Raw genomic sequence first — 72,089 nt, forward strand, 5'->3', positions numbered from 1 at the left:
TTTTCTTGTGTGCAGTTCAGTTTTCTGGTATGTATGCATCCATGTGGAAATTGTAACTTTGAATCAAACGAAACAAAAATGTGTAGTAATACACAAGCATCTAACAAGTTATAAATGACATCACAGACCAGTGCCCCATCCATACATGTGCCTACAATTAGGACAACAATGTGACATTGTTACTTTATCTGAATTAACATGACAGCACCTCTGACAAATTACAAGACAGTGCATCAAAGTGCCGCATATAAATCTTCTCTGCAGAAATTAAAAGTTGTACATTTGCAGGCAGCATATATTACTGTATATGCCAAATATTTTTTTCATTTTTCACAAATTCTGCGAGTCAGGTGCTTTTCGCAAATTTAAAGACACATGAAAATATTGACTGATCCCGATATGAATGTGACATGCACGTATACATTTCTATGCTCAGTACATGTACAATGTACTCCACGATCGCAAATTCAACCTCTCCCGAAATCATTAGTAAGTCGCGATTCATGAAGTTAGACTCGCTAAATATATGGGGTATACAGTATGCAAACTGCTGGCACCATCAATACAAAAGCAAGTCACAAGTTAGCACATAATCATATTTTCAACATTGTCACTGCGCAGTTAAAATCTTTGCGCTAACGAATGCATACACAAAACAGCAGTACAGAGTCAAAGTTGTAGGCTTTCTAAACTGTGGAATAGACACAATTGTGTGCTGGAAAACTGTGATGGTGTGGGGAACTGAACGTTGTGCATCTGTGTGTGAGGTTGTATGCAGCTAAAACATAAACAAAGCTTCTCTCCAACAAGTGATACTGTAGTTGAATAGTGGATAACTTGTGTTAATCTTCGTACATTTATTGGCTAAAAAAACTTGCTCTTCCTTAAATCTTCTGCTGGTGTTCAGTGAGAGAACATTCTCGTCCTACTTCATGCACACAGTGTGAAAATGGAACTCCGACAAAAATGTGCCGCGGTGCGGTCAAACCCTACCTATGCCAAATCGATTAAGACTACCTTAGGTTAAGCCTCAACTTGGGCAAAATTCAACTTATGCAGTGAACTTCGTTACATAGATCTACACTGAAGTGTCGGTCTGAAATTTACTGCAACTAGGACAATATTCAACTCAACTTATTTCCACACAGGTAGAGTTGACTATTCGTTATCACTAATTTCAACACACCTTGGTATAACTAAGTCCATTTGTGCATGGTTATTAGGGTGAGAAGGCAAACTCATGTATATTTCTGAAGAGTCATATCTGTCAATTTCTATCATAATATCATGTTACAGGAAAAGCTGCCTCATTCATATATAACGTAATGGATAACCCACTCAAAATTGCACAAGGCCTTCATTGACATCAGAATACTTCAAGCACAGAACATGAATTCTAGCTTCGTAAAGGATACTGCCGACGACATCTCCGAGGTGCCCTCCTTTTGGGCAATGTTTGAAGTACTTGTCCTAGACATTCTATCAACTGATTGGCAACCTTAGGTAGTAGGTGCAGAGAAAGTGCTATGCCCAACACAAAATATTTGCGCTTTCATATACCTCCTACTCCACAAGAACTCGGCTAATCTCAAACATGAACTGAGAATTTACTGTTGAAACGTATCAACTGTATTGCAAATAGCTAGCTAAAACACAGACGCACACATGAAATCCAACAATATTTGTAGATCACGGTGCTACAGAAGAGATGCAACATGTACCCCACTTTGTTCCATAAAAGATTTAAAAAATAATAATAATAATTAAATGCTAATGAGCATACTGCATCTTAGTGTATTCAACCTTGTGTAAATTTCAGACAAATGTTTACATGATCATTCTTCAGCAGATAAAACACAACATAATTTAAAAACAAAGAAATGCCAACCACTGTCTTCTGAATTGCCATACTTGTCATGAAAGAAGGAGATTCATAACATGGTGCTCGAATACCTCTGTGCAACTGCAGACAAAATATAAGAGACAGGCTATGCACGATACTTTTACCCTACATTCAGACGATCCCCCGGGAAGCGGCGGAAGTTTGGAGAGATTGTATCCTTTTTACAATCGACCGTCCACTCATACAATGAAATTCCCCGCCAAAAGGGGGACAAAATCACGGCTGGTGGTTTCAGCTGTGTGTTAGGGCACCGTACGTGGCGCTGTAGGGCGCGTGATCGCAAATTTATATGATTGCCTGATTCGCCACCACATTTTCAGCATGCGCACTTATGAGGAAAACATCTGTGCGAGAGATCAAGGTCAGTCCACCACCAAAATTTTGTTGCCAGACTCGACAAGCTTGCCGGGGAAGCGGGGAATGTCCCACCAAGCGTTCACACAATGGGATTGTCAGGGAAAGTTCTGGCAAACGGGGCATTCCCAGCAAATCGGGGGATCGTCTGAACACAGTGTTAATTGATGGGACTTCCCTAAAAGAATCACTTACAAAGCAAAATAGATATTACAGTAGTAGGTGAAGCCAGTTGGCAAGGTTGGTAGCAGGCCTTCTAACTCGGTCAAATAAAATACTTTGCTCCACAAAACCCTTTACAATTTATGGATGCTTCTTTTCCTAAAGCCAAGCCACATATGCTGTAGCATTTCATTCACCTGCTCTCTCCCATTAAGTTCCTAATATTGCCAAGAATTCGCTAAGTTGTTGCTAGGTAGCACAAGCCTCTGGCGAGCTTTGTAGTTAAGGGCAACTTTGGTGAACAAAGCACGCATGAAATCTTAATATATTACAGATTCAGTTTATTGTGTGAAATGTAAAATTCCAATCATTTCCCTCAGAAAAGCACCAGACATGCCCCAAAATTTTCTTTCTCTACTAATGATGTAATCTTTGGGAATATTTCAATGGACATAGTTTCACAGGGAGCTGCAGAAAGACCATTTTTACTTCAAATCTAGCAAAGGACAAATGCAGACATATTTTAACCCATTCACTACAGGAACCTGGCGGCCTGTGTATTAAATCTATGGAGATTTCAGAATTTGGCATGGAACGGGTTAAGAGAATGGGGGGGGGGGGGGGGGTCGGAAGAAGGAAAGCAGTGGCTGTGAGTCCATCATCAACATGCAGTCCTCCTTTCTCCATTCCATTGTGACACTCCTTTCAAGCTGCTGATGTCGTGATATGTACACAGAGATTCAAACTCCCGGGTCTCGTCAAGGACGCCTCTTTCGGGAGCTGCTGGATTTAGTGCAGCGAAGTCAAGGAAAAAACACAACAGGTCCATCCAGATACAAATACGAATTTGAGAGCAGTGAAAGAACATCTACAAAATCACTTCAAAGAAAGGCCTACTGTCTGCAGAGATGTACAGTACTGAAATACATTGGCGGTGTTGGCTTAGTAGAGCAGAGACTAGAGTTTTGTTGGAATCCTGTCATTTGACATGCACTGGGCATTGAGAATAGCATGCATGACTAATGACATTATCCCCCATCATATCAGTAACCTCCCTTGTTCACTTTTGGAGTCATCCTTCTAACGTTTGCAAAGGGGCTAGTACTTTCAGGACAGGATGCATACTCTTTTGGAGGCGACTAATGCAAATTGTAAAATCATCATTGGATGAACTGAAGCTACTGGCCTTGGAGTGTGTAACTCTATGATGGCAATGCCGCTGCAATCATCTTTAATACTACAGTATATGCTGGCATTTGAACGATAACTACAGTATGCAGATTTTCATAGGCTCTTGCACAGCTATGCTCAGCTTTGGTGAGTATAGCCTACGACCGTTCACTTTCAAAGCAGCTTGATGACTTTAGAAAAACGGCGAGGTATCAAACAGAAATCCTGAAAGGCTGACAGGCTGTTGCAGAAGTTGTTTTAATCTTGACTTGGCTGTAATCGCAGATCTCTTCTGCAGTGAGGACCCCATTTTGATAAACACTGTTACAATAAAATGCAGCCATGAAAATCGAGTCCTCCAATGTGCATTTCTGATGGGCCGACAGTCAAGATCAGTTGATTTTGGGAGTTGCGACAAGCGAATATCTGATTTTGCGAGTTGCTGCTAGCTGCAGAGTGTCTAGAGATGAGGCTTAGTTATGTAAAGTTACAAATAAGCACTACTGTAAAAGCATAAATTTTCGAAGTGTTGAAATTTTTCAGCAAATTCCGTGCAACCAGAAACTGGCACGAAAAATAAAAACATGTGAATATTTTTGCATGTTACATGTTCCACTAATGAATGTCTTGATTCCGCAGAATCAAAAACATGCCAAATTTATTTTAACAGGCTGGTGCAAAAAATTACCCATGTAAAAATATCCACTTTAACAAAGTATCAAGGCTTATGGCAAAGGATATTGTCTGTCATCATCTCTGTCCTCATCCACAGGTTCTCTCTTAATCTTCTTCTCCTTGGCCGGCCTCTCCCTGACGTCGGATTCTCGCCGGGAGGATTTCTCCTCCTTCACCTCCCTCTCTCGCTCTCTCTCCTCCTGTACATCCAAGACAAGACACGGATGTATAATCAAACAATACAAGAACTTTCCTATAATGGGACAATGCACCCATCATCATCAATCTCCTCTTTCTCCAATACAATGGCATTTATTTTTTTAAGAGCCCCATAAAGAGCCGCATGGTGATTTTGAGTTGTCCTCATGTAAACAATTTGGGACGGTGTAATTTCTGAATTGTTTTGAAGTATTCATATGAAATTTGGCACTATCTTGGTATGGATGGATGAAGATATATGTAATATTTCGAAGCATGTGCTTAGTGTAAAAAATTGTGGGTCAAGGTCAAATTTTAGAACTTTATCACAAGTATTATCCCCCCATATCTATTTCTTTCAAATGTTTTTTTAATGAAACTCAGTGTATGCATGCATTACATAATAAAGACTTTTTAGGGAATTTTCTGAGTTATGGTGTCAATACAAGTAAAAATATATATGTATTTTTCCTTCTTGTTTAGGAATGCATTGTTTAGGGGAAAAAAGAAAAGAAAAACAAAACAAAACAAAAACCTAAATAAACAGACAGTCTAAAATGCTGCAAAAGGGTAATAATTGGCATCTCTGCTGTAGAGTCATGGAGATATGGCAACTCTACTCGGATGGTGGATGCAATTGGAAAAGAGAGCTTTAGGGTTAATTGATGACTTTTGAGGACAAAGCTTACCGTTCTGTCGCCGTTGAAGGCGCTGCTGGAGCTAGGGCCATCCCCAAGGGACGATCTCTTGCTGCTCTTGCTTTCATGACCTGCATGGAAGAAAACATTGGGGCAAAACTGTTTGACTTACATTTGACTACACAAATGGTATGTCTGTGACCAATATTTTGACTATGAAGGAATTGCATGTTCATGGCTAATATATGACGATGAAGAAACTGTACAATTTGTATTTTCCTGTCTCTATTTTGGTATGGCAAGTTGATATTCAGGGCCTGTGTTCTCTCAATTAGCTATAAATGTCTTTGAGGTACCAGGTAGCTTGCAGATTTTCTCATAAACAAGGAATGGATCACTGTACAGGAGTAATTGAAACCCTAAGACTTTGCAACTGTTCACCTGCTTATATTCCCATCAATGCAAATCAAAACTTGTAAATTGTTATGTATCAGATGGTTTGCCATAATGTTGATGCCATGTGCTGGCATAGCGTGCCATAGTGTTGTTACTACGCACTCGAATAAAATGGAACTCAAATGTGAGTCTCCTGATCGTGCTGTTTGTTCGTAGTCGAGTCTGAACCCAACAAACTGGCAATGAAGTGGTTCAGACTTAACTACACACAGCACAATCTTGAGACTTACATTTGGGTTCCATTTTATTCGAGTGCGTAGCAACAAAACTATGGCACGCTATGCCAGCACATGGGCTTTACATTATGGCAAATCATCTGATACATAACATAAATTTAAAGACAAATGGTACACAGACAAATGTTACACTGCGATATCATAATAGCGACTCCTTATCACACTCACTACATCATACACTGATAACTTGTATTCTATCAGTTTTGGACATGGCTGAACTGAAACCTCTAAATTGCCACAAGAAATTGGTCTCTAATCTAAGACACAACTTACTCCACTTCCCAGTTTGCTTTGTGTCAATGATTTGTAACAATGTCAACAGACAGCACAGAGTCAAATGCTACACTGTGATGTAATAATACTGCGTCATGAACACACTCACTACACCATGCACATGTACTCTATGGCCCGAATTCACAAAGGTGGTACAAATGAAACCATGGTTTAAACCATGGACAAAAACAATGGAGCGCCAAGTGTCGCATGGAATATTTCGTTATGAAATCAGTCATTTCGTCCACGAAATGATAATTTCGGTAACGAAACGGTCATGTTGTCGACGAAATGACCAATTTTGTAACGAAATATTTCATGCGACACTTGGCGCTCCATGGTTTTTGTCCATGGTTTAAACCATGGTTTCATTTGTACCACCTTCGTGAATTCGGGCCTATCAGTTTTCTACGTGGCTGAACTGTATACTCCAAATGAACACACAAGAGACTGGTCTCCGAGTGTTCTACGACACTACATTATGACTTCCACTTACCCAGTTCATTTGTTTTGTGCCTCTTTGCTTCGTTGTTGGCATCCCCTGCCGAGTGGTCCCTCTTCTTTTCACTCTTCTTCTCCTTCTCCTTCTCCCGGCTTCTCTCTCGCTCAGACTCGTGTACCTCCATCAGCACTTCCCTCTCGCGGGAACGTTCGCTGCTCTGTGTTACCATGGCAACAAAGTTTCACACATCGAGGTTATCGTACTGTGTCCTCTGTTGATCATCAGATGCTAAATCTGTTTTGGTTTTTTTTTGCTCTTGTTGTTGTTGTTAAGGGCAGCTTATGGTATGCTTGAGTAGTCTTGATAAATTCAACAAAGGCACTGTTTAAATTTGTTTTGAGTTTTAAAATGTTGTCATATGCTATGCTGCTATGCTACCATAGTCAATTTAATTCAAATTAATTTGGAGCTTTCTGCACTGAATTTACATCTCACAATTGAAAATGTCAAATTTTCAATAACAACCGGACATACCATCTGAAAATTTAAACATCAGCACAAATCACATATACAATAAACTGAACAGAATGAAAAGATGCGTTGATTTAGAGATTTCCAGGATAAACGAATTAACAATCTGACAGATTGAATTACAGTAGAATGGTAGGATTGCAATGCAGAAGGCTGTTGTTAAATAAGCATAAAATTTGAAGAGACAACGGCCTAAAGAGAATATAAAACGTGTAAGCCTATATAGAGTGTACATAACGAAAAAGAAGCTAGGTTATCCGTCTCTGCTTTTGTGTGAATATGGAGCTAAGGAAAAAAATATGTAATAGGAGTGAAAAAAAAAGAAACTTTATTACTTCGAAGAGGTGCAAATCTGTGGGTGACTACATTACAGTACTAGATATTTTCCAGACAGTCAAGTTTATATGATAAACCATTTGATAAATGGTTGACTAGCATGATCATATCTGTTCACAGATCTTTTCTTGATGGTGACAACATAGTTCTAAAAGGTTTAGTTTTCTGGAGTGTTGTTGCTGTTGTTGTGTTTTTTTTTTAATGTCATTTGACCATCATCCTACAACTCAGTCAGCAGTGAAACAGAGCCATCACAATATCAAATTGTGTCTTAATGGTCTTTACTGTGACCACTATGAGTAACTTGCATTCATATCACACATGTCTGGTGCAATTTACTGGCTGATACTGTATACTGTATAAGCTGTTATTTTCGCGAGGGTTTAATTTTCGTGAATTTTGCAAATCTCAGTTGGATTGCGAATTTAACAACACGCGAAAATGTCTCCAAGCACTAGGGTAATAGCGCATTTACGTTTGCGTCGGCGTCAGATCGCGAAAACATCTCGCGAAAATGTCTATGACCTCCTCATTCGCGAAAATAACAGTGTATACAGTAGGCTGTTATTTTTGCAAATGAGCAGGTCTCAGACATTTTTGCAAGATGTTTTCGCAAATTGACACCGAGGATATTGCAAGTGCACTATTAGCCTAGCGCTTGGCAACATTTTCGCGTGTTGTTAAATTCGCAAAATTCGCAAAATTAACAGCTTAAACAGTCATCTCTTTGATATTCCACGTAAACATCCTCGACATACAGAAATATGATAAAATGCCTACAGCATCATAATACAGCTTGACACAGATGACTGACAATTTGCAACATTAGACCTCACACAAGAATACCGACATTATCAGGACGGTCTTCATGATATGAGGGATGTAATGACCTTTGAATGAGACATATCACAGCAAGAAATGCAACAGAAAGCGAATACAAACATCATAAGTTACTGAGGACAATATCAGAATAGGAGTTATTATTTGTCACTCCAACCGAGAAAGACAAAAAGGATTTGTTATAAGAACAGAAACAGTTAAACTGGCATACTAACGAGCTACAGAAATTCTTCAAACGTCAGTAATGAATTCAAGATTATGGAACAGGTAAAGATCCGTGCCTCCTCTACTACTGGCATTTCTTGAATCGAGCTGTTCTACAGCAGATGAGAGCAAGAGGAAAGGATTACCTTGCTTCTCCTGTGTTTAGTAGAAGAGGGCTCTCGCCCGAGATCAGGGGAGCTTGCACTAGAGACCTGTGATACAGTGCAGGGGGTTAGTGAGTTAGTGCACACACAGAAGGTGAGATAATTACAAAGTCGCCTTAACCATAAATGACCCTGACTGTAACCAATGACCCAAAGAAAAAATCTTTAAAGTTTTTAAACTTTTACTTCACTATATCAACAAAAATGTAAAAGGGGTATCATAGTAATAACAGTCACATCTTCATTCTCATATTCTGTGACTTCGTCCGTGGGACAGAAGTGGTAACATAATTTCTGACATATTTGTCACACAACGGTATCTATCAAATTTCCATGTGCATGACGTTGTTTTTTTGCTTCGTTTTTTCAACATTTCAAAAAGGAGTGATTACAGTATTATCTTTATAGCAATACATATCAAAAACTTTTCAAAATGCAATCTTAAGACTTTCAAAATCTCTCTCACAGATAAGCAGTGCATATCTCCTGAAGATCTTTTTTTCTCCAACTACTTAATGCATGTTTACAGCCGAAATGGTTAACATAATTCTTTAATCGTAATTCAAATATACATTCTCTACTTCAAAATTATTTCTTTCTCTTTCTTTACAGTTTGATATCAGTGTATTTTTATATCAGACTTAATGTTCTCTGAAATTTGATGTGGACATTTTTACACCCTATGCCTGCATAAAGCACATTTTATATTTAAAACAAAATAATGAAATGTAATCAGTTTTCATAGCTGCTCACTGCAACATCACAGCACACCGAAAAATAATTTCAAGACATTCATAAAGCCAAACAAAAATCATAGAAACAAGAACTGTTATCACCATAAATACTGAAAGAAGAAAGAAGACACATACACGCATCCCCGACAGGAAAGTATTACATGAAATCGCAAACTGTATGACAATTAAGACTTGAAAAACAGAAGCTGAAAAATCGAAGGCCATTCATATAGATGTGCCCTTCTCCCATATTATCACTGTAACAAGATATCAGCATTGAAATACCTCAGAAAACAAGCTCAGAAAAATACACGCTATCTTAACAAATGTCAACTATTCTATAAAGAAATTTCCATTAATCTACAAACTAAGATCTACTGCTCAGCAAACTAATAACTACTGCTCAAGAACTTCAAAACCAGCTAATGTCATCATAGCACTCAGGTAACAATGTAACTAACACCATCTCTTTCAATATGAATACTTACAGCTGTCGATCCATCCGTTCTTCTCCTTTTATGTTCTGCATTGGGAAGAAAGGATTTTCAAAAAGAGGATGTTATTGGTTTGGGGATACTTTACATGTAACCTCTTTTGCATAATTTGCATTTTTCTATTCTTTTTTTTTAATCAACTTTTTGTATGAACTGAACTATTATGAACCTCGCTTGTTTATATCATGAATGCAAGCAATTGTGCACATCTTTACATCTCCATAAAATATTTGCCCGTTCTCGTCATTTCATGCTACGTCAGTGGAGGACAAAATTCACACAAATTTCTACACAGCAAAACATTTCTCATTTGTAGCATATGACAGATATAAGATTACTTTGGCTCTTATATTGGCTGTATGGTAAACGTACACATATGAATATAGTACGTGGGAGGGTGTACTATTGAGGATTGATATCGAATCTACCATGTGTGCATGCAGTTGCCGATCATTCTCACTCCATGAGATTTCAGACTTTTTTACTTCCAGGTGGCTTTTTATATGTCAAGCCATATTTGTGAAGAGTTGTAAAATGACAGAAGAAATGCTTCCTCAACTAAATGTATGCTTCTACATGTCTTCCTCCAAATGAATACACACATTTCAATGCAAAAAAAAAAAAAAAAATTGTTAAATCTTTAAAATGAATACCTCATTCACCCCATCCCCTATATTTACCCCATCCCCTATCTCGATCCCAGAAAAAGAGAGATAGATACAGATAGAGACAGACAGACAGACAGACAGAGACAGACAGACAGACAGACAGACAGACAGACAGTCAAACAGACAGGCAGCCCAGCAGACAGAGAAAGAGAGGTGGTTGCTTTGCCATCTCTCCCCTGCTCACCTCTGTCGGCCGAGCTCATGGCCGGCGACTCTCTCCTTGACGACGACCCTCCCGACCCCTGGCTGGAGTTAGAGGCGACACTCTCCTCCCTCTGACTCCTCTCCTTGGATGACCTATGACCCTCGTCCTTCTCCTTGGTCTTCTCTCGGTGCGAGGAGGACTTCTTCTCCACCTTCCTCCCTCGTTCCTCCTCCCTGCCGTCCACCTCTACCTTGGGGGCCACCATGTCCTCCGAGCTGTGGCTCTTGTGATCTTTGCTGGCACCTTCAGGGGGAAGCATTTCATAGAGTGTTTCATCAGTAATTTTCAACACTTTGTGGCTGGGGCATAAAATAAAAGTCACTTCAAACCCTGTCCAACATTTCACACAGTTCAAATCTGAGCCAAAGCAGGCCTCTTGATAATTAACGGTCATCGATGCCTCTTTGGTTGGCTGTGATGCCCCCAGAAAGATATATTCTCAAGGCCATTGAATACCAGCCCTTTTTCTTTTGGTCGCCATGCCCTTTTTCATTTGACTGTTGTTTCTCCGTCATATCACGCATATCAAAAGACCAATAAATTTATTCAGACTTAAATAAATGTGGTATTGCCAGTATAATATGTGTGTGTTATATTGCAATTCTGGTACCAAAGTGTCGTACATCGTGCTATCGGCATTTTAGAAAAAAAAATGGCCTTGGTGCCCTTTTGACCGAAATAGACTGCCCTTTAAAAAGTGGGCGTAATTCTCTTTGGAATAGCCTTACTGCCACTGAAAATTTTGGGGTATCCACGGACACTTTGCCCCAAGATAAAAGTGCCCTGTCAAAAATCTCTGTGACCTTCAAAACTCTTATTTCGAGCCCTGCAAAGCAAAGCAAGTAAAATTGAGGACCCCAAATCACTGTTCTTCTCACCCTTTCCATCATCCCTGTGTGATTTCTCGCCGCCGCCTGACTTCTTGTCCGACGACCTTTGAACTTTGGCCTCCTTGCTGGCCTTCTCCTCCTTAGGAGCCTTGTCTTCCTTGGAGACTTTCTCTTCCTTCACCAGTCGACTGCTTCCACTGCCATCTTTGTGATTCTTCTCTTCCTTACGACTCTTGGACTTGCCGCCCTCCGTCGACCTGTGACAATTCACAAGCGATGTACGTTACATCCATCTCTTACGTCTTAAAGTCAGTTTGTTTTGACACATTACCCATTTTCTGTAAATCCTAGCCCACATATAAGCACTTGAAACTAGTCCCTTAAGTGCTTAGATAAAAATGATGTGGTGGCTAGAGTAACATAGGGTAGCACACCTGAAATATCTCAGCAAAAATGTACCACAAGACATTTTGATGCAGCCAAATGAAACAAAAACAATGGGGACAGACAAGATGAAACTCGCTATTCAGGTTAACAGTGAAAAACACAGATTTAACGATAATGGTCGTCTTCTGTTGTCATAACATCTTGTTAAGTGTGTAGATAACACCTTTCACAGCAGCTGCCAGCAGCATACTTACTTGGAATCTGCCTTTTTGGAGCCTGACACTTGCGTGCTGCCTGAGGGTTGGCTTGATGTCTTCACAGTAGCACTGTTGGACTTTGAGGCCGAAGACTTTCCGGTGACTTGTGAGGAGCTGGCCGATTTGGACGACTTGGTTCCCGACGAAGACTTACTGGAAGAGTCCCGGCTCGACGAAGTTTTGGAACTGGATGACTTCTCAGCCGAGTGATCCATGTCTGAGATGAGCATTTTCGAGATTTTCAAGATTTTCATGATTTTGAACAGTAGTGGTACACTTGCACTTTGTACAATGATTTTGTATCCCTTGTAAAAGTCAAGACCCAACTACTATTCAAGGGCCTTGCAGATGTACTACACACACCATTAGTGATGATGCATCAACTGGACATGTTCTCAAAGATGACTACAGTACTAGGGCCTACACACACACAAAAAAAAAACACCCAACCCAAATATGCATATTCTGAAATGGACACATACTGCCTTCATTTGCTAGAATCAATACTGTGACACCCCCCCCCCCCCCCCACAAAGCAAATATTGGATTAGGCATGTCAATTACACATGAACAAAAGCTATCCTGAACTCAACTAAACAAGTAGATGTGGTCAAGTGTTCTTTGTTGTGTTGTGTTTTGTTTGTTTGCTTGTTGTTTTTTCTGCCACTGACACTGTTCAGGTCACAAAGTCAAACAACTCTCTGAAGATACATAGGCCTACTACGGATGAAGCACGGAAATGCAATAACAGATCACGGCAACCCATCAGCACAACCTCCCACACCAAGCAAAGAAACAAAGCGACTGGTACCTTTGCCCTGGTCTTCCTTTGATGAGACCCCATTGACAAGGGTGCTACTCTGGCTACCAGAGATTGAGGTGTTGCTGGCTGATGAGGCAGACTTCCCTCCAGTAGCTTCAGCCGACTGGCTAGCAGGCGCTGCTGCAACATTGGGTTTCTGTAAGACAAAGATTACAGCAAAACCAATTTCTTTAATCTTTGATAAAAGGTGAATGACATTTAAAAAATATACATTTTTCATTTGTAACTAATAGCTTCAGTTTGACTCATCCCCTCAATATTTTCTGTATAAAATATTTGAATTGATATATTTGAAAAAAAAAAAGTGTTGGCACTAATAAAACCTTTCTGAATTTCTTCATAATTTCTTTGTGTCTGTTTATCTCATTTGGTTGCTTACATAGGAGTTCAGGGATATCACACTACCACTCTTTCATGATTAATAGCTTGCAAAAAAGCCATATATAGTAACTCATGTAAGTTTATATACACATGTGCAATTTCAAAAGAAATCATGAATATCTAGAAACTTTATTTTATCATTGCAGAAAATAAAGGAAGCATGTAATGAATCAAAAGGATTTCCTCTGTTAAAGCAGCCAGGTGTCTACACAAGATAATCCCTCAAATCTAACTGCTGTGAACTGAAACCCTGTATACATTTCTGTAAAACAAAGAATGTTTGAGTGCACTTTAACCCGTTCCATACTAAATTCTGAAATCCCCATAGACTTAACACACAGGCCAACAGGTTCCCGTGTGGAATGGGTTAATTTCGCAAAATTAAAATACACACAAAAGTTCTTGTCTATACTGTGTGCATTGAATATTAGTGGCAACTCGTCATGACGTGAAAATATCAAGTTTTACAGTATTGGAAACATTTACAGATGACTGCCTCACCTCTTTGAAGTGAAACTTGTCCTCTGGTATCATGGCTGGTCTCCTAGCCTTCAGCTGACCAGAATATCTAATGACCAACACAAAGGAATCATGGCATTACACTTTGCTCACAAAGTTAAATTGTTATTTAAAGTAGTGCCATTGTCACAAGGCCTGTCAAAGGGGATAAATGATGAAGAGTTATCATTATTATTGTTATATAATGGAACCCTTATTATAAGGAATTCCACAGGACCAAGGAAATCACCTTGTGTCAGTTGTCCTGTGGTGCCTATATGGAAAGGCAAGTGAAAAGAAAGTGTTTGAATCAGCAGGGTCACCTTGGTGTAAACAGGTTTTCTGAACACTTCATAACAAGGTTCCATTGTAGTAGTTTGTTATTGAAACATGTTATGCGGTTTATAAACTTCGAGATTGTTACCATGTTCTTGTGTCTTTATAGCAAGATTTTTAACAATAAAGAAACTTAAAACTTGAAACCTGAAAAAAAAAAGGAAGCAATACAAGATATTTGAGAGAAAAAAAATGTAACACAAAATGAATACGATACCAATGTTCTGTAGACTAAAGATCTTATTTGCAAGTTCATTTCTATGAAGACTCTTGCAGAAGTCAGTGACCATGTTAATATGATCACATTCTATCAACTGATTCATTGCTACCTTGGCCAAACCATGAGGGGGTCAGTGTAATTTGCGTGGTCAGCTCTAACACACACGACCTTCAGTTAATGTCCAGAAGGGCATCCCTTACATCTCTCCAAAGAGGATGGCTTGATAACGCACAACATTGCTCTGCCAGGCTAAGCCTTTGGATCCAAGCCTCTTGACCATAAAGTTGAAACGTTCTCATGAAAGTCAACTCACTGCCTTTTTGTTTTTTTCTGTTCAAATAATCACATAGAATTTACTAATATGAAAATTTATCTACAAGAAAAGGGTAATGTTCATTTCCTTACCACACTGTCGACCATCACAAATCAGCAGAAGAAAAAGTTTTATCACATAGTTCTACAAACTCTTACCAGTTTTGTTTTGTTTTGTTTTTCTAATTGATAGGTTTACCTACCCCATGGCCAGTGCATAGATGTCCGGTCTCTTCTCCTTCTCCTCCACCTTGATTTTGTCCACTCGCTTCTCCAACACCTGGCCCAGGTTCTGGACCAGCGGGAAGTAGGGCAGGATCTAAAAGGAAAGGCAGCATCAAGAATAGCATTATTCACAGATCATGCATGTAACAACTACAAGTTTGCACTGTTGTGATACTCTTGATAGTAGCATAGGTGATTGGTCATGACTTACAGAATCTATTAGCGATATACTTTCTTTGTTCCCTTATCTGATGCAAAATAAGTTGAATATACACCGATATGCTAACTCCACTTTCACACTTGTGTTTCCATGAAGAAAGAATCCTTGGGACACTATCTTTTCATGAATTTGAATGACAACTAGGATAATTAAAAGCACCACATTTGTTACACAGCGATGTTTCTGAAATCAGTTTACACTCTCCTACTTTTGAACATGCTACACACACACCTTCACCAACAGAAAATTCTGTAAACTTCTTGTCTTATACAATTATGATAATATATGAACGTATCTAAGCAATGCCCTACACTAGGAAATGAGCTGTTCATTCAAAAGAATTACTTCCTCTAGCTCTCCCATCCATACCTTGGTCAGAAGGATGAGAGTGTTGCGAATCTGTGTGTACTCCTTGGACTCCAGGCAGCACACGACTGCCTTGGTCAGCTTGTACTGCCACTTGTGGCACACATGTCTGAAGTTCTCATAGTCCAGCTGGTCAGCCTTGTTACTGGACTCTGTGCCGCTCGCTCTCAGGACGGTGACAAATCCAGGGAAATTGCCACATTCCTGGTAAAAAAGTAGTGAAGAGTCACACATACTTAATCAGAATATGGAGTAGGTGACAAATAGTATTAACTCTTCTCAGATTAAAAAATTTTACTTCAACTTATTGCATGCATTTATATCTGTATGTAAATTCATTTCTCATGCATTCATTTGGATTTTCATTGACAGACCCGTACATTACAAGCACTGCATTTTTAATGCATCCCTCCATTTTTTGCTGAACATGTATTAAACTTTGCTTTGTTATGGGAAGCATATCTGGACATCATTTTAAAAGAAATATAATTGCTAAATGATTCAACAGTGTCATCATCACTTTTGTACACCTTGTTAATGTGTTGTCTGTTGGAAATTGAAATGAACTGACATTTGAATTGAATTGATTTTACAATCCATCTATTTATCCATTCATGTAGTTTTCCTTTATATCATCCTGCACACATTTGAGTCTCTGGGAGAATGTGCGTGAACACTCGATCTACTTGAACCACTCCCTGCCAACTGGTCAGTGTTGAATGTATCTTGGTGCCATACCCTGTCATAGATGTCTTTGTTGCTATGCCACCTCATGACAGTTTCCATCATGGCTGACAGGAAGCGACCATAGCGGCTGGCCTCGTTCTCTGTGCAGCTGGCCACCGTGTACGTGATGTCCTGAAACACCTGGTTCACAAAAAAGAAATTGAAGATTTCAAAATATGGATACAGATTTAACTAGGCATTAGAGAAATCCTTTATAGAGTACCGCAGTGTGATGTCACAGTCATTCATCGCCATGGAAACTGGTCTAAACAACCTCATCTGGCTCAAGTGTTTGTGCATGCATCTGGTTCCAACCCAAGCTATAACACAAGACTTTTACATCATTACTTCGGTACTCTATAGGGGAATGATAGGCTACGGTGGTCAGAGTCAAATGAAGAATTTTGTTTGTTTCGCAGCACAAACTTCCACATCCACTGCTGCAGATGATACAAACTTTTTTAAGTGTGGAAACAACTTGCAATTTTAATTCATCATATTTTCTCCCATTTAATCTCTTCAATTATTTCTTGTTTAAAAGGAGATTTTTACATGATTCTTCCTCATTTTCTGACATTGGGTATGAAAGAGATTCACCCTTACATATCCATCAACCCTATCATGAATGTACCACGGACCTGGGTTTCCGATTTCAGACAAGCTGTTCTGTCAAAATCATGCTACGGTGTGTGTAGCATTTCCCAGAAAAGTGAGAACCTATCTCTGTTCGTTCAACTACAGTTTGTTGAAAGCATCTCTAAACTTTTTTTTCCTGCAGATAAACACCGGATAAATTTTCACCATCACTTCTCCAAGACATCAAAAAGAAAAAGAAAAAAAAAAGATAATTAATTAATTAAATAAAATAAAATTGAAGTATACTTGGTTAGAAAACACACCAAGGGATAATGAACTTCATCCCCCCCCCCCCCCCAGAAAAGGTTCAATAAACATCACCACAGACATCACATACTCAAGTAATTGTAACAGATTGGCCAATGCCCACTTACCCTGTCATAGCACAAGAGTGTGGAGAAGTTGGGCGTTTTGAGTTGGTGTACCGTCAGCACAAACTTGGCACAGTAGAGAGCATCGCTGGCTGAGAAGCAGCATCGGGGAAAAACACACAGCTGGAGAAACTGGGTGATGGTCTCATTCTTGGTGGAACCTATGCAACAAACAGCAAAGTATATTAAGTGTAATCTGGGACTAGAAGTATCAGCTGTTCATTCTTTCATTTGTTCATACATTTGTTTGTTCATTTATCTGCTTGTAGTGTGTCCATTCATCTGTTCATTTGCTGTCCATTCATCAATCAATCCATCCATTCATTCATTCATTCATTCATTCATTCATTCATTGTATTTTTTTTCAGCAAAATGACAAATTTGAGGTACAACATAACTCATCTGGTAGACATGTACAGTAAACTAAGATAATACCTGGTAATGAGAGAACTTTATCATGTTTGGGATTGGCTGACTGAAAGTGACATCATGTACTGAATAAAACTTATAATTTTGATGTTGCTTTCCTATTTCAGACCATGAGAAAATCTGTGTAAAATTCAGCTCAAATTCTCCTAACCCCAAATGACGGCAATGAATATGCTGCGACATAAATTAATGCTTGCATAAGAAAGATCTCAACACTTGGAGCATATACTCAAAAAGTTCACCACATTTGTTCATCAAACCCATCCTCCAAATGAAATGACAAGATAACACCATTCCACACAAGTACTATGAAGTCTGTCATCTATCCTACAGAGCTGCCAACTTTTGTATAAGCCTTTCAGTACTCTGATGGCTGAAAATCAGTAATTTGCACCTTTTTTGAGTGAAAATCAGTAATCCTTAACAGTGTTATAGAATTTATTACAGACAATGATTTCTAAAATCAGTAATTTGCTTGTACCCTTCAGTATTCTTGTCCAATTTCAGTAGAAATTACTGAAAATCAGTACTAGTTGGCAGCTCTGATCCTACATATCCCTGAAATGGCTTATAACTAAATCGAACAATGACCCTCATTTCTCCAAACAGAGCACATGGACAGACAAGAAATCCACATAGTAACTATTTACTAAAATTTTGAAATTTCAAGTTGCCAGTAATTACTAGTACCACACTTGCTGGTTCAACCTGGCAAGTAACACTTCCCATTAACCATCTCTCCATCACCAACCCAAAATGCTGTAAATGGTGTATTCAAACTTGGTGCAGGCAGTAATGTTAGAGTTAAACAGTTAATGTTCCAGCAGGAGAGAATGATCTATGGTCAAAGTGAGTGAAACCAGAGAAGTCTAAACATACGTGCGGTGAACCACGTCTCGCACTCCTTTGTCAGCCGCGCCTCGATGCGCTGGCAGTGCTCCATCTGTTTCTTCTCTTCCTCCCTCAGTCGGTCGATGATCAAGGCATAGCGTTCCTTCTCCTTCTTCCTCTTGGTGGAGGCCTGCGTGAGAGAAATACGGCAATCGTTAACCCATTGAGGACAGGCTGATTTTGCAACAACACGCATTTCCCATAGACCCCTGCTTGAGTATACTCAGGACTCGGGACTCAATGAGTTAAAATTGATGACTGACACCCTCTTCAATATCGTAAAACAAACATCTTGCATTGATGGTACACTCAGCACACATATGCCTTGAATCCTTTCTTTTTCAAATCTTTGCTGTTATCTAGCTGATGGCAATTCACTTCAGAGGCTTTCTTTATTCTACAAGAAAATTTACGTAGAGATATGATAAAATCATTCTAAAGACCATGCCATACCCAGCAAGCAGAAAATACTTGGCATCATTTTTGTGTGTTTACATAACAAACTGCACACAGTGCTAACTCAAATCAAATAAGGACATGCACATCCACTGGAATCTATGAAATAATTATTCTAGGCCATGCAACATCAAGCATTCAGAAACTACTTGGTATCAGATTTATATATCAACACAAACTTTAACTTGAAAACAAGACCAAATTCTGTGAAATTCCCATGAAATCCTCCATCTTGAATGGAAACCACCTCACCATGTCTTTGTTGTCATCTACTTGCGATATGGTAGTCTTGATCTTGTTGATCTCCTTCTCATAGCTGGCGCTCGGCACGTGGAGGTCGTACATGGCAAGGGTCCAGAAGGTTCCATAAAACTGTGGACTGCATATTATACAAAGAACGAATGGAAAAGTGGCATTGGTACATTATTCATGCAACATAGCAAAACATAATGTGTCTTACAGTTGAATATTACAATTCCGTCGCTTTGAGAACAGCAAAAGAGATTTAACACTAGGTATCCTCTGTGATGTCCTCTAATTCTAAACTGCTAGATCATTTTCATGACGATTAGTCTGAAAACAAAAGCGTCATAATAACATTATCACAAGTTATGAGTAATAATTTTAAATTATTGGCTGTCTATAACAACATTCTCACAAATAATGAGGGATATGATACCATACATTGCAACCGATTGACAGATTGCCCTACATCAATGTAAATGTAGGGCAATTTGTCAATCAGTTGTAATGAAAACGTCTCGACATCGATGTAGGGCAATTTGTCAATCAGTTGCAATGAAAACATCTCGACAGAAGAATTTCATGAATTTGAATGATACTATAGATACTTTTAACAATACTTAAAAATGGTGTGCTTTTCATGCTATCAGCACAGTAATGAATCAAAGAGCGCAAGTTTCAGATACAGCATCCTCATTATTCATGAAAGGAAGAGGAGACAAAAGTGGTACAATGGAAATGACAGACACTGACCTGATGTCATCCCAGACCTTGGTGGGATGGAAAGAGGTGATACTCTCCATCATTGGGCCCATCACCGTCTGAGAGGCCTGTACATAGCGCTGGGTGCGGGTTGACCCGCCCTTACTGCTCTTGTCCTGTCGCTTTAGCTCGTCCATCTTAGACTGGTTTAATACAAAGCAAAAAGACATGTCACTGCTGCAATGGAATTCCTCCTTCCGCCACAAAACTATGGACACTCAGAGCTATGCATGAAGAGTTCCTTTTCAAAATGTGCTAAATCCATTTTTGTGTGTGTGTGTGTGTGTTCCAATTGAACTTTTTTTTTACAGAAATGTATTCATTTTTAGAAATCCCACACACTTATCACTTCAAAGTATTAACATTCTTGTAAGAGAAGAGAGAAATCAGGCAACGAAAAATGAGTTTTGTTCCAAAAGGTGCTAAATCCGTTTCTGTTCTGTTCCAAAAGAAGCGACATCTAGCGGGAACCAATCATCACCTAAGCAAATCACAATACGTGGTTGCAATCAAAATCATTTTAGCTGAAAACATGTGCAAATTCATCATTCCATGAGTTTCTCACTTTAGGTCTGAGTTTGATCAAACTTCTACCATTCTCATTCGTCTGATTTCACTAAATTCATCAAAAGTCAATTTAGTTAAAATCTCTGTCTATTTTTAAAAAAGTTGGATTACACATGGGCAAAACATAAAGGTCTGCACACGGGCAAGATATAGTCTCCAAGAGTCAAAGAGACCAACCTGTATGGCGTGGGTACACATGGGTCTGTAGAGGAAGAAGGCACTCTCCGGTGTGAGGTGGTAGCTAGTGACCATCTTGACCAGGTCAGGGAAGTGTTTGGAGTAGTCCTCGATACTCAGCAGGTTGGAGAGGAAACCGCCCAGCTGCACCAGGGTGTCTTGGCACTGCAAGTAGGCAACATGAAATGTAAAGCAAATGTAGAAAATATGATAAAGTGTACAAAAGTCTGCAATTGCAAAATCCGGCAAAGAAATTAAGTGAATATGTGAATATATAACTTGTATAATCCACTGTGTGATTAATGCTGTTATCCGGCAGAAATATTTTGAAGGTAACCTGGCCATTTTAAATTGTGCTTTACATGTACTATAAGCCTCAATATCTATATGTGATTAATTTTTTTGCACAGAGCAGCTAAAAACATATTTATAGACTCTTGAATTCATACTGTGCAATTGTCCACCCATTCAAAATGTGCAGATAAAATTTGGAAGATATTTTCATGGTTTTAAAATTCAGGCTAGCTAAAAATTGTGCAAAATATGTAAAAAATTTATTTATTGCAAAAATTTCTGCATTTACATTAATCTGTATATTGCTATATTACACCATGCTTTAAAGTGAAGTCAAACATTTTCAAATTTACCATAGGGAAACTGAAATCACAGAATTCTTACTGAACTTGAACTCCTTCCTTGCATGGATCGTATCCACAACTGTTGATGTCACATTTTCTCTTAACCTTGAAAACCACCATATGAAACCAGATGGACCTTCTTTTTTTTTTTCCAAAAACAAATCTTATCCCAGAGATTGAAATATCAGGACTGACAACCTGAGTGCTCTATGTACCAACAGGAAGGCATAGCTTGATCAGAGATCCTCACCTGGTCATACAACATGCCAACCAGCTTGAGATGGGTGCCAGCGTCGTGCTTGAAAACCACACGGTATTTCTCCTGGGCCATCAGGATGCACATGGTGACTGCGAGGTCATCCTCCAGCAGTGCCTCTTTAAGCCGCTGTGAGGACCTCTTGGTGTTTCGCACCTGGGTGAAATATCCTCCCTGCACAGTGGTGTAACAAAAATAATGATAACAAAGACACATGCATAATACACACTTTAAGACATGTACTGATCAAACTTCTACACACAAAGCAGAGAATTACATGGCAGCCAGCTAGACTTTTTGAAGGCTTCACTTAGCATGATCTAGCATACATGATAATTTTTTGAAAAATCCACGATAAACCTTTTACATTACGTCACAGGCAATGTGTGTGTTGATGTTTGTCATGATCGCGTGCTCAGTGGCCGAGATCTGGAGGGGAGCTTGAAATTTCACTACAGAGATTTTAAAAGCAGTTATACTCCACAAGTGTATATCACAGACATTGGACTGGTGAACAATGAAATACATGTACTTCAGTCCATGACTTGTATCTTTTCCAAGACACCAAACAAGGCCCTTCCCAGTGGTCATGAAAAGATCATTCAGTCTCACACATTTTTCAAGAAATGATGGACACGTCTTGACCCACCTCTGCCCGTAGAAGCTCTCCACCGGCCAGGGCCCCCAGCTGGTCAGGGGTCATCTCTTCGGTCACTTCAATACCAGCCATCTTGAGCACCACTTCTCGCAAGATCAGAAGATCGAAACTAGAGGGGAGAAGCAGCACGATTACTTCATTTTAATACCTGTCTCATTATCGCCTTGTGTTTGTTTGTTAGAATGAAAAGTAAACCTATTGACATGTTACGCAAAATTTCAGTGGACACTTCAACCTCGCAAAATTCTAAAATATAATTATATTATTTCTGAATGTTATATCTCATTTCCATTCCATTATATTACTTGATTCTCATGTTTCCCATGAGCTTTTAAAAAATACAGAGATCTTAGATGGGTTTCTGAAGTCTGTGTTTACAAAGCGCATGATAAATTTCTACAGCAAACTGAATGCAAGTGAATAGCTAGATGAAGCAGAAACTTGCTTTCAGGGAAACGCATGGCATGCTTCTGATCTACTTTCTTAGGGTTAGGATGGCAATGATCTGAGAAATAAATTCATTGGTTGAAAATGAGAAGGGCGGTAAGTTGTCTTGAACACCATGCATGGGTTCAGTGGTAACTTAACGCCTTTCTCATTCTCACTCGAAAAATTCTAGACGAGAAGGCAAAACAATAAATGAGCACATGGAGGAGAAACTGTAACGATGAATACAAGCAAACACACTGGCAAAAAAATAAGAAAAAAACTTGACTCACCTCCTTCCAACCTTCAGTTGGTTTGCTACAAACTGGAGCAGACCTGTGAGCTCAATATTGTACTTGCGAAACATAGCACCACAGAAAGATGCGAGACCTGCAACAATAAAATCAATACACATTAAATAATGTAAGTCACAATGCTAGCAGTATCTGTGACTAGTACATCTCTGATCGTCTAGTAAGGAGTGGCTTGCCTTGCACAAAAATACATAAAAACGATGTTCACCTAGCAACAGCACACCTTATCAGGAAAGTAGGACTTTTCTACCAATGATTTTCAACCAATTTTATCTTGTCACCAAAATATAATGCCTTGACGGATTATGAATACTCAGCAGTAAGGTGTTGACCCGTTGAGGACAGGCTGATTTTGCTACAACATGCATTTCCCATAGACACTAGCCCGAGTGTACTCGGCACTCGTCCTCAATGGGCGAAGAGCTGCCAGTAATGTAGGTATAAACTCCATAATAGCTATCAATTCAAGGTATGACCATTTGAAGTAGTTGTGGGGAGAGAAAAAGGAAGTAACTCACTCTGCATCCATAATGAGAGACCGGTGTCATCGTGTTTCATCCTCTCCTTCTCTGGGTTGGCCAACGCCTCTATGACGCTGTCTGTGCATTCAACAGTGGCTAAGGAAACTTACTACCATGAGTATACACTTCATTACCAAAAGAGGAACGGGGACTCTTGGTAACAACATGGCTACAGGCCTTGTATGCCTTTATTCTGGTACACACGTCACACCTATCATCATTCAAGAGATGTGGAGGTCCTCACTTGCTTGACTAGAACGGTTTTGAAGATGTATCAGACTTGTATGTAATTATGTGTAGACAAAACAAACACATCCCTTCACCTTTTTGCCTTTTGTTCTTGTAATATATCAAAAGCATTTGCAGGAGCAAAGAATACTTGTTTGTTATCAAAACGACAAACTGGAAATCAGCAAAGCAATTTAAGACAATGGAATTACAATCACATGATACACATATTTTTATTTCAAGAAGCAATTGTGGTTTAAAATCTGACAAGATATGGAAAGAAAGGTACCTGTAGATGATCTAATTTCTAATAAAGCTGTCACCAGAGTAACTTATCAAATCAGCAGATCGTCGCTGGGGTGACAAGACCTTGTATCTGCAAGTTTGGTGAAAATGGCTTTTTTGGATTAATGGTCAAATAATGGGTTAAGTGATGTCCTGTCCAAATATCAACTGTCTTACTCTAAAAATGAAGCCACCACGGCATGTCAAAGGAAAGGCTATCCCATTCGCCACAGTGCTTTGGCCGCCATGTTTATTTGCTCTCCTGAACATTTGACATTTTGTAGATACGAGGTCTTGTCACCCCAGCGACGATATGCTTTTATCTATCTGAACTTGCAGAGTTTGCACTTCTTTGCATAGAGCCGAGCATATATTCGCACAGTGGACGTGACCACAAACTTATCACCTGCACAAAACTTCCCCCCAACATTTCATATATAGAGAGAGTCATGTCAGAACTTATTCTGATTATCATCCATCAGGTTGTATTCCATTTTGAGAAGGATACATGCAAGAACATCATACGACAGCGATGTCAGGTATTTCAATGAGTCCACCACTGGACCTATCAAGTTGTCGTACATCTGAATCTGGGAGAGCACCTGTAACCAGTAAAAAAACACATACAAGGATGCTATATAATATCATGCTATTACGGATCAACTGCAGCACTTTACACAAAATAAGAATCTCCAGTACACAATTTTCACCTACAGTTAAAAAGTATTGGTCATCTTACCAAGATTTTATTCTGCTCCTTGCAAAAGGTCAGATGGGATTTGTTTGCATGGCGTGGATTTGTCATCTTCATACCATGACTCCATCTATGCCCACACCAAGACAGGTGTCTTCATTCATCATGGCAAAGGAATGCACACACTGGAGCTATTTTGGAGTACGTATAGGGTTTACCAAGGATACCCTGCCTGAAACACAATCACACTTCCTGCTCTCTTCCTGCTTACTAAACCCTTTGTTTGCTTCCATTGTAGATTGGCATGGAAGACCCCATAGTGTTGTGCAAACCATCTGAAGTCTCTGGCACAGAGAGGCTTAAGCCACTGCTAAGAAGAGACTCACGTAGGAGAAGAGGACCCCAGGGTTGGAATGGCTCAGCTTGCCAAGCTGCCTCCCAGAAGGCTTGACATTCTCCTTGGTCAGCCGCTTCATGATGTACTTGGCCCTGTCTGTTGTCTTGGCCTTGGTGCGAATCAGGGGCGGGTGGATGCCGTAGCTGTGATTGATCCAGCGGTTGTACAGGCAATACCTGATAAAAAAATTCCAACAATGATATTACACTATAACACTGGTTTAAAAATGACACTGCAAGATTTTCTCCGCCCTTTTGTGTCCAGGCACTAACAAAGTACTTTGCATTTGCCAAGCTTCTTCATAACCATTCAGTAATCCTTACAAACTTGACCTAGTTGTAAAGTTAGCAAGCTCACTCAGGTGTAGCAATGTTCCAAGAGGAGGGCCATGGTGACACAAAAGGGATTAATGGGATTAGGTAATCTCAGTTATCCATACACACTTGACCTAGTTGTAAAGTTATCAAGCCCACTCAGGTGTAGTAATGTTCCAACAGGACGGCCATGGTGACACAAAAGGGATTAATGGGATTAGATAATCTCAGTTATCCATACAAACTTGACCTAGTTGTAAAGTTAGTAAGCTCACTCAGGTGTAGCAATGTTCCAACAGGAGGACCATGGTGACACAAAAGGGATTAGGTAATCTCTATTCACTGACAATTAATTTTCAGACATCTGTGATACTCCGCAACTGAAGCACACTAAGGGCTAACAGGAGTAATGCTGTAAAACCAGAAATTTTTGAGTGCATCTTATTTTTGCCAATTTTGTGGAAATTTTATGCTGCGAAAAAGGCTTGCAGCTCCAATTCGCAAACATTTCATGCCACAATTTTTTTTTTTTTTCTGGCTTTACAGTACGACACTAATATGAGAAAGGAACAAGGAAAAGTAGAAATTACGCGGTGCGCAATATATGTCCCCGCCGGAAGTAGCATTTTGTAGCAAAATGTGCAATATAGGTAAAAAATCAAGGTCAAAGGTCAAAGAAGTCAAAGGTCAAAATTCTGTGCAGAAGTTTTGAAGCCCTCACCTAGTGCCATCACATAAAGCAAACGGAATCGAAATCGGGTTAGAAATGGCGAAGGAGTAGCATTTTGTAGCCAATGTACAATACAGGTCAAAAATCAAGGTCAAAGGTCAAAGAAGTCAAAGGTCAAAATTCTGTGTAGAAGTTTTGAAGCCCTCACCTAGTGCCATCACATAAAGCAAACGGAATCGAAATCGGGTTAGAAATGGCGAAGGAGTAGCATTTTGTAGCAAAATGTACAATATAGCTCAAAAATCAAGGTCAAAGGTCAAAGAAGTCAAAGGTCAAAATTCTGCGTAGAAGTTTTGAAGCCCTCACCTAGTGCCATCACATAAAGCAAACGGAATCGAAATTGGGTTAGAAATGGCGAAGGAGTAGCATTTTGTAGCAAAATGTACAATATAGCTCAAAAATCAAGGTCAAAGGTCAAAGAAGGCAAAGGTCAAAATTCTGTGTAGAAGTTTTGAAGCCCTCACCTAGTGCCATCTTATAAAGCAAACGGAATCGAAATCGGGTTAGAAATGGCGAAGGAGTAGCATTTTGTAGCAAAATGTACAATATAGGTCAAAGGTCAAGGTCAAAGGTCACGACTGAAATTCTGTGTAGAAGTTTCAAAGCTCCCATGTAGTGCTATCATATAAAGCAAACAGAATCAAAATTGGCTCATAAATGACAGAGAAGTAGCAAATTGAAGATTTTGATCACACACGGACGCACACACGGACACACGGACGGACACACGGACGGACGGACGGACAGACACACACACGTACGGAGCCCGTTTCATAGTCCCCTGCTCGAACTCGTTCGGCGGGGACAAAAAACAAAATAGTTGTTCCAGTGATACAAATCCAATGCAGAATACTGCGAGAACAAGAGATTATACATGGTGGTGGGTTTTTACCTTCTGTGATATGGCAACATCTTCATCATGGTCCACACTTCCTCGGAGAGACAAGCATTGCACGGCATCATGCTGATAGAGGGCAGTATGACTTGTTCAATGACAGAGAGAAGTTCATGGAACACTGGATTCTGGATGTCACATAATGAAAAATAAAGAAATAACACACTCAAATGTGGTATACATTATAATATTTATCAGTATGGACATGATTTTATTTTCTTATCATTAGAATGTCATAATTTTCATCTGACAATGACAATATATCATAAGAGCTGTTGGTTCTTATAATCATTAGGACCTTTAATTTCACAACTCTTTACAACTTCCAAATTCCATTAAATATGTAAAAAGAAAATGGTGATGACAATTATGTTAATCAATATGCTAGCACACAAATCCTAAGAATATCATTTTCACAATTATTAACAACATTGCATCATCATCTTTTATTCATGAATGATTTTTACATACCATCTCACTCCTCTTTGGTTCTGGCAGTCCCGCTCTCTGCAGGAGGAGAAAAAAAAAGAAAGAAAGAAATTAAAACAAAGAATGTGCAAAATATTACTCACATAGGAATAACTAAATACTCATTTATAAAGCCAATCAAACGCATTGCCAAAGGTGTCTGACTTACAAACAAACAGAAGAGCAACAAACGGGCATTGCACACTCCACTATTACTGACATAAGACTTGAAAGAATGAACCTATGACTGAAACAGACCAATACAATGTATTACACATCACACATGCACGTGTACATCCCTTTAAAACTGGAGAGTACAGGGCTGCCAGCATTTACCCATCAAAATCAGGAAGATTTCAAAGAGCAATAAGGGAGATACTTGTACGATATACATCTCAATACACGAACTGATTCCTGAATCTGGGAAATTTTCAGGGACCGTTTTAACATCAGGGATCGTTTTAACAGGCAGGGTGAAAAAAGACTGCCCTGACGGTACCTAGATGTTGCTGCAGTAGCTCTAGTTTGAAAGGCTCTGTTAAAACAAGGCTCAAGATGCCAAAGGAGCTTACCTCAACGAGGAGGGCCTTGCCGAGTCGGACCATCTTCCAGATGAGGACCGGCTGCAGGCTGATGTAGGGCCCCAGGCAGCGGCTCATCTCCAGCACCCCCTTCATGTCCCACACACTCTCCACGCTGCCCAGGCTGCTGTGGTTGGGAGGCGGCGGCACGTGGTGGCCCTTAGCTCCTGCTGGCTGGCAACATCTGGACGAGTTTTACAATATGAATCTTCTGAAACATTTGCCACACCAACATTTCTAACTCAATACTTAATATCAAATTGTGTATACCTACTGGCAGTATTCATGGAATGTTTATATCTTATTTCTTAGTCATTTTATAATATCATGTAGATTCATTTCATTTATGTATCATCACTGAAATTCATCAGTGCTGTGAACATGATAACATTATTGGTGCATTACAATGGCGGCTTAGAAATCAAGTACAGGGATGCAAACTACACAATTGTTGAAGTAAAATGCTTGAAGCCTGTGCAATGGTACTATACCTTGCAAAATGATTTTCTTGGGCAGAATTACTAATGCATGACAAAGTGTATATAATGGTGCAACATGGCATGTTACTGTAATCACAAATACTTTATACTTGTCATGACACTACGATCTACTTCCACCAGCTAAGACTCAGTAAGCAGTGCCTGAGGAGGACAATCCATTTAATCTTGAACACACTAAAAAGAAACAAAAATTTACTCTACTTATTCATGCCATGAGATTCAGAGAAGCACATGGTCACAAGCTTACTTTTTGTAGAGAGGCTGGAGTAGAGACTCCACAAGTTTGCAAAGGGCACTGGCCACAGAGGGCTGGGAAGTGGCCGCAAAGTCAGGCAGCTTGCTTAGCAGCTTCTTGGCGTGGGTCCAGTCACCAAGATTAAGCAGAGCCTCGCAGAGTCCTATCTTCTGGTTGTCTATCACCTGTAGAACACAAGCACACATACGTGTATACAGACACAACAAATATCAACTAAGCAGTTACATTTATAGTGCTTTTTGTGTGTGTGTGGGGGGGGGGTAGTGGAAGGGGCTCAGTTGTTTTAATCGTTTTTAAGGTTTGGCAATTTGTACTGCTCGGCATAGAATCAGGTTAAGATTCATGACTGTACAGTATTCCATTGGTATTCAGTATTACTATGACATGTATAAGCTTGCTTGCCCTTAAACAGAATTTTAGAGAATCACTGTATGCACAAATTGTTTTTTTTTATTACATATAATTATGATTATGCCCATTTGTCCCACTCCCCTATTGTTGTTTATGGTATGTTTATGTCCCTTTCTTTTGGACATTCTTTTTCTTGTCCTTTATCATTGCATATCTGTTTTTATGTGATTCGCGATCTACGTTAATGTACAGCTTCAATATTGTAAATAAATTAATGGGATCAGCCTTGAAAGGCCAATGGCCTACTGCTGATTTCCACCACCATTTATTTTAATTGTTATGTCAATCTCCATCCCATACGTTTTAATTCTATGTACTTGCCTGAAATAATTTTGACTTGTATGCATAATTTGATTGATTGTCTCTCTGAATGTTTTTTTAACTGAGTTTGTGGGAATAAACTGTTCCCAGGATGCGGCTAGGCACCTATGTGCGGCAGGTGCAGTTTCTCTCATTGATGAAACTAATCAATTAGGTATGAGGTACGCTCACCATATCAATATGAGAGAAAACTTGCGTTTGTTCCCTGAATTCTAATATATGTCACATATTACAGTGATATTCAAGGTTTCATGATCTATGTATCCCCTTTGTCTAGTTATAAATTATCCTTAAAGACTTAACAAATAAGTCTGTTTGTATTTCTCTATTGGACTTAAGCATTACTTTTGTAGGGTATATCTTTAGAGTATACTAATATAACCGTCTACTGGTATATTGTATATAAATTTCATTCATCATGCAAACAGTAACATGTGAAATGGAAGTGCTTAGAAATAAGACAGGGGTCTAGACACTAGACAATCATGCGGGATGATGAATGATGAAAGATGGATAACTTGAATAGCTGCAAGCAACAATTATTCTATATTTGTTTCTTAATTTTCTTCAATGAAGAATGCTTAACATGACATGACATGACACACTTTTATATGTTTAGGTTAGTTTAGTTTAGTTTAGTTTAGTTTAGTTTAGTTTAGTTTAGTTTAGTTTAGTTTAGTTTAGTTTAGTTTAGTTTAGTAGTTTATTTCTTTACTTAAAAAATCACATTAGTCAGACAGCTGGCCTAAAGAGGCCTATGAGTGATAAATATATATACAAAATAATGTTATACATAATATATGAAAATATCATGTAATACATACAGACAAAAATAATAATATATGCTTCAAAGAAAGAATAGAAAATGTTTGGAAAAATGCTACCGGACTCTCTAGTTATTCCTTCATTTCCTTTGTAGACTTTATGCTCACTTTCTTTTTAGATGTTCCAGGACATTGTGGAAAGTGACAACAGGGAGATCCCCTTCAAGAATGACAAGCCCGGAAACAAATGGTTCGGGCAAGTCATGGCAAGAAATCCAACGTTGTCATTCAGAAAGTCACAGGGCCTGGCATGGAGAAAGCCGTCCTTACCAGAGACAGACTGGACAACTGGTTTTAGAGGTCTCCACGACTATCTGGAGACGTAAAACCAGTCGAGCATCCTTGACTGTCCCAACCACATCTGGTATGCTGACGAAAGTGGGTGTGCAATCGCCCCTAAAAGCGACCGTGTCTCAGGGATGAAAGGTTCCAAGTTCATCTATGCTTTTACACTGACAACAAAGAAAGACAATGCTGACTACTCTGGAGACAGCCTCCACTTCCTGGAAGTTCGTCCCGTCCTTCATCATTTATACTGGGCAGCGAGCTTCTCGCAACTGGAAACCTCTCTAGGGAGCACCAGGCACATGGTACTACAGCTTCAGCAAGAAAGGATGTATGAACAGCGAATTCTTCTTCTCTTGGATCGCAAATTATTTCCATCCTTTCTTGTGAAGCCTCTGGACCAACTTTCCAGGGCTCCTACTGGTCAACGACCATGCAAGTCACATCGATCATCATGTTGGGAAATTCTGCACAGAGAATGGAATAATTCTCTAATAACTGCATGCACATTCATCACAGGTCACACAACCTCTAGATCCCACAGTGTTTGCCCCATTGAAGAAGTCCTACAAGAAGGCTAAATCTGCCTAGAAAGATGAACATCCAGGTCAGTTTCCTACCAAAGCAGTCTTCACAAGCATCGTCTTGAAGGCTTGGCCAGAGATAAAGCCAGAGGATGCTCGCGCAGCCTTTAGAGTTCCAGCTCTCTATCCATCCAGAGGGGAGAACAATCAAAAGAAGGTGGCAGCATCCAAGCTCTTCAAAGAGGCTCAATTTATCCCATTGACTCTGACCTCTTCTCAACCTGCCGAGACAAGCTCAACTACAATTGCCTCATTCAATTCCTCAGGGTCTTCAATCTACAGACTAAAGAGAGTACACCCAGCTCGTAATCATCACGTCTTTCCTGACTCATTGCAATAAGCAGTCACAGAGCTCCAGTCAGAGGACTCTGTTGCACCTGCCCTGGATAAGTACTTGGTTTACCCAGAGGAGACAAGAGTGCAAAAGGTCAGGGAGGAGCTCCCAAGGGCTATTTCAGGAGTCAAGATGAGAGCATACCAAAAGAGAGAGGAGAGGAAGCAGGAGTGGAAAGGAAGAGGAAACAAAAGGAAGAGATGGAAAGCGAGGAAAGAGGAGAAAAAGAAAGAAGGCGGCATGGATGGGATGTAACCACTGTAGGCACTGGTTTCACGTTGCATGCTCAGAGCTTGTTGGTATGACGACGGAGGAGATCGAGGAGGTCGATTTTATGTGTCAGTTCTGTATCGATGATTAAATGAGTAAGCACCAGTCTATTCATTTAACTTCAGCAGATTTCCCTTATTTTTTTTTAACCGAAAAGGACATGATTCTCATCGTGTGGTCAGGTTCCAAATGTATGCGCACACTCTTTGACATTACAATAAATGTTTTGAGGTGGGATTTTTTTTCCCCTGCTAATGTTCATGATTCATTAATTTCATATTTCTAAGTGTTATCTGGAAGTGCATCAATGTTCTTAATTTCAAAATGTTTCAAAATATGAACCATTTTTCCATGCCAATCTACAATGTCACATAAATATGATTTTTCTTTGTCTTTCAGTGTTCCATTTCCTCTTAATTCAAGTGCAATTTACTAACATTACAAAGAACACACACTAATTATTTTTTCATGACATTACAACCATCCTTTGTATTTATTAGTATATTTGTTATATATTTTGAGAGTGTAAACCCTTTTACTTGGTTTATAATGTGCATTAATATACTTATAGTTGTTTATTTATACATTATACCTATTCATTTGTGCATGTGAATGAACCTGCACATTCATCAGATGCTCTGTTGAACAGGTTGCAGAATACAAGTCTCTAGGAAATGTTCCCAATTGTATCAGTTGACATGAAAAACACTTGGAGTTTTCCATATATTTTGCCATGGGTACATGCCTACTGCCCACTTACTGGTCACTCTTGACCTTGCGAATTGCAGTTGTGCTTATTATTGTTGAGTGAGTTGCATTTGGGCAATTCCGTATGGGAAGGGCAAAAACAGCAAAATTCAAAGTTAAGTAAATGCTCAGAAATTTAAGTTTCCCGTACAGACGGATTGTTGTATTTACGGAAACAAAAAACCCTTTTCCAATAACATTCCTCGTTTTTGTTGTACACACTTTTAAAGTTGGAAGACTATTTATTGTATTTATCTAAAATTTTACAATATTAAATGAAATTTTAAAATGAAACAACTTAAATATCTCTCTGCTTTATCCATACTTCCACATCTTTCTTCCTATGCTTCAACAATCACATTTAATGAAGCATTCAGTCACTCTCATTATGATATTTTTTTGAGAAATTTTTAAAATCTACTGACAAATTGACGTAATTCCGTTACCATAAAACTGAGAAAAGTTTTCTCCTGAACAAACTAATCACTGATTTTTTCTCCCCTTGTAAATTTTTTCTCTACATGTGACTCCCTGAAAACTCACAAAACATTTTGTGAAATATCTCTTTCAGTTCTTCTGTAATTGTGGTAACGGAATTACATGGTAACGGAATTACACGCACATCTAATATGGAAGAGAATGGCATAACCTACTTTCGTGCCAATATGTACGTGAACTGTTCATGAAATAGCTTCAGGGCATTGAGCTTAACAGTGTTAGTGATTGGCAGTAAAGGAGTGAAAGTTGAAATATGGTACATGTATGATACACTGACATGACTCAGCATACAGTGTAGCTGGATGCCTCTGACAGTGAGTCCTGACATCAAGGTACACACTTTACAAAACTTCTTGTGCTGAAAGTCTCCTCCCTTCTTTCACCTTTTCTCATGTACAAGAACTACATGGAGACTGTCCTAACTGATGACTTTATAAGGTTTGCTACAGATACTCATTCTCAAATGTTCAAAATCATACTGAATTCTGAGATATCAATGTATATTTTCTTGCTTAAAAGTCTCATGGTTTCATACAAAATCTAAGTATAGTGATGAGGGACTATTGAATGGGTGTGATGCAGCATAAATTGAACAAAGGTTAGAAAGAAGAGGAAGGACAAAATTTCTTTAAAAGGAAAAGAGAGCACTGCTACTGACAGAGAGAAATAAACAGGATAATTTTTGTGAGGAAAGATCAAGAATTTAAGAGAAGGATCATACACAATGTGATAGAAGTCATTACTTGACACGGGATGCCCACTGAATGTGACACCTTTGATCTTTCTGTATGCTAAAGGCTTTATTATCACCAAGTCGATAGTCTGACCTTTCATTGAACATGTCCTGTTTTCATCCTCAAGTCCTTTATCTTTAATGGTAAGTGTATGACTATGACCTTCTTTCATCTGTTTCTTGGATCTTTCTTCCACAGAGACATGTATTTTGATTTTCATGCCCATATGATACAGAGCATCTGCTACCCTTTGAAGTTTGTTCTTTAATCCTTTCTTTTTAAAAGGAATAAAGACAAAAACACCATTTGTAATGAACATTTACCCAGTCAGTAATTGTGATACAGCTCTAAAATGTAACAGTTACAATTTGTAGGCCTATACTTTCCCGTCCCAAGAAGACTTTAAATATTAAAGTCAATGGGCTTTTGCTTCTACCTTTACTCTTCATGTTACCATTTGCTGTACAATCCAGTTTCCTTTCATACAAGTGCCATTACAGTGTATTTTATAATTTGCTTTCAGGCAGTCAAAATGCAACTTACTGCAAAAGAGAAGATGCATACTTCTTGTAAGTAAATATATGGCAATACTCAGGATGAGAAAATAGGCAAAGTCAAAGGAGAAAGACAGAGACAGAAAACTTGTAGGAAATTCATAGGCTAAGTCATGATTGTGTTTCTGAAGACGTCATTTGGAAATTTTGTGTGGTCAGAAGTAAATACTAACATTATTCACAGGTTGATTAATCTGACTCTAACTCAGTGAGCTGCAGATGGATAAAAGAGGCCCTTTTACCTTTCTATGAATTAACAGAATTTGGTGGACTCACTCTAATGGTTCAAAAATTTATAGTTTGTTAAAGTTATTTTGCTGTTTTCTATATCCTTTTAGTTTAGTTCATTTTATTTTGGTGGGCTTAAGTAGGACTTACACTGTAAGGGAATTATCAAATTATGCACTACCTTATATACCAGGGGGCAACTTTAGCTATTAGTAAAATGTCACAAGCTTTCAGTGATTAATATATGTCACAACATATAGATAATAATGATTGAGCACTGGTGCAGTACCATAATCGTATAAGAAAATTTTCTTTTCAATTTATGATTGAATTGTAATTTGTTATATTTGTCATTGAACCACAACTGCATCTTTTCACTTAACAAATTAAAAGTTTCAAGCATCCTTAGTGTTCATTCTTTACATTAAACATTGTGTTCAATGATGGGGCTGCACACTGTGCTCTTGCACTGTAAATTGGCATTTTATGATTTAGATTTAAATTCAGTGTCAATCCGGACAGTTTTTTTAAATTATTTTCTTATGCATGTGCACATAATATTTATGTACAATACTTGTAAGTAATTCACACATATTGTCAATTATTGGCATATTTAGGAAGAAGAAAACAGAGAAATCTCTCTTGCATGTTATCAACAAAAGAAATACAAGAAAATTTGAGTATTGTTGACTGGATTTATAGAATTGTACTTGTGTAGGACTATTCTAGCGTAATTCCGTTACCATGTGTCTTAGATGTTATTTACCTGCAGAGTGTGAAATTCTTAACTTGAAAGTAGACAAATTTTGATGGATGTGGTACTTAGAAGTTACGAGATCTTGATTGACATAGTTACAACTTCAAATCACAGTCGTTAGCATGAACATTTTTATGTTTTTTGACAATAAAAACTTATTTGGCACCTATACACTTGTAGCAGTTCAAGGTCAAAGGCTAGAGAGTACTTATTTAGTGGTTATATTATAGCTAAAGGCATAAAAAATCATTATCAAGACATTTCAGAATACATGAGTACCAAGAATGTGTATTTTTTCCAGTGTATTTCAGAAGGCGTAATTCCGTTACCATTTGTGTAATTCCGTTACCACTGACTTTACAGGGATAAAGCCTGCTGCTTGGAAAATGTGATGAAATATTTGAAAAACAATACAACTAAATTGAAGTTGACACAATCAAAGATGAAATCAGACAACAACCTATAGTGTATGTGTTATAGATTTCAGAGAAACAACTCCCAAAGTCAGAGTTGAAGTTGTGACTAAATTTTCTGGTAATTCCGTTACTATCGCACATAGACCTCCTTTGCAACCAACCAAGTGAGAACATTAAACAAATTTGTATTTGGGGTGACAGTGTGAGTACCTCTGCATCTTTTAAATGTATCAAGAGAAGGCAAAGTAATCAATCCAGTATACAGGGTGAAAGAATATGAGCCAAAATTCTCTGATTTGTAATTCCGTTACCACGGAATTGCCCACTTGTCTAAGTTATACTATGAGTAATCAAATTATTTGTTCTGGCTCTTTCAGAGAGGGTGGCAGATTTTCCAATGTCACAAAAGTGTTAATATGCCGCAAACCAGGACAATTTGAATACTCTACTCGTGTAAGTATCAACATACATACATATATGAATGCAAACCTAAATATTATACAGATACACGCATACCTATTTGTACATTTTTTCTTTTTGGCACAACATCATCATCGTATCTCAGGAAAGACAGGGATTCAATAAGCTCAAACACACACTCACCTACATGCAACATACATACATGTACACTCCTTCACACAAATACAACTTGAAATACTAACCTGTGCATCACAGGCATCCTCAGATAGATACAATGTAAGAGCAACTTGAAGAAAGAGATCTTTCGTGATAAACCATATTTTCTCCTACGGAGCCATGAATGACTTGCCAAAATATTAGCCCCTTTCAACACCACATATCTAGAAACAAATACATCAAGCTAAAATACCGCACCACGGTTCGACATCCCGTACCAAAATTGACCGCACGCAAAGGCATAGGTTCTACACATGAAGCCAGCGGTCGAATTTTGGATGGCGCCATGGTCAAATCATGGGCGGCTTGCCTTATTTTGAAATGTCAACCATTCAACAAGTCCCTCCTAGATGTTTTAAACTAACCTGCTCGTCTTTCTCCTTTTCTTTGTCCTTGTTCTCATCCTTCTCGTCCTTGTCAACGAGCACGGCCATGCTCATCTTGCGGGCAAACTGCCGGGCATCGATGATCTCCTGCTTGTGAGACTTGGAGATGTCAGTGTCGGACGGAGCTAGCTGTAACGGGGAGAGGAAACCCAATTTCATTGCAGAATCATGCTCCAAGAGACTCAAACCCACTGACCTCATTTGGCTACATGCTTAAAAAGCCTTAGCTCATACTTGACAAGTGGTCAATCATTAAAAGAAGTGGGTACGTCATAAATAGTAATAACCATCATACATAGATACCACACATAGATTTAATACTCTGTCAGCTTGGACATTGGACAAGCACTCCAAAGTATGTATAACTCTGTACATGCCACTATATCATTGTTACTACTATGGGAGAAAATCATTTCTACCCTAACATCATAGTAGTAGTTGTGCAAAAGACAATGGATTCAATGAACAATCCAAAGAAAAAGGCACAGAAAAGAAGGTATGTCAGCATGTCATCCATGTGAAAATGACCTCAAATATATCTTGCTTGGCTCTCCTTAAACTTCAAAGATACTCAGCACTAATAATTTCAACATGTACACGAACTCAGATCAGCTAAACTTCGTAACTGACACAATAGAAATAAAGCCATAATATGAACACCAATGCTTCATCTCAACTTAGAAATTAAAGAGAAAGAGAAAACAATCTGTTATCACACGATTATCAGAAAAATTTCCTTCCTTATTCCCTTTCCCTTGATTTTTAACTTTTTCTTTTAAAAGAAGTTTACTCTTAGTTTGACATCTAGAAGACAGTACATGTTCAACTCACATGGGGGTAGAGATCATCCAGCTCAACAAGCCTGTGTTGTAGCAGCTGGGCAGCAACCTTGTGTAGGGACTTGGGGGTGGCAATGTTCTCCTCCTGGAAAATACCATGGATGTTGGAACAAGTTGTACGGCGTCAAAAATCAATGCTGTGCCTGTAGGAATGTTATACTATGTCAAAAATCAATGCTGTGCCTGTAGGAAACTAACTCAATCATCAAACTGTGGTTTATTTAAACAAGAGACCCGCGGGTCTAGCGCTCACCTGAGTATCGCAAGTTCACCTTTCACGCAGTCACTAATCTAAATTATTCACAGCTCTACCAAAATTTGACTAGGCATTCTGAAGTAGAAGATGAAAATGTACAATAAGGGCCCAAATTTTTAAAGATTCCTTAATTTGGGGAATTGGGGGCCCCCTGGGGCCCTCTGGGTGGGGCATGGTGCCCATTTTGATAAATTGAGATCCTGACCCCCTAAGGATGCTACCTGCCAAGTTTGACGAAAATCTATCATGAGGTTTTCAGGAAGAAGATGACAATGTACGATTCAGGCCCCCATTTGAACCTTCCTAACCAACCCCCCCCCCCCCCACCCCTGCCCCCAAGAGGGGCACCCCTGGATCTCCTATGAACAAACTCGAAACTACAGTCATTAATGTACTCACTCATAGTATTATCTTAGCTGTATAACTTCTGATTCTAGAGAAAATTTTTAACGATTCCTTCATTTGGGGGGTTTGGGCCCATTTTAACAAATTGAGATCCTAACCCCTTGGGGATGCTTCCTGCCAAGTTTGGTGAAAATGGGTCATGGGGTTCTAAAAAAGAAGATAAAAATGTACAATTTAGGCCCCATTAGGACCCCTCCTCACCTCCCTCCCCTGGGTCCCAAGGGGGGCACCCCTGATTCTGCCATGAACAAACTTAAAACTGCAGTCATCAATGTACTAACTCATAGTATTAACTTAGCTCCATCACTTCTGGTTCTAGAGAAGAAGATTTTTAAAGATTCCTTAATTTTGGGGGATTTGGGCCCCCTGGGGGTCCCCTGGGGGCCCCCTGGGTGGGGCATGGTGCCCATTTTAACAAATTGAGTTCCTAACCCCCTAGAGATGCTACCTGCCAAGTTTGGTGAAAATGGGTCATGGGGTTCTCAAGAAGAAGATGAAAATGTACAATTTAGGCCCCATTAGAACCCCTCCCCACCCCCCTCCCCTGGGTCCCAAGGGGGGCATCCCTGATTCTGCCATGAACAAACTTGAAACTACAGTCATCAATGAACTAACTCATAGTATTAACTTAGCTCTATCACTTCTGGTTCTAGAGAAGAAGATTTTTAAAGATTCCTTAATTTTGGGGGGTTTGGGCCCCCCTGGGGGCCCCCTGGGTGGGTCATGGTGCCCATTTTAACAAATTGAGTTCCTAACCCCCTAGGGATGCTATCTGCCAAGTTTGATGAAAATCGGTCTTGGGGTTTTCAAGAAGAAGATGAAAATGTAAAAAGTTTACGCACGACGCACGACGGACGACGCACGACGGACGCCGGACGAAGGGCGATCGCAATAGCTCAGTTGAGCCTTTGGCTCAGGTGAGCTAAAAAGGGAGATAACTTAATGTAGCAAGAACTTACACCCCCATTCCACAAAGATTTTCTCTGTGCACTGAAAGGGGGAAAAAATCATGGCTGGTGGTTTCCACTGTGTGTTAGGTCACTGTACGTGGCGCTGTAGGGTGTGCAATTGCAAATAGTAGTTCTTCGCCACATTTCAAGCATGTGCACTTATGAGGAAAACAGCTGCGCGAGAGATCAAGGTCAGTCCCCCGCCAGAATTTTGCTGCCAGACTCGAAAAGCTTGCCGGGGGAGTGGGGAATGTCCCACTGAGCATTAACACGATGGGATTGCCAGGAAAAGTTCTGTCAAACAAGACATTCCAAGCAAAGCATGGGATCATCTGAACACAGTGATAGATAATGAATGCAGCAAAACTGCACACATCTTTCAATACGGTGGGGCTTATGAATATTCACGAAACATTTGCAAACATTTCTCGACAGTTCTCACCTTGTAAAACTGGAATTTGAATCCAAGCACCTGACAGACAGTAAGAGGATCACACATATACGACTGCAGAAGAGGTACAAAGAAGTTGTGCAGATCGGGGGCTGTCTCAAACGCCTCTAAGATGATGTCCAGCACACGGTTTGGATCCAAATCAAAGCCACCTGTGCACAGACAACACACATCGAACATTTTGTAAGATCCTGTGACGATCACGGGTAGGATAACCTTTAACCCCCAAACCCATCTCACCCGCCCCACAAAAATAAATAATGAATAAATACATGCAGAAACAAAAATGCAGTTATGGTGGTTGGATGAGCATCGATCAATCTTCTTTTTTTTTTCAATTTGATGTAAAGACTACCAACAATCTAGCCTACAACAGAATATGCTCTACACAAAACTACAAGTTCAACCCAAACATGCGCTATAACTATTAAAGCTATGTGAAAAATTACTTTCATACAAATGTTAATTTAAGCACTACAAACCACCCCTCTCACACTCTTCAGAGGAAAAGAAAAGAAAAATGTACTTGACACATCACGACTTTCATGAGTTGGAAAACTGATGAAATTCTAAAATAAAATTATATCCCTCTGTTGGTCTTGATTTGTTCATACCAGATTGGCATGGTCTTCATGGATTTTCGCAGTGACACTGAATTGAACTGAACTTCTGTTGAGTATAATACTGAAATCAAATTACGTTCTATATGTCATTGCAACTGATTGAAAAATTGCCCTATATCCATGTAAATATGATTGATTTGAATATACAATGTATATATCCCTACGAATAACAAAAGAGCCTGATTAATTATCTTTGAAACGAAACCTCACTTGTTATGATTGGGTGTTCCTGAAATGTGCAAAACAGCAGAGCATGGGGACAGATCAAAAGTGAAAAGTAACACCAATATTGTTATTGATAATGTACTGGTTTAACGAAGAAAAAAGGCCACTGTACTAAGCAACGATGAAATGTGAGCACTCTCACAAACTCCCATTTCCCACACATTACATGCTTGCCTGGTCAACGTTTTTGTATAATTTTAGTCAGCAGGCAGATACTGCTGCACTTTTTAATTCATGGATGAAACCTGGAATCTAATGATAATCTTAAAATGCATTATTTCCAAGCACAAGCCATCCATGAAAAGACATAATTCGGGGATTATACTGCTTGACATAACATGTGTGCTCCATTTACAATATTTCACATTTGACCTTTCCTCATACTCAGTTGTACTGTGTATTCCAGGAATAAAAAACATAAACAAGTGAGTTGCCATTGTAAAGAAAATTTTATCAGACTTTCCTATGATGTCAACATTTGAATGAAATGATGTGGTTTCCAGAGAAGTATGATACATCAAACTGGAACTGCAGGACTTTCTCTTGAGGGGTTTATATGTCAGTTTACCACCACTCACCTATAAGAGCTTTGATGTTGCGGGATACCTGATGACTCATAGAGGGATCCACTGTGACCTGAGTGATGTCTGATACCAGCTTAGCAAACCCTTCACTCTCTTCTCGTAAAAGGTTGAACTTTTGCTGTTTGTAGCTGAAAGGTACAGAGTTTGGCACAAAAAGAAAGGTATTCAACTACAAAACACTGTCAATGTAGACAAAGACATCCGGGACCTAATCTCCCACTGGGTTGAAGCCTGTTCTGAAGTAGTATTTTTGTTTTCATTTTCTGTTCTAAGAAAGAATGATGTTGTCTTGAGCATATTACCAAATTTAGTGAACAGTCATCACCTTTAATAAATCAAAACTGTACAATAATAGTGGCAGTGGATTGATCTTACAATAATGCAGATAATCTCACTCAAGATGACTGTAGGTCTGTTGAATTCATTGCAAAGCTAACAGTCATCTTTGGGCTGAAGCTAAATTCTTTCCATCCTATCTTCATATATCAGGCAACTTATTACAAGATGTGCATTCTACCACAACTATCAGCGGCATGACTAGTAGAGGTTGGATTGGGGATAATGAAGCTTTTGAAAGTTTCACATACTAGAGTTTTGTCTTGAGACGCACGTATCTCTGAGCGAAGGCCTGCTTGTTGTTGAGGGTGCCCACTGTTTCCAGTGTGTCATTGTCCAGCCTCTCCTTGAGCAGCCCACTATCCAAGAATGCCTGCAACAAAATACACACAGATAACTCAACTTTATCATCACAGATTTGCCATGATGTGCATTGCATATGGTTGTTGTGGAATTCATATTTTGTATTGTAATTCCACCCCCACTATGTGTTATATTACACAAACAGTGCATGACTTGAATGCAATATTATACAAATGATGCACAGGATAGAGTGCGTTAGTGGAGAGTGCATGTTGCACTACATTGTAAATACCCGAGAGTGAGCTGCATCTCCACTAACGCCACGAAATAATCCTGTGCATCATTTGTTTTATAAAATGGGTCGAAAACTAACAGCATTTGTCACGTACCTTTGTGAGTCAAGATGTCCGATGAAGATGTTCGTCCCAAACATTTAAGCATGTCGCACTCGGAAATCCCGCACATATAAGTACTGTACGTACGTACGCCACACATGTTATGTACAAGAAAGGCCGGCCGGCCGGCAGCCCAAACTAGTTGTTTACAGGATTGACAGTGCATATGCATGCAATTCAAAGGAGCCGCCGCGCGCACAGACGATCGGCAATAGGATTTAACACGCAGTGCAATGGGACTAAAATAACCAAAGCACACGTGACTCATTTCAGCGCTTCCTATTGGCTACATTCTTGAACCCATTTTATAAAATGCATTATATGCATGCATTACTAAATACTAAAGCTACGGTCACAAAGGTTCGTACGAACGATGCGTTCGTACAGATGTCACTGTGTCACTGATGTCACTGATTTATGGCCCTAGAATCCGTATGTTTTTCATAAGAACGCCTTGAGTTATTCTTTAGTCAGACTTACGGCCATCTTATGATTTCTTTTTGTCATAAGATGGTCGAACGTGCAATTCACAGCACTCTCAAGACATTCGTAAGAAGATTTATGATTTTTTGTATATTTTGTCGGGTTGTTAAAAAGACGCTGCCGTGTCCTGTCGAAAATTCTGTAACAGTTGAAAGTTTTATACTTCAAGATGACAGTATAGTGCCAAGGAGACTACAACTGCAGCTGCATCTACACGTAGAGGAGGAGGAGGTTGTTGCTGCAACTCTCCCCCTCTCGCTCCTTCCTCATCATCTCCCTCTTTTCTTTTCTTCCCCTTCGCTCTTTTCCATTTGATTGCCTTCACTTATGGTCCCATATTTAACAGAAATGCTTTCTGGTCAAACATCTAGAACAATAAGAGGATTTGAACTTCGCACATTTGGCATTATACCCCTAAACCTCAACAGTTGCATAAATATTGCGTACCTACACCTTACGAGTCCCTTACGAACGCCTTGCAAACTCAAAGAGTTGTTCATAAGAATACCGTTCGAATCTCCGTTCGTAAGGCATTCTTACGAAAGACATACGAGCCCTCTACGAACGACTTAAGGCATTCTTACAATCATCCTAACAATTAAGGCTTCTAGAATTGTCTCTCATTCCTGCAAAATCGTGCATACTTCTTACGATGTTTGCACGACGTTCGTACATCCGCCTTGCGAAGAGAGGGTTTCGTAAGAAGTTAAAAAAAAGCTTGGACAAGACCATCGACCAGGCTACAAACTTACGAACCGGTCTACGAACGGTCTACGAATGCTGGTTTTGTACGGCCTTCCTAAGAAGATCTTACAAAATTGTCTAAAAATCGTTCGTATGGCGTTCGTAGCAGTTCGCAAAGGCATTTGTGACCGAGCCTTTAGACCCTGTTTACAGTGCAGGGCTGGGCCCAGCCCAGGCCGAGCCCAGGCTGAGCCTGGCCTCATTTGCAGTACTCGGCCCCGCAATTTTGTCCATTTACAGTGGTAGGCTCGGCCCGGGCTTTTAATTCACACAAATCCCCACACTGCAAGGCTTCTAATCGCTTTGGTGCATTAACTACAATATGAACGCATAGTATAACACATTATAGGTGCCCTCTTTATCAAGCAGCTCAATTTCAGAAATGTTAGTCTGTAGAGTGGATCTATCACAAGAGGGAATATGCAAAAATTTCCACATGGTTCCCAAAAGGTACATCATGCATCTATACCACAATACTGAGACATGTATCCCACACTAGTCCCACCTTTAACTTTAAAATTCTATTCAACAAATGTCTGTACGAGACTCCGGTATTTTGCAAATGATGTAGCAGCTGAAACTTACTGTACAGGCTCCCAAGAGTGCAATGTATGTGTCCCTGGATGAGGTGTCATCTCTTGCAATGGTTTCAAGGTCTACGTGATAGAGAAAATATTACAAAGAACATGTTATCGCACAACTTGGCAATTGATTCTCTGTACTCCAGAGATTCAAGTGTGTAGAAATTTGTGCATGTTCACAAATATCTATGTGTAATCATCTGCAGAGCTGTGTGCATAAATATAGCACTGTGTTGTAATACAGAGTTTGCAGTGAATAGGAAATCATTTGGCACATTTGTATTTGCTACATTTGAATGCACAACTTCTACTGGTGTTCTGCTGAACTGAGACATATATTCGCTGTGGAACTTTGCTATTAATGAAATCAAACAAACCGACACTGCTCTTCATTTTTTTCTTTTTCCTTTTCTTTTTTAACCACATGTATAGTTTAGTTTGATGACAATTGACTCAAGGTTGTATAAGCTCACAACATATAAATATGGACTGGCACTTAATTTCATTTTGTTCAGGTATCTGTCACAATATTTTAAGTTTTTGCAAGAAGCTGAGAGCTCTCTTTGGGTACACCCCCACGGAAAGTATGCCTTCTTTCCCCAAGAAATCTCCGGCAGATGAACTCACCTTTGATGTGGAAGACATCAGCCAAGACTGAGGAGACACCAGGGTGAATGTCCTGCAAGTGAAGGGGAGAGTAAAGAGGCCAGCATAACGGGATAACATACATTTTTCTCTCTGTTTCATTGAATGAGGGGTAGCTCTACAAATTAATTGCATACTGTATTCATTGTTTTCCAATAGAGCAGTCCAAATGCATTCCACCTTAGATATACAAGACAATTCTGAGGTCATGCAGAATAGCTATTCAATCAATTAAAAGTACAATTGTGTATCATGGAGAATGAAAAGAAAGTACCATTCATAATCTCAGTCAAACTATTATTGACTTTTAAAGACACCTTCCGCTTAACCTCCTATGATTAGTATGAGTGACTCTTCTACAAGGTCAGGAAATGTATGTCATTGTGTGTATTTTTAAAAAAAAATAATAAAGTGAATTTAATAAAGATTTTGCTTGTAGTGGCAGTCCTTCTTCCGCATGATTTCTCAGGTTATTATTTGGAAATTAGGTAAAACGAGTTATATTTTGTTAATGGAATTAATTTATACATCACTTTTCATTCTTTGAATTATGTACATTGTAATCTGCTTACTGATATTTTATGTGATATTACTGAAAAGAATCTTGATTTATGTATGAAATTGTGTTGGAAGAAAAATAAATCAAACAAACAAATTTACGGTCTGATTCTTACCACAATAGCGCTGAATGCAGACACAGCATGGTCCAGCTTCAGAGCACCTCCCAGGACCTGGTCTATCACTTCATACAGGCATTTGGTCACAACTGTTGTTTGGTGGGGGAGGGAAGATGACACCAAAATAAAACCTAATTATCGTGGAAATTGTTCTTCAAAGCATGTCTACAAAATTGTTTGGAAATGTTCAGTATAATTTCTGACCTGAACCGAAGTCTGTGGGATTTATGATCCTTCAGAAATAGGTAGACAAAGCAATTACCAGTAGCATTTCAAAATCAGATTTGAATTCCTACACTTTTATACTCAGAGACTCCAACTCTCCCATTTTCGACGGGAGATCTCCCGCCGAAAACCCGTTTTTGCAAAATCTCCCGTTCTCCCACTTGAGATTTAATTTCTCCCGCTCTGGCTCTGTGTCTCCCATTGGAAAGGATTTCTTACTTATTGCTATTGTATGTTGAAAAATAAGCCTTAGATAGCACCAGAGAGCATCTAGAACCCTAGGAATTTCGCGCTTCGCACACATCAACTTGGAGTCTCCCGTTTGCTTGGGGTTTCAGGCGGGAGAATCTCCAGATCAGAAGGTGCTTTGAGTTGGAATCTCTGTATACTACATGTACACATACCGACTTTATAGATGACTTTCAGCATAACTGTGTAATCTTTGCTCCTGTAGGAACTTCATTGCTGCTATCTTCTTTCTAATCTACATGTACATGTCAGGTATTCAAAATAAGTTACAGTTCATGCTAACAAACACCATGTAGAGCAAATTTAAACAGACAATGTAATCACTGTAGGCCTACCATGTCACAATACGGGCCCATGATTTTACTCTCAAATAGAGACTTTACTTTGTGTTCCCTTCAAAGCCTCCCACTCTCCGAGAACTCCAAATCACACCCATTTCAAAGACAATTTTCATGATAATGATGCAAACACGGCACCACATATGAGCCTTAGACTGGGTTCATCATTATATAAGTTGTGGCGGCACACTAGTACTGTTCTACGCGCAAGCCCATAAAACATAATTAGCGATACCTCCAGCTATCTAGCTCTGTAACATACACAATTCCCCATCCTTTCCCTAGCTTACCATGTTAGTATACATTGCATTTCATATCACAGGGTGTTCAATACCACCATTAACCATGCCATTTATCCTGTACACCACTGTCCTAATGTAGTGTCATATGTAAGAGCTACTTAGTTATGCCATACTAACTGAATGCAAAGAACTTATGCAGATACTGTAAGTTGTCACATCATCTTGGCTTTCACTTCCAAACTGCACTACAAGTTCCATGCAGTGTGTTAATACATGTACTTCATGTACATGTACTTCATGTACAACAATTTATCATGTACCAGCATATAGCTCATATGACCGCCTCTATCAATCATTGGTATTGCATTGCCGAGTAATGAAGTTTGACATGAAATTCTGTAGGCTTAATTTCTACTTACAAATTTAATACCCTTGATACTATATACAGTAGAACCAAATTTTAAGTCACATACATAAATAACCTTCTTATAAGGTGATTTTGCAGTTTCTAACTCCTTTGTACCCCTACACATTATTTAGTGAGACACCTCATAGCAAGAGGTAACTGTCATTCCCTTTACCAGCAAGTGTTAGCAAGCAATTTGGGGACACTATCACACACTTGAGTCATCTAGAAGAGTGAAATGACAAGTTTTGGGGCATTACAGAGAAATCACAGTGTACATTTTATGATATTACTTCCAATAATTTGTGTTAGGAGTGGAACACAATAAAGTCACTTTCCACTAGACATCATTATCAAGGTAAAAATTTCAACCAAAATTTTAGCAGAACGATAATTTTTTGCTCTCACTTGACTTTATCTGGCTTGGACTGCTGTCTTGTGATGCATTTCTTACACAGAATACACGAGGATAATTCTCTCATTTTTCCACCCCAGTGGAACTATACAGTTGTGCTGGCATCTACCTTGGCAAAACTAGAGATATCACTGGAGGTGATTAATACCCCTGCCCAACACTTCTGCACTGGAACACTGTTGAGGTAACAAGATTTAATATGCTGTTGCTATATAGAACAAGTGCTAGCCATTGCTACCTATAAAAGTTGGTACCTGTACATGTGCTAATTTATGGCTAACTGTTCAAAAACTGATGGAGCTGTTCAAGCTACAAGATTTGGCAATGGATATCCCGACCGTCCTACCCACCCGCCCCACCCAATATCCACCTGATCTCAAGAGTGATTCTTTATAGTACCCCTCAGGGCCCGCCGCACACTATATGACTCACAAATATATGACGGACAGACTTTGGATCTCAAATAAACAAGCGTGTTTATTCTCAAGTTATTGTGATTTATTTCGGATCCAACGTCTGTCAGTCGTATAGTCGCGAGTCGCATAGTGTGCGGCGGGCTTTACACACACTGTGTGGGTGGAGGTAAAAATACTCCACTACAAAACTTACCATCGATACTCCCTGTAATGACTCCATCATCCACCGCCTCTGCGATACGACTGCGGCAGAACTTCATGCTAGATGGGAGGAAAGAAAGACACAAACAGGATGCAATTTTAGAGGGGACCATCTTTTTTTTTTTTTTTCAATCCCTCCTTGGCCATCAAGAATCTGATGATACACCACATCATACATTCACAGGAAAAAAAATGTTATGAATATCAATAACCTCATCCACCAATACCAAGAGAAAGAGAAGCCGCTTGCATTTAGTCTGAAAGTGGCTGGGACCATGGACTGTTTAGGATGCCTACTGCAAATGTGCACCAACATGAAGCTGTAAATTGATTGATCCTCACAGGCCACCGCACTCACGTATAACTGGACAATGTAGGTACACATTGTAGAGCCTGAAACAGATTTGTGAAATGGGCTTGACATTTCCCTTGGGGGATCATGCCCGATATATGCGGAGAAATGGCTTGATACATGCAACGATCACACTCATTGAACAAACAAAAACAAAGCAGACAGACCAATAAATAACATTTTGCCCTTGCTAACGAGGCAAAATAATATAGCAAATTGATATCAAGGTTATACAGGTTTAAATTGGGCCCATTCCATCAAATTAACCCACATATTGATGATTTTTCTCAGCGTGAGGAGGAATGTTGTAATATCTTTTTATGCAAAATGTGCCTATTGGACATTTTAGGAAGTAACCATGAAACTAAACAATGTAGTATTGGAGCCAGAAAGTAACACAACATCGCAGTATGTATTTTAAGGTGATCTGTATCAATACAATGGTGTCTATTGTAGGAAATGGAAACAGCAACCAAGAACGCAAAACAATCAGGGAAGTATTTTGCATAAGACATCACTGCTTTCTTTCATTATTGAATATCTGATCTACTAAGACAACCATGGAGAAGCCAAAATTTATTAAACATCCAGATCACAAATTATTCGAATACAGATTCTGTATCATGAATTGATTCACACAACACACAGTTTTTACTGCAATCTTCAATCTTTATTGGGTCAATAACCACAGTTGGCACATACGTAACAGAACATGAGGTATACACAGACATGTTCATTTTAGTATACACTTCAAGACCAACATTAGGCCAATTCATTCAGCTTTGGAGTCCAAGGGTGTTGTCCTCACTGTAAAAGTGGACATTTTCGCGCAACCAGAAACTAGCGTGAAAATAAAAGCACGCAAATATTTTTGCTTGCTATCATGTTCCTGTGAGAGATGTCTTCATTCCACGGAATTAAAAACATGCGAAACTCTTCTTACCCAGTCAAGCGCGAAAAATTAGTTGTGCGAAAATATCCGCTTTTACAGTATACGGTAAATACACTGTAAACTGCAGTGGTCAATCAAAACAAGAATTAATGACTGTGAGACTGCGAAACAAGTACATAGTTTCATGTAATTTATTATGTGATAAATCTTACTGTACCAAAATGTACATCCTCCCCATAGGCAACATACTGCAAATGCAATGGCAAACAATGAGCATATCGAAAGTCACTTGAATGATGACAATAGCTCATCAAGTGCATACAAAAAATGTATACTACAATGAATATAGTTAGCTAACGAGAATGCTGGCACAAACTGCTACCAGTGAGACTCCAACTTGGTTGGGGTACCAACCAGACAGGTTCTGTGAGACATACAAATGTATAGTGTGAGAGGAGAAAAGCTTGACTTTATTACTGTCTCACATGTTGTATTGTACATTGTATATGTAGACCACAATGCAAAGTATGTCAGTCCTCCATTGCAACACGGAGCAGAAGAAATTAGCTTTTGCCATACTTTTCTCTGTATATGACTGTTGCTAAACAATTGAGAAAATACTGAAATGTGCCGGTCATATATGGAGAGAATGATTATGCACAGAACTGATGAATACTCATTCATTAGACAGAGCAAATGAACTCACGATCAGTTTTATGTGAAGTATGTGGGTAGCAGCAAACAGCGTACATGTACACCTGTATGTGTGCATAAAAACAAATAAACAGTAAACCCAATCTAAATTAATTTACTAAATTGGCATACACAAAAAGAAACACTCAAAATATGATTCTGTGAATCAAAGTTTAAATTTATCTAAACTTTTCACTCATTTTGTTTTCTTTTGTTTGGTCTTTCACTCCTCCACAATCCTTAGATTAAAATTTCCCAGAGCTGGGTTTAAATAGGTGAATCTACAACTCTCTTGCAAGTATTTTTTTTTTCTCCTCCAAAGGTTGTGCTGAAAACAAAATAAAAAGTTCACATGTCAGATTATCACATAAGATAATTTTGCCACTTGTGTAGATGCCTTGTGTAGATGTGGAGAGGGGCCCTTCATGTGGAGAGGGATGCACTTGCCCTTTCTCAGAACTTGCTTGACAGAAAGTTCTAGTTGCCCATGACATGCCAAGCAAGTGGGTTTGAAGCTGCCTACATGTAATTTGACTTTCATCTACTCAGCATCCAACAGTTACCGGTACGACTTTGATTACATGTATCCGCCGCCCCCCCCCCCCCCCCCCCCCCCCGAAAAAGGGGATTTTTAGGCATGACCAAGTCTCCTACAAATCTCACACAATTTACCCATAATATTCCCTACAGAAACATGTTATGATTATCACTATAAAATTGTTTCATTTTCATGACTAAGGTTTGAAGTAGGCGAGCTCAAAGTACACAACAGTTGTGGTGTACACCACATACATTTTGTAGCTACCACTGGGTCGAGAGCTTACTTGTCCTCTTATGTATACAATGTATTAACAGTTTCTTCCATATCCAGCCAAATCTCTTATGGGCACTGCTTCCCAAATGGCCGGATAAAGAGGTCGGACTGTAGTTGTCATCTTTACAGGGTTAGCAAAGCATGATGACAATTTCTCTTTGTCCCAAATCAAAGCACACCCATCAATGAATCTTCCCAGCTACAGAGATACACGTGTAGACGTTATTTGTGTTCACTTGCATCTTACCAAAACTGTACAGACCATACTGTGATGACAGATTTACTGTACGAGCTGAAATTTTCGCGTACAGATATTTCCGCGAATTGCTACTTGGAGGACATTTTCGCGTGTTGTTAATTTCGCAGTTGCCAGGGTCTAACTGAACTTAGTTATTCACGTGTTATTCTTGCGTGTTGTTATTTTTGCGGTTCAAAGGTGATTCGCGAAAATAAAACCACCGAGAAAATTTCAGCTCATACAGTATACTATAGATTGACTCTGCCTTTTCTTACATCTATAATAAGATTTGCAGTCCTTTTTTTTTTCTTCCGTTTGTTGCCAAAATCCAAATATATCCAGCAAAAATATATCTAAACGTAAAAAAGACCAGGTAGCGCGTGGGGAAACATAGTGGGGTAATTACATTGATCTTCATTCCCTGCTCACCGGGGTACGTTCAAAAACCACAAATAGCATCCATCAGCCACATGTCAGCAAATACAATTGTATTACGTGCACCAAAGCGGACGCTTATGAGTAACGGTCGACTCCAGCCGAGATTCTTGACCGTGTCTGCTTACAGCTATATCAGTGATAAAGCTGTACACAATTTGCTATGGGGATTCTCAAATGTATTCGAGCCAGGCTACCCTTCCCACTACATTTTATCTCCAAGCTACCGAGTCTGTAACTTCTCATAGTATGGGTTTCTCACATTCTCTTTTACAGTGGGATGGATAGCATGACAACACCTCAGATAATTTTATTTTCTTAACATTCTCACAGAGAACAACATGCTCGATTCATTTCCATCTTCTTAAAATAAAATTTGCAGATCAAGTTAGATGGTTTGCAACTGTAATCAACTTTATAAAGTTTTCATCCGAGTGCCTAGTACCAACACATACCAAATGAACATATCAATAATTATAATCTTGTTTGATAGCATGAATTGTTTCTATGTATGGTAGGTCTAAAGACAAGCTTTCTAGTTGCCAAGACGCCAAGACAGATATTTGCTATGCAGTATACTTCAAATTTGAATATACAGTAAAGAAGTCTATTGCAATGTACCTTCAGTTTGTAATCAGACATCAAATACTGAATGCATGCCAACAAGTTCACATGACAGGTACAAAACTTTACAGCCAACATTAGATTATGTATACCATTTTTGTGTTTTAGTCCATGGACTGAATTCTAACCGGATGGATTTGATTTACACTTCCACTGTGAATCTGGGCCTTTCTGGAGCAATCCTATTTTACTATATATGTATCAAAGGTACAAAATACTAGTACCGGTACTTACAATGTAGTTCAGGAAAAAGTTGTGCAGGTATATAGAAGCTCCGTCAACACTCACATTTTGATGAGCCCATAATGACATCAAATCATGCATGTACTAATACTGTAGTATATCGTTAAAAAAAACATACTTTATTTCTTTTTTAGTTCTTTTGTAATTTGGGGGGTAAAAAATAGGTATCTTGTTTTCCCACAAGACTCACTTGTACTGACAATAAATGAGACTTTTCTAAATATGGTATTTACGCTGTCAGTGTACACAGATTTCCAGCATGTAATTCATAAGGTTATTGGCCTTGATGTCTCATATCAATTTGTCTTCCAGTATTCCTCAAAGGGCTACACATGCAAATCATTGCATGAAAACGATGGTTAACATAACCGTACACGTATGCTCTTGTCATAATAGACCGCACACAGTACTTAACAGGTACATACAATGAGTCAATCGACTGACACACACATATTCCCCTTGACAAATACTGTACATGGCCAGGACTGCACCAAAAACTCTTTTCACTGTCTAAGTCATGTTCTCAAATTTCCATGTTTAAAAGAATCAGATTTTCACAGGTAAATTTCAATTAAACACTGGACCTAAAATTAATGGCCCATTAATAGTCGGATTCACACGTATAAAAAAGCGGGATGACGATCGCGCTCCATATCTCCGAGATTTTTTGCAACCGTTCACACGCTCCAAATTAGCGGGATAGCGATCGCACTCGGAATCTTGAGTTTTATGCAACCATTCACATGTACAGAATTATCCCGCTGATACCCGAGCCGGATCGAGATAACAGCCAAATCTGCAAACTGGGTCACACAGCGCGCTTCACTGCCTGTGCTTCTCTTTGACCATTGTTTTTTTGCGCGTAAGTGGTGTGGTTCGCGCGCTGTTGTTGTGGTGCGCCAAAGAGGTTAAGGACTTCTTTGCAGAGGCCTCGCTGTTGTGATGTGTGCATTGCATGATGGGATATAAAAACTCGAGATTCTAAACCCCACTGTTCACACGTACTGATGCGGGGCAAATTAGTGCGCTAATTGAGGGAGGAATTAGTGCAAGATTTCTTGGGATTAGCATCGTGATGCTGATTGCGCAAACTTTCATTTTTTTGTGTCCACATGTGCAAAACACTCGAGATACCGATCACGATGCAAATCTCAAGATTTGTATCCCGCTAATTGGTTTACATGTGTACCCCCCTCTAAACTTAACCAAGATTTTTGTTCCACATCATTTATCTGGTATCCCAAATGACACATACATTTCAATTCAACACTCCCAATTAATTTCATTTCTGCTTATCCTGCAGTATCTTTGCGATGTATGCAAGTAAAAGCAAAACTTACCAGGAAGTAAAACTAACACCCGATGGGTAATTTTTCTTTGCAATATCGTGCTGTTCATATTTACATGCCAATAAACAGATCACATGTTGCAGGGAATGATTTTCCAACTCAAATTTGATTAGCAATTTCAGCTGATGAACAATATTTCAAAAGGTATCCTGTACACTTCTAAGGAAACTGCTACACAAAAGTCAGTTTGTGTAGCAGTGGTGTAAAAATGCATAGTAAATAGCGATGCGATACCATGAAAATTATTCCCTGTGTTGGATACACTTCAATATTTAAAACAGCCATGTCCAAAAAGACAAAGAAAGACCAACATAGATACCTCAACCACAGTATAAGGTGCACTGCACCAACATTGATAATGGATCTGTCGGATAAAATCATCAAGTAGGAGACAGTGTGGTTAGTATTTAGTGCATACTGGGCCTTGCTGCATAAAAAGATGCAATCAAGTATATTGTCAGAAAATCAAACAGTCAGGCATACTGTAACTCAATCAGAATTGAGTATTCAGAGACTTCTGCATGATTTTTCTGACTTCTGTTTGATTCAAACTTTTAGGCATCAAGGCCCTGTATGCACAACTATCACTGTGTTTACTTTCACTTTATAGTTTGTGACCTCCATTCAGCAGCTTTGGTTTAAACATCAAGAAAATTCCCTCTATATGTTATTAAATATGATATTTCACATCGATATCCTTCAGCACCCCACCAATAAAAAGTATAAAAAGAAATAAATATTGACTGCAGTCTCACAAATCATCAGATCTTAGAAAAGTGTAACTGTCAGTAAATTACCTGAGGTGCCAAGAGATCACTTTATACTCATAATTTACAGATGACTGAATTTGGAGTAACTTTCCTCATTCATTAGATAATGCCTAAAAACTTGAATCAAGGATGTTTCAACACATCCATCTTTGGTAGATTCGTGCTGCTTCGTCCACGAAACATACAAAATGTCCTTTCTACACAACAGTAAATTTACTGACAATTAAGGTAATTTTTAGATATCTAACTTTGTGACAAGTTTGATTTTAACTTATCAGTTCCTTCACAAGGCTTAATGAGATGCCTTCACTTTTTGAGTGGACACTGCAATAGATCATATATGAAAGAACTGTCATCAGTAATCAACGTCTGAAGTTTTACTTCCTGACACTATGGTGAGGAGATTGCAATGTCACTTGAGTTTTGCAGTTAAGAATGTGTGAAATAGCTAAAGATCAAATCCACAGGTAGCTCTCAGGAGCACAATGCAGAAAATTCATTCAGGTGTCAATATCCTCGGGCAAAACGATTGGTATAGAAAGCAATGCGAGTCTCCATAATATTATATCATGAATCAACTACACTTATCAGCACTTATCACATTCTTGTTCCATCATCCTGGATGTGAAAGAATGCACTTGAAAACATCCTCTAGATTCCTGGCCACTTACTCCTTCCTCTAGGTAAGCTGTTCCTCTGACGGCACAGACAAATATTCAAAGAACATCATTGGATTCCAGAGGAAAATTTCATCATTGGTAAAGAATGCAGTTCCATACGGTGTGTCAGCGAAGACATGCCAACTCCTCAGTAGATGCAATGCTGGGCAGGTAGGTCCCTGAGCTACATACAGTTCTGGCATCATCACCGGGTAGAGACTTTTTCAGCAGGAACTGCACTTTACAGTTCTGAAGTCCACTTGTAGATGACCAGGCAGGAACATTGACTTGGCACTGATCTCTGGCAGAAAATTATCATGAAAAGAAGGTGTCCCAACAAATACAATGTGATGATAACGTAGCAGCCATTTTTGCTTCTGATCATGTCAAAGTTAATGCTGTTGAAATGGCTTTCTGGTGCGTCCACTTTGCCGATTTTCTTTGGTGTGAAGGAGGATGTTGTAGGTTAAAAACTCATGCCAGCTCAGTGGGCATCAACAGGATCATGAGAGGTTTAATGTGGTACCTTCTACTGACTACATACTTTGCAGATTAATGCCACATTCATTCATCAGCAAGGGAGATGCAATGTCCAAATTCCATGGGTACAAAATTTTTCATCATACAACCACTTTTGTGCCATCTGTAGAACTGATGATAGGCTGAATACATCCATCACTTTCGTCTGCTGAGCGGTTCATCTTTTCGAAGAGCAGTTGATCTGCATCAAAACTAGTCTCTATCCTGATCTCAAGATGTCATCTCAATGTTCTGTACCAGCAGTGTGAATAATTGCAAGGCAAAGACTTCCACAAAGAATGTTATATAAGTTTTAAATGTCAGTCCACAGCAGTTTTGCCAAAGAGAGAGATTGCCTGCATGGTGAGATATCCTTGAGCACTTGTTGTAGATCACTGTCCATCTTTCACAGAGTTAGAAGTTACTTCAAAGACCCGGGGCATAAAAACAGCCTTGCTCACTTCCTTCAATTTGTACATCTGTGACTCTGGTATCGATGAAAGCTCATCCTTCTCTCAGCAGGTACTGCTGCCATGGTGTAGCTCCTGCACACCTCTACCTTCCCTGTGAACTTTCAGTCATGAGCTACAAGACACAGAAGATTTTGACTTTTTGCTTCTCGGTGCTTGTGGTGTACTGATGCTTCCTAAGTATGAAAGCATTACCAGGGTAAAAAGAGAGAACCAATTCATGGTGTCCACTCTTTCCATGATCATCACCATGCAAGGCTGAAAAATGAACGAGGAGAGGCTGGTGTGGATAAACTCAACTCTTGATGGACACATTAGGTAGATTTTTACTGCAGCTACTTTCCACATGTTGTTGCTGACATTGCCCACGTAGCAGCTGCCACACGACTTCATGCCTACTGAAGCTTTTCCAGTGAAGAGAAACAAAATGATCTAAAACAAGAAACACAAACTGAAGAGTTACGGTTATACCCATGGTTTCAGACTCCACAGAGTTTTAACATTGTGAAAAAAAAAAGATCACATGCGGTGCAGAAAAGACCAGCATGCAGAAATTGAAGTAAACAGATGCCCGACCATTCCTTAGAATAATGCAGAAAAACTCAAATGATTTGTTGGGCAGTGGTGGTGGTGCAGGAAGTATAACATTTGGTGGTCTGGGTAACTGGGGTAGCCCGACATCCGAGGCGACCAGACACAGCTCAGTAGACATGGTAGAGTTAGAGAGGAGTTGAGACAGCTACATTGAGTGATGATGGCACTATCCACGTGTTGACTGTTGTTGGTGTCAAAACCCATGTGCATGTATTCTGACGTTGATTTCATCTAAATGAAGCTTTGCGCACTGACTTTTGTTGGTATAGGATAGGCATCTTTATGGAAATTATGCATGAGATGTTGCTCACGAATACTAGGATGGCATAGATTGAAACTCAACAGTGAACGTACGGCCTTAGGGAGCAACAGACTTCTGCATTCTGCCTGCTGTGTTGCATGTGCACTGAATTACTGCTCCTTGACTTTGCCATCCGCATCATCACAGTGAAGAAGCCTCTCCCTCTCTTGCTCTCCTACTACAGCAGACGTGACACCATCACACTGCTGCACAGATCAGCAACGCGAGTGGGTGGGTGCGGGTGCAGGGTGTGTGTGCCACTGCCGAATCTGCACGTCGCTAATTTTGCTCGCGTCGACAGGCAGTCGCAGGCCGCACGTCCCTAGCTGCAGCTGGACCGGGGTTCTTCGCAGTACGATGACATGGTCATACCCGCGACGCGTATCCGAGAGCCGTATACACTCTACCCACTGCACTGTCTTGCGTCGTCACTCCTCAAGGTGGATATTCATCACGCACGAATCTGCCATTATGTCGAATGTTCTGGTGGACAAAGACACTACTATTTCTCCATAATTCTGCAGCCACTACATGAAATTTCGACAGCGAATGCATCATCATGATTTCAGAATCGATACCTAAATAGAGATGGCTCTATTTAGTGGTGACTTACAACTCATTTCTCCCGGTTTTCTCCCAATTTTTGCAGATGTCGGTTGTCACTCTGAACGTCGCCATCTTGAGATTAAGAAAAAAGTGCAGAGCGCGTGCGCGCATGCCGCGCGGTGTGTACCTCGTACTACTGTATTACGTACCTACACATGGGTAGCTCCATGGTACCTAGCAGCAGTCTGCATCGAATGTGCATGCTGTATGCAAGGGTCAACTTATCAATGGTACTTGTACCCCCCCCCCCCCCCCCCCCCCCCCCCCCCGCTCTCAGTAGGAACCAGGAAGGAGCACCTCCCTGCATGAACCATGGGAGATACAGGTTTTATTGCGATGTACTAGTATGTGTGTGGGTTTTTTCCCCCGTTTTTTGATTTATTTTGTTTTTAAATAACAGCCAAAGGGGGGGGGGGCAACCCCAGGGTGCTACATGCTTTACATGGTTTTTTTATCACTTGCCCGGTCGGGCAAGCAGATTTTCAAATTTGCTGCGAAACACTTGCTCGAACATAAATTTCACTTGCCCGCAAAAACATCCAAAATATAACGAAACGATATAGAAAATCACGTGTAAGTCAAGAGCTTAACAAAACACAATCATTTGAATAAACAACACACATTGATATTCACACGCTTACAATAGCGTAAAAAACTTGTCCGATCAAGTGTTGCTGTTTCACGTAATTGTTGGAGAAAGTTGCTGAAATGATATTGAAGTGTGTTGCATCACTAAACAGCCATTACAAATTGGGCTTCTGTATGGTTGATTGTGTGGGTTTATTAGGGGAGATAAGTGAAACAAAAAAGGTGGCTTCAAAACATTTCCTTGCTCAATTCGGGCAAGCATTTGTTCCCATTGTTCAAAACTGAACACTTGCCCGAATTTGATTTTCACTTTCTCCGGGCAATCGGGAAAGTGCTTATGTAGCACCCTGAACCCTCCCGCCCCCCCCCCCCCCCCCTTCCGATTCCGCCGTCCGAAATTTTGCACATTCACCCAACCGAGAACATGATAATAAAGAGTGCCGGATGATCCAGCGTGGATAATGATGATAAAAATGAAGAAGATGATGATGATGATGATGGTGCAGAGGAGGGGAAAAAGATCGATGGTGGAGTAGAAGGAGGAGGAGGTGGAGGGGGAGGGGAGGCTGGGAGAGAGAAGGAAAAGGTCATACAATACATAATCAGAAGTACATGCAATTCTGAGAAGGGATATTTGGAAGGATGACTAATGAGCCACAATCATGGGTCCTTGACATTTGCTCCTGCGATGATTGCTCCCATATGAAATATCAACTGCACGGTCGCTCGCTTAAGCCTAACATAAATTTATACCCACAGTAACATTAACCCTAATCCTAATCCTCACATCAAACTAACATAGATGCCAAGTTCAAAAAAATTTTATGAGTGAGATCTTCATGACTCGGCATCTCGGCACACGCGCATGTGCATGAGCGAGTGAATGAAGGGACTGAGCAAGGGGAGGGTGTGGGAGGGGGGTGTCCGCCCTCCCATGGTGGGGATTGGGAGCTTTTACAATTTTTAGCTCTTAATGGTGCAAGCTGCTGCATACTTCAGTGAATATTTTTTTTTTACTACTAGTATTTTGAAAGACAAAAGGGAAATATGCCTTTAATTGCAACTCTAACTTTATATCCTTCAGGCTATTCTCCCAATGCGTGAGAAAAATGGGTGTCATGCGTGAGATCGTGAGACAGACCCTAAATGCTTGAGTCTCACTCACAATGTGTGAGACTTGGTAGCTCTGAACTAAACCTATTACCCTATAACACAACCCTAACCCTAAGTCCTTGGAAAAAATAAGACCAAAGTACATGTATTCTATATTGTCGCAGGAGCATAACGTCGTGTCACCCAGTCATGGGACACCACAAAAACGCCCACACTCGGATGGGTTGCAGAAGAATATCGCGTATAAGATGCAAGAAGTAGCGCTTAAAATCATACCAAAAAATGACTTTATAGCTGATAGAAAAGTCATCGTAACAGTTTATTTATTTTGGTTTTGCTACGAGTGCGCTATGTATCTTTTAGTCATTGTTCCATATTCCACATTTCATAAAATTTTACATTCCATAGCATTTGACATCAATTAAAGCGAGAGGTACAACTATAGAAGTTTGACGTTTGAAGTTTTTATTAGCAACAACATTTTGAACATGTACATATAAGAATCATAACACAATTGTATCTACATTATGTGAAAAATATACTTATCTGTTACTTCTTTACAATAACATAAATGATGATATTTGAGAATTAAATATGATACATGTAGCATAATTCTACAAAGTTGCTGTTGTTAACAAGGAAACCAAAAGTTAGCACAAGTGCTAGTCGTGAATGGTCACCCTGATCTTCATACTAAAAGCTAAATACAAAGAAAAATTATTACGAGGTTTTAGTTGAAATGACTGTGAATATTTATGCATCATTCATTTTCTAACATAGAAAACTAATAATACTTGATATAGTATAATATCTATTAGAGTAGGAAATCTGCAAGGCATTTACGAAATGTAGATCTTTTGTTCACGCATTTCTCGTGGCAATGTATATTCCAAAGTTTTGGTCCTAAGTAAGAAATCGAAAATTGTCCCTGCGTGGTTCTAAATTTTGGTAAGTACAACATTTTTTTTTTTCATTTGTTTTTGTCCTGTAAGTATGATTTGGCAACAGTCATACAGAGGGTGCGGAATAGTTCCATTGCAGAGATCGTACATAAACGTAAGAACTGAGAACTTATGTAACCTAACAACTAGAAGTTTGAATCGTTGGAACAATGGTTCTGAATGTGTTCGTAAGGACGAAAATGTTATAGCTCTCAGAGCCATTTTTTGAGAAATTTTAAGTGAGATTTATAAGGACTGCCCCATACCTCAATACCATATAAGTGGCTGTATAAAAGATTTATACAGAAGCACAAGAATGCGCTGCGGAACATACTGTCTTAATTTATACAATACACCTACTTTCCTTCGAACACATTATTTACCAATTGAATGTGAGGTTTCCAGGTAAGATGACAATCAATCTGAGTTCCGATGAAGGATGCGACACTCACCTCATCAATGTCTGTGTCAGACAGTTTTATTGCACCCCTCATAGCAAATAACTGGCGTTTTCCTCTTATCACCATATAATTTGTTTTCTTTAAATTGATTGTAATTTTATTGGCATTATACACCATGTTTGAACTTTATGCAGGTTTTCATTTACTTCATTCACATCAATTTCTTTTTGGCGAGCAGCATAAGTATGAAAAATATTTGAATCGTCAGCAAACAATCTGAATTTAAAGAAAGAGGATGAGCGTGGCAAATCATTTATAAATATCAAAAAGAGTATAGGCCCCAAAACTGACCCTTGCGGGACACCACAAGTTATAGTCTTCGGTGTCGAGACCATTCCTTTATAAGATAGCAGCTGAGATCTGTTAAACAGATAATCAGCAAACTATTGAAGAAAGAGTGGGGAGAACTGGGACAAAAATTGTAATTTGATGAATATTTTCTCCGATAACTTTTCTGATATAGGTTTTCCCGGCCAATTTCGCACTTTTTTCAGTCCAATTCCTAATTGCTGCATTCAATTTAGCACAACTTAGCCCAGATGGCATGTTCGGAATTTCAATTTTATAATCTTTTCATTCAAATTCATTTTGGAGCATTCAAATTACCTTTAACCTCATTCGAATCAGCACTTTTTCCGTTCAAATTCGTAAGACAAGCACCTTTTCGTAAATCGTTGTCACGTGATCACGTATACGCTGCGCTCGTTCATTCGAATTCATTCTCATCTCATGGGCATCCAATTTCGCATTTACTGCAGTCAATTTAGCAGACACGTTTATGCGCTTATTCTTTTTTTTTTTCATTTTCATTCATCATAGGTATTGTTAGCAAGAATCATAACATTTCATATTTTCGTATTCATTCTTTATTCTGATATCATCTTTGCAACAGTACTTTCAAAATATGTGTACATGTCTTTATATAATGTTCGATAGCATTATTTCATTAACAGGTACATTAATCTTAAATTTGTTTTGACATTAATTGGGAGAAGGAAGTTTCAATTTACATCGTGATCATTTCTTTCATCTGCATGTTTCATTATTTTCATTTGGTGGGCGCTACATTGCGTTGCGTCAATCATCATCATAAAGTTCTTGGATCAGCTCAAAGGAATAGCCATCAATTTGTCAAGGTTATTACCCTCAAATGCTTCTATGATTCTTTCCCTGTCTTCTTGAGAGATATACGTCTGTATCTAACTTGTGCTGCATGACTGGACATACAATGACATAAGAAAGTGAAGTGAATCTATGTTACTGGTGCATGTATAGTTCTGATAACATCAGTGTATGAAAGAATATAGGGGCGTTACAGAACAACAAACTTGAGTATTTAGGGTCAAAGATACCTTTACTATATACTTAACAGTGTGTGGATAAAACAAAAATTCACATTTAAACACGTATACACGGTTCTCACCTTTTCAAAATAGAAATAACATCAGAACATTACGCCAATTTGAATGAACATGTTTGGAATTTGACAGCCCATACGCGAAATTGAATGACTGAAATGCCATTTTCCGCCAGTGCTGGCGAATTTGAATGACTGAAGAGCACGTGCCAATTTGAATGCTCGTTTTACGAATTCGTAAGGCACATGTGCGAATTTCATTGATCGAAATGCTAAATTGAACGAACAACTTGCAATTTTGAATGACAGAATGTGCACTAGCAGTGACGAGGATTTTCGCTAAATTGAATGAACCTTTTATCAAATGGACTGACAAAAGTGCGAAATTGGCCGGGAAAACCTATATTCAGAATGGGGGCACTCATGTCTCGGACCCAAAGACTACTGATGCTAGGCCACATGATGGGTTGTGACTTCATATTCCTAAAAGTCTTATATTTGTGTTATTATTGATTTTTTTTTAATCAGGTTTAACGGGGTGAAATGGGCCACCCCCATGGGAGAAGTGGGTCATTGGTTGGGGTGAAGTGGGACAAACAGTAACTATTGGCTTAGACAATATTACAAGCATATCATAATTATGATAATGTGTGTGTGTGTGCACTGGCGTAGCCAGGGGGGGGGGGGCGATGGGGGCGATCGCCCCCCCCCCCCCCCCTAAGATTTGGACCGGGGATTTGGGAGGCGGAAAAAAAAATGCGTGTATACTGTATGCATGCACATGAAGCGGGTCTCCTTTGCAACCTTTCATCAAATAAGATTTTTTTTTTGAATATTTCACTCAAAGTGTGCACCAGATCGTTGAATTTCAATTCAAAATATGCAAAATCTCTCGTGCTTGGGAGGGGGTTAGATTTACAAAAAAATTATGAATAATTCTGAGTGCACAAGACTTATCACATACCTTCCAAAAACTCAAGGTTCCCTCATGTATAAGGGGAATTTCCCCTTTCAATCGACCCTTTCCTCCCTCAGTCCCCTCCCCCATCAGGTTTTTTTTTTTTTTGATTTCCCAAATGTTGATTCCATCAAATATGCGTATACGAGATATCTCAATTTCAACCTTAAAAAGGCAAAAGCTCCATCGGAAGGGAAAGGTGGAGATAACACTCGTCCACGCCTTCTCCCTGCTCACCCGCCCCTCCTCCCCCCCCCCCCCTTCCGCCATGCATAGAAGTAGACTGTGGCTATACCCAGATCGCTTTATTTCAATTCTAAAAACGCAAAAGCTCCGCGAGCGGGAGGCGGAATTCCCCTTCCCCTAAGCTCTACCTCACTAGACTTTATACACTGACACACAGATGGTGCACATTCGGAATAAGAGCTAAATTCCGTGATTTTAACACTTCGATGAAAAAGTATTGCACCAAAAATTTGCACCAGATCGCTGAATTTCAGGTCTGAAAACGCAAAATCCCCTTCGTGTGGGAGGGGATATGCCCCTATCTACAACCTCGTGTGCATGCTTTTTCTGTTTGATTGCTGAACAGACAGCGTTCATGATATTCAGTGTAAGAATTAATACAAGAAGTGTATTTAAATATAGGCAAATTGTTCAATGATAATCTACATCAAAATATACTGCAACCTTAAACAAGTGGGACTGTTTCAACTCGTTAAAACACGCAAAAGCATGCATCAAGTTGCACCATTTGCAACATCAAAATGCAAAAAGTTCTCACCGTGGGAGGGGGTACACCCCCTCCCACACCCTCCCCCTCCTCCTTCGCTCGCTCCGCTCGCTCGGGTTCAGTCGCGTTCATGATATTCAGTGAAAAGAATTAATACAAGAAGATTATTTTAATGATACCATTGTATAGGCAAATTGTTCAATGATAATCTACATCAAAATAAACTGCTACCTTACACTAATGTTACTGTTTCACGTCGATAAAACGCGCAAAAACATGCATCAAACTGCATCATTTCAACATCAAAATGCAAAAAGTTCTCACCGTGGGAGGGGGGACACCCCCTCCCACACCCTCCCCTCTCCCTTCGCTCGCTCCGCTTGCTCGGGTTCAGTCGCGTTCATGATTTTCAGTGAAAAGAATTAATACAAGAAGTGTATTTAAATCATACCATATTATAGGCAAATTGTTCAATGATAATCTACATCAAAATATACTGCTGCCTTACACTAATGTTACTGTTTCACGTCGATAAAACGCGAGAAACATGCATCAAATTGCACCATTGCAACATCAAAATGCAAAAAGTTCTCACCGTGGGAGGGGGGACACCCCCTCCCACACCCTCCCCCTCCCCCTTCGCTCGCTCCGCTCGCTCGGGTTCAGTCGCGTTCATGATATTCAGTGAAAAGAATTAATACAAGAAGATTATTCAAATTGATACCATTTTATATGTAAATTGTTCAATAATAATCTACATCAAAATATACTGCTACCTTACACTAATGTTACTGTTTCACGTCGATAAAACGCGCAAAAACATGCATCAAACTGCATCATTTGCAACATCAAAATGCAAAAAGTTCTCACGTGGGAGGGGCAACGGCGTAGCCAGGATTTCATCTTAGGGGGGGGGGGGCGGTGAGTCTGCGAGGGAGCGAAGCGACCGAGCCCGAGCGAGCGGAGCGAGCGAGGGGGGGGGGGGGAGGGTTTGGGAGGGGGGTGTCCCCCCTCCCACGGTAAGAACTTTTTGCATTTTGATGTTGTAAATGGTGTAATTTGATGCATGTTTTTGCGCGTTTTATCGACGTGAAACAGTACCACTTGTTTATGGTAGCAGTTTATTTTGATGTAGATTATTATGGAACAATTTGCCTATAAAAGGGTATAATTTAGATACACTTCTTGTATTAATTCTTTTCACTGAATATCATGAACGCGACTGAACCCGAGCGAGCGGAGCGAGCGAGGGGGGGGGGGGGAGGGTGTGGGAGGGGGGTATTCCCCCTCCCACGGTAAAAACTTTTTACATTTTGATGTTGTAAATGGTGCAATTTGATGCATGTTTTTGCGCGTTTTATCGACGTGAAACAGTCCCACTTGTTTATGGTAGCAGTTTATTTTGATGTAGATTATTATTGAACAATTTGCCTATAAAAGGCTATAATCTAGATACACTTCTTGTATTAATTCTTTTCACTGAATATCATGAACGCGACTGAACCCGAGCGAGCGGAGCGAGCGAGGGGGTAGGGGAGGGTGTAGCTTCAAGCACATCATGCTTGCGCTTCGACTCCGTCATGATACTTTTCTGCCGCTTGCATGCTTGCCTCTCCGGTGTGGATGCGCCATCCCGAATTGGTATATTCCCGCAAAAAGCGCAGCTCGTAGACGCATTTGGATTCATGCGCTTGCATTCCGCACAACTCCACTGACCACTGTGATTGGCGCCATGGGTTCTGTCCGACAGTCTCGGGGTTTCACACATGCAGCACGCCGTCATCTCGTCGAGATTGATGTACGTACATTCGCGACACGACCATTCGTTCTCCTTGGGCTGGAAGAGGCTGGCACCTTGCGTGAATGGTTTACTATGGCCGCAAGCTATGCACTCCTTGCTGTCCTCCCTGTTTTCAAGAGTGCACTGCTGGCATGCCCAATCTTTCCGGCGGACAGCAGTTCGATGTTGATTTATTCCAGCCTCCAATGCCAAGTTGACGCCAAGAGACAAAGATTCTATATCATCTTCCCCTAGATCTATAATTTCCTCGTCTGCCCCTTCCGGTGTACTGTCAGGGGATGATGACGATGGTGCATAGAAAGGAGACTCAGGAGAAACGTCTCTGATCGCATCTTTATCTGCCTTTGATGGAGACACAGACAAGCCACTGATGTGGTTACTTATCTGTTCTTCTGGCATCAAGCTTATACTTGTAGGAGGGTTCACTGATGTCGGTGAGACCATGAGATGCTCTGGTATGTCGGTGGGAACAAATCTTTCTTTCCTACCCCCACACATAACACAAAATTTTGCCTGTCTGATGTTTGTGTATGTACAGCGCCAACAACTCCACTCCTCTGGCAGGATGCCATTCCTCTCCTTCAGCTCCTCATTTATCCCTTCTGCTCCAGGGGATGCAGGTGTCACGGATTCCTCAGCCTCAGCTTTCGAATCCTTACTTCTTGGACTTGAAGGTGGACTCCATGTGTTCACGATGGCTGGCACAATTTGGTCAGCGATGTAGTTTTTGGCGGCTCGGAACTATCTCTCAGTGAGGGGCTCTGTGGAGGGGGTGGAGATGGCACGGCTGGGGTGGATTCTGCCCCCCTGGTGCTAGTGAGGTCCACAACAAGTGGCTGATTGGCAGGGCGTTCGGTGTTGCACACCTGGCATGCCAATGTCTCACCATAATTTATCAGAGTGCATGTCTTACAAGTCCAACTGTGACTAGCGTTGGATGGCACAGTTTTGGTGTCTTCTGCCATTGTTGTTTGACTGTGTTAAGATGACTTCAAAGAGTGTCAAGACTTAAACTCTTGTATTTGATGAACATCTGAAGCCGTAGACATACCCACAAACTTCACAGAGACATCATCCAGTGACCACAGGCTTGAGAGATCTGAAAGGAATTTTCAAATTGAGAGAAGAATATGGAATAATTGGCAAAAAGAAGAAATTGGGGCAAAATGATATTACAGCAAACAGTTCTTACTGACAATCAAAATCATAGAAAAACTGACAATTTGAGGCATTCTCAATTGCTGAAAATGCAAACACAAATGCTCACCACACACAGAAAAAAAAAAAACCCACACACACACATAAAGAAACTACACTACTCTTCAAGCAATTATTTGTTAGCAATTTGCCATCTTGGTGCTTTTTACGGATGTTATTGTACTGTACATACATAAACAGTTTCCAATTCTGCTTGACAAGATCAAATCGTGGACTCAACTATCAAAAGCACACTTGACAGTTTTTTGTTTCTTGCCATGATGGCTCCACAGGTCTGTCATGTAATTGTGGCATGTAAGCATGTAGTTTCAAAGTCCAACTTAAAGCCTATTCCTGGCCCAAGTATTTAGACAAGCTGTATACAATTGTACTTCCGCCAGCAGTAAGTAGTTCCCTTGTGGTTTTAACCGAAATTAAGCACTGAGTATCATAACAAACCCAAGATCATATGTACAATTTTTGAATTTTTTTTATTTCTTTTTTTGTAGGGGGATGAAATTTGCAATGGTAGGTATTAGATGATTAGATATGACTCCATAGGTTTATATTTTCTGAGATCATTTCAACATGTCACATATTTTGGGTTATCAATGGAGTCAGGAAGATTAAAAATTATTACTGGAGAACCTTTCTGAGTAGGGACAAGAATGTGATATTGGGTGGGGATTATAGGTTACATAAAGTTTTGCTGGCTTCTTTTTAAAACTGCAAGTATAAAGACTTTGACAGTACATACACGGCTGTTATCCAGTCAGCTGTCTGAAATAATAAATGGGAAAATTTCATAATGGGAATGATTGTTTTAAAAAGCACTACAGAAAATAAACTAACTGCTATTATCAAAGTCCTCACCATCACTATCACTATCAGTATCATACAAGATATGTTATCTAGAATCAAAAGGGAAATGCTATGTGTACACTAGAGTCTAACTATTTTGAGAAAACTGATAAGAACCTGTGAATTTTCTGTCACTGCCCCAGATGAATCATGGAGCTAGGTTTGTACTTTGCATTTATTACAGTGCAATGGATGACTGAAACGGACCTGCCAGTACTCACACACAGGCTTATGATTAGCTACTTTTTTGTACCATCATAAAAAAGCATGCACAAGACTTTTTTTTTTAAACCTTGATGTTGGGCATAAAGTATACAGTATACATCTTATTTATACTATACCCCTATGTACCCTCTTTTAATTGCTGCAAATATTTTCTTTTGCACTACTATTAATTTTGCATGTGTAGGGCAAGAGCATTATGGGAATATAGTAATAGTAGAGTGTCTGGGTCATATTAAACAGCTCAATTCATGTTCCTTGCCTTCTCTAAATATGATTTGAAGGAGTTTACACTGTTGCGATTGATGGCTTCCAGCAGTAGGCTGTTCCAAAGGTTGACTATATGATGAGAAAAATCCCTCATTTTTCTTCTTTCTTTTTTTTTTGCAAGCAAGACAGGGCTGCAGCCTCACTGACATCGCAATATATTTTTCTGAATTGCAGCAAATCTAAATAAAACATTTGAATGCCTAGCTCAGTGAAAACAAGAATGTCCTATGAGCAAGCGTGTCGTAAGAAACAATTACTACACTTGAACATTGCAGTCAACTAACATGGTATCAAATGTCACATTAATTAATGTGCATCAAAATAGCAGCTTTGGGCATAGATCTACAGTACAATGCACCATATCATTGTGATGTGTCAAAGTGTGGGGCATAATTATCACATATCCCCTTGCTTTAAAAAGAAACATTTCTTCCTTGGCTTTGATTCACACAACTTTGCATGAAAAAAAAAAAATGACAACAACCCAACTAAAACCTTGGTCCTATGCTGTTTGTTATGTATATTAATGAGTTCCCCAAGCAGGTTACTTCCAGTTTCTCAGTGTTTATTTATTTCCTGATGAAACAAAAATCTTCAAGCATGTTACATGTACTTCCAATAATGATGCTGCTTCTTTGCTGAAAAATCTTACATGTCTCATTTCCTGCTCAAATAAGTGGCTTCTCAGGTTCCATCCAGAAAAGTGCTGTGTCCTTAAACAGTTGGTAATCAAGACAAGCAGCATGATTATACTATGAATATTGGAAGTGTTGTACAATGTACATAATCTATCACATGTAGATTCATGTAGGAATTTGGGAGTGGTGGTTGATTCTAAACTTAATTATGATCAGCATTTTCAGGCACAAATTTAGCCAATAGATTGATGAATTTTCTAAGAACATTTGTATATTTAAACAAGGACAATTTCTTACTAAGCTCTGGTAAGACCTCACTTAGAATACGCCCATGCAGTATGGAGTCCTTGATTTGAAAAAAAAAAACAAACAAACTCCCCCCCCCCCAAAAAAAAAAACCCAACCAAATAACCCCCCCCCCCCCCCCCCATATATTAGCTTTAGAAAATGTTCACCAGAGAGCCACACAGCTGGGAAATGAGATAAGAGCTCTGTATTATGAACAGTAGGTTGATTCATCTTGGACTCCCAACTTTGGCTTACCGCCGGGCGAGAGGTGATATGATTGAAGCACCTAAATTATTTCATAAATATGATCAAAAGGTAGCACAAGCCTGATTTAGGTCTGATGACAAAACGAACATGAGAACATGGCAAAAAGACCAGTGCATATCTTTAGATCAGGTACCACTGCAAGAAACAAATATCGTTCTAATGTTTACATGTGAATTAGGAAGCCCTGGAATAGTTTAGTAAAAAACTTAATAGATGCACCCAGTGTCTATATACAGCTTTGAAATTGGTTTAGATAAGTTTTGGAATGATGAACCCATCAAGTTCAAGTGTGATACCACCCCACCTGGTCATGGCCCAGCTTACTTCAAGACGGAACAATTCTGGATCTGAATACAAAGGCCTACCTAAGTCTGCGTTCAGAATCATCCATATAGGTAGGTAGGTGTGTAAAAAAGAGATCTGCTGCTGGGATGCTTGATCAGGTGACTGGCTTTATTTAGGCCAGATATTCTCTCTTAGAAGAACTTTATTTAGACCACATCTAGATTCTATTCATTTCACATTTTCATTGTTCATGCAGATGGAAATACAAGTTTACAACTGCAAGTAAAGTCTAGACTACAAAGTACTAGTACAGTATTGTACTTGATTTGTGTATTGTAAAAGTGGATATATTCGCGCAACTAATTTTTTAAGAAAGAGAAGAGTTTCTGATGTTTTTAATTCCGCAAATTCAAGACTTCACTCGGCTATTGGAACATATGGAAAGCAAAAATATTAGCGTGCTTTTGTTTTTACGCTAGTTTCTGGTTGCGCAAAATGCACGAAAATATCAACACCGTGAAAATTTCCACTTGTACAAAATTTACAGTATCTTAATAATGTTATACTTTCAAAGCCATGCATAGCATAGCTGCTTGCTATATGGCTATAGTGAGTACCGGTATAATATGGTCTATAGACCTAGACAATGCAATGCATATTGTGTCACATTTGTTGCAATGTATGTGCCTACAAAAAACATTGAAAGTAGACAGATATATAAATCATTATGTGTAAAAATATCCCTAAGGACCCTAACAAATCAGAACAAATTTAAACCACCACAAGAAAATTACAAACATGACAATTGAATCAATCTGCCCAACCAGCCAGGCGGTCTAGCTAGTTACGAGCGAGAGTGATGATACACCAAAGCCAAAATAACCTCCTCAGGCATCAGCTCTTCGATCTCTGGGAAAATTTCTCCACATTCCTTTGCCATACATTCACAATGCACTTTTTCAGACTAAATACGCCTGTAGAAGTTCTATTCCAACCAATATATTCCATGACACTTGCAGTATGCGAACGGGCGGCATCTTTACCGTGTTTCCTGATGTTGACGGTCGTATTGTTGACGGTCTATAAACGTTCGCGCATCAAGAGTCGTGGCCCAGCTCCCAGCCCAGTGCGCTCGGCTCGGCCCGGCTAGGTCGGTCGGGAAGAGGTGCGTTGATGCGACCCGGCAGATCGCTCCATGTAGCGGCGCGGCATCCGGCAGAGAAGAGTTCATCCCTAAAACAGATCAGCCATGGAAGACACACCTCTTGCGATCTCGCAGGACTTGCAGGACTTGGAATTCTGAAAGCGACTATTTCGGCCTCATTTACAGACCTACGTCTTATCTTGCAAGTTCATGATCTACTCTCGATCGACTTTCGCAGCTCTATCCGTCAAAATGACGACGAAAGAACAAGATGATCACAACACGAAAATACTTCCTCTCAGCTCTCTCCGCTCTTAATGTATCTTAGCTGCACAAGTGCTATGATACGCCAAGCAGCGCAAGATCATTTTCTTCTACACTACAGAAAAATCGATACATTGAATTCGACATAATCTTTTTTGTTTTTCCATAACCTTTATATTGATTCCATATACAAAACAAATTCACGAAAAATCAAATGACATATATTGAAAAATTAACGATTCAGCATAACACAATCCTAATGAAATTAAACCAAGCTGTACTTTCAGCAAAACAATACATTCATAAAGAATATACAATGCAGTGAAAAAAACAACATGCACTGCTCACTTACTTTCGTTAAAATCAAATCGAGCTGTACTTTCAGCAAGACAGTACATTCATTGATCTATACAAACACAAAGTGGAATCGATATTCCCCTTTTATCACCCCCCTGCCCCCCCCCCCCCACCCGCGGTTGTAACCCCCAGAGCCATTCTCCTCCCCTCCCAACTATACCCTTCCCATCCCCTTCCCCCTTCCCCGTGGACATCTGGCTCCGGGTCCTTCCAAACTTGTCTCTATACTTTCAAATTTTCCCATTTACTGAAATGAATGGTTAAAGTTCCTCTCATTGATGCTAATTTCCTTTCCTCAAATCTATCCTCTAAAATATTATTTTTTTATTTCATTATATGTAGGCGGCTTTCCATATTCTCTACTTTAAAAAGTTAAATATTTAACCAAAATTTGAATATAATTTAACAATTGGTGTTTTCCCATATTATTGCCCTCCTTCCTCCCGAACAGAATTTCTTCCTCTAAGTACAATTTTTGAAATCAACATCATCTATCATTCTCTCACATAATTTCCAGATTAACTTCACATGCTCACAAGTGTAAAATAAATGTTTGTATGTTTCTTCTTCTTCTTTTTTTTTCACAAAAAGAGCATTTACTTGCAATAAAACCGAACCGGAAGAGATGATGATTTGCATAAGTATGATACCATGCACCAGTCTAAATTGAAACTCTCGTAATCGGCTATTTAGTGTGCATTGTCTTGGCCTTGAAAATATGTTTTCTATGACATGATCGCTCATAACAATCGATCTAGGCCTACTGTGGGTATCAACAAAACTGAATGTTCATTATTGTAATCAAGGGTGGATGATGGAATCGAAATTATATTGTTTGAAACCCAAAAAAAAAA

The 72,089-nt window shown here is 39.5% G+C and overlaps 1 protein-coding gene across 1 annotated transcript; it reads right to left on the reverse strand.

Annotated features, from left to right (window-relative positions):
- Positions 1 to 4,314: 4,314 nt before the first annotated feature.
- Positions 4,315 to 48,174, reverse strand: LOC139721955 (THO complex subunit 2-like). Its single transcript, XM_071633281.1, has 37 exons — positions 47,924 to 48,174; positions 45,437 to 45,528; positions 44,745 to 44,796; positions 44,122 to 44,192; positions 41,863 to 41,984; positions 41,270 to 41,403; positions 39,835 to 39,995; positions 37,774 to 37,866; positions 36,922 to 37,071; positions 28,949 to 29,121; positions 28,193 to 28,385; positions 27,624 to 27,659; positions 27,150 to 27,280; positions 25,203 to 25,389; positions 24,631 to 24,724; positions 23,607 to 23,687; positions 23,068 to 23,164; positions 22,340 to 22,457; positions 21,685 to 21,864; positions 20,797 to 20,961; positions 20,044 to 20,195; positions 19,300 to 19,426; positions 18,580 to 18,721; positions 17,275 to 17,432; positions 16,277 to 16,405; positions 15,542 to 15,742; positions 14,931 to 15,046; positions 13,863 to 13,929; positions 12,969 to 13,116; positions 12,155 to 12,374; positions 11,550 to 11,770; positions 10,663 to 10,926; positions 9,805 to 9,839; positions 8,565 to 8,630; positions 6,562 to 6,724; positions 5,152 to 5,231; positions 4,315 to 4,464 (listed from the first exon to the last, which is right to left on the reverse strand). Exons 1-37 carry the CDS (start codon positions 48,042 to 48,044, stop codon positions 4,315 to 4,317), a joined length of 4,890 nt encoding a protein of 1,629 aa, XP_071489382.1. The 5' UTR covers positions 48,045 to 48,174.
- Between the last annotated feature and the right edge of the window lie 23,915 nt (positions 48,175 to 72,089).

This window comes from Diadema antillarum, unplaced genomic scaffold (genome assembly GCF_040938485.1).
Source record: "Diadema antillarum isolate AM-2024a unplaced genomic scaffold, OU_Dant_1.0 scf00000014, whole genome shotgun sequence".
In the NCBI taxonomy this organism is placed as follows: domain Eukaryota; kingdom Metazoa; phylum Echinodermata; class Echinoidea; order Diadematoida; family Diadematidae; genus Diadema; species Diadema antillarum.

Bases quoted from the DNA above. Each gene is read 5' to 3' on its own strand.
- LOC139721955 (XM_071633281.1), bottom strand. From the start codon at position 48,044: ATGGTCCCCTCTAAAATTGCATCCTGTTTGTGTCTTTCTTTCCTCCCA. The intron at 8,631-9,804 runs GTAAGTATTCAT...ACTGTATCACAG, and splicing joins GAACGGATGGATCGACAGCT to GTCTCTAGTGCAAGCTCCCC. The intron at 6,725-8,564 runs GTAATCCTTTCC...ATGGTAACACAG, and splicing joins CTAAACACAGGAGAAGCAAG to AGCAGCGAACGTTCCCGCGA.